General features: G+C 38.4%; 1 protein-coding gene across 2 annotated transcripts; it reads left to right on the forward strand.

Moving 5' to 3' along the window:
- Nucleotides 1-43,190: 43,190 nt before the first annotated feature.
- LOC122750234 (40S ribosomal protein S16-like) lies at nucleotides 43,191-43,660 on the forward strand. 2 transcript variants are annotated; one of them, XM_043996907.1, is made up of 2 exons: nucleotides 43,191-43,321; nucleotides 43,373-43,660. In XM_043996907.1, exons 1-2 carry the CDS (start codon nucleotides 43,223-43,225, stop codon nucleotides 43,658-43,660), a joined length of 387 nt encoding a protein of 128 aa, XP_043852842.1. In that variant the 5' UTR covers nucleotides 43,191-43,222. The 2 variants fall into 2 exon arrangements, with proteins under 2 accessions (XP_043852842.1, XP_043852841.1); XM_043996906.1 differs by having other exon boundaries at nucleotides 43,191-43,660.
- The last annotated feature ends 24,907 nt before the right edge of the window (nucleotides 43,661-68,567 follow it).

The following is a 68,567-nucleotide window of genomic DNA, read 5'->3' on the forward strand; positions in this document are numbered from 1 at the left end:
AGAGTTTATGAGTGGAATGTTCTAGTTTTACTTTCATTACCATGCTACTTCATTAAATGTATTTGCTTTGAACCAAGTGTGTCCTCTGGCTGCCTAGTAAAAGTAAAGATATCAGTGAGGGCTTGTAAGCTATAGCTTAAAAAGGATTCAGGCCCACAAAGAATTTACAACATAAGAAAATTTTCATTGGGGCCCACAGGTGAATTGGACAATGGGGCAAAGTTTCTCTTTGGCCTTGAGCAGAAGGCCATACTTCCACTGGTTCCTCAGAACTAGACTGAGTCTATCAAGATTATGATTTGACCTATCCCCAATGCATATCACTATCAGGTAACCTTCTAGATCACATGTTCACTATATTCCAAACACCATTCAGAAAATGTATGGAACCTTGATTGCTAAGCTATATGATCATGATCACAATAGGATATCTTCTTCAGAATCCCAGATTCTGATCATTCTCTCACTAAACCTAAACCAACAAGGTATGAGAATCGGAGCGCCACCACCCTGCTGAGAGGGACATTGTGAGAACCAGGGCGATGTCCCCCTGAAAAGAAAACATGTGACTAAGCATCCGGAAGTTACTGCCTGTAAGTCTTGTCTATTAATGCTATCAGCCAATTAGCTTGGAGCTGTGTGTAGGGACTGCACCTGGGCGGCCTGCAGAGAGCTTCCACTGGAGAGAAGAGCCTTTTTTCCTTTCCCATTGGAGGTGCCAAGAGGAGCAGCTTCAGGTACTGGGAGCAAGGTTTTTTTCCTTTCTTTTTCTAAGTGTTCTCTTTATTAACCCCTCGTATACTTTAATAAATACTTAATGCCCAAAGATTGGTATGATATGTTTCTAATTTAAGGCGACCACTCATTAGATTTTTAGATATCATAGCTAAAATTTTAGGCTTTACAAAGTCTAATTAACACTGAGACTTGGCTACTGGACCTCATTTTAACATGGTCCCAGAGATCAAGCTGAAGTTACACTAGACCTACAAGTCAAAGCCACTTTACCAGTGGACAAAAGCAGATGTTAACAGACCGAAGCCACCAGGCTCAGTCAACAGGTTATACTGCCACTCAATCCTGACAAAAAGACTAAGACTGAAAGAGATCCCTCCAACTCGTGGAGTACAAATCCAAGCAACAGCTCCACCAATCACCAAACATAGGACCATACTTCTACCGGGTTCAAGCCACCAGCCAGAGAAGTTAACAGGCTATGATCATAAAGAAAATGCTGCCCTGAGCTCTAACCACCAAAATAAGCCTTAATCTTAGTCCTCAGGACCAGACTCAGACTATCAAGAATAGAGAAGCACAGTAGTGTTTTAATGTTAATTATGCACAACTATTGGACAAAAGGAGGTGAACTATACCCAACCTATTTTTTCAACTTCACTGCACAGTGTTCTCCTTTTCACCCTCTTCAGGCCAGCCAAACAAGTCTCTCTGATCCTTATACACAATACTGGTTCTGTGCCTCTGCAGTACCATCCATTATCCATGCCTGGAATGGAAAGCACTCTTCTCTCATTTCTTCTTCATAGAATCCCCTTTTTCAAGCTGCAGCTCAAATATCGCCTTTCATATAAAGCCTTTCCACTGCTGCTACTTCCCTCCCAAACTACCTTGTATTTAAAAGTTTGAATTGATTTGTATTTATTCTGCATATACTTATATATGCACTTACTGTCTCCTTTGTTAGAAGCTGTTTTGATATTTCATTTTTTAAATTTCTAGCACCTACCATAGTACATGGCACAATAAATGCCAGTTGACTAATTAATGTCCTTACCACAACTTATTAATGACAGTTTCATAGCCCAGAAGAATGTAAAAATGGCACCTTTTTTTCCTGCTAGAGAAAGGAAGGCAGATTCTCCTGATGGAGATCGTGGACTATTAAATTCATTAATTAGGTTGGCAGGTCACCTAGTTATATGGGCTATCTGGTTTGGGTGTTTTACATTTGGAATTAAAGGATTTGGATTCCAAAGTCTCTACTACCTCTGTAAAATTGGGCAAATCACTCTGGTTCTCACTTTTCTCAACTATGAAAAAAATGGAGGAATTAGATGGCATCTGTTTTTTCTTCCAGTTCTAAATCTTTCATCTATGATCCTCTGAATGTAGTCATATGATTTGTCTGTTCCTGCAACCCCAAGGCTTGACCCAATATTCAGGGAAGGAATGAAATATCTTTGGGGATGTACCAGTTAGATGTACCAGTACCTCTGCCTGTCTCTGAGGTCTAGGAGACTGGTGTAAATTTGTCTTTTGAATGTTCCAGAAAAATGTATGTTTAATTCTGAGCCTTCCATATATTCATTATGACATATTTGGCCCCTTATGCCATTCACCAGCCTTTTCAGTCATTTTCAACTCAGCCTTTATGCTCTTTGTGCCTGCAAGGATAAACTGACTTGTCCTTCTCTTTAGTAGTGATTACTGGAGCTGAGGGAGAAAAACATCTCGAAGCTGAGAATTCATGAGAAGTCACAGTAACAAAGAACAGGTTAAAGGAACCAGGGATATATTCCTATTTTTCCCAAAAAGATTTCAAAGGATTAAGTTGGAAGAATAAAAACATTCTTCTTTGAGAAGAATTGATTCCTGTGCATCTTTAAAATTTGAGATTGCTTTTGTATCCTACTTGTTATCTTCTGAAAAGTTTGGCAGCAGTTAGAAAGCAAGCTTGTTCTTTCATTTGTTCATGAAGAGAGCTTTGGCCCTCCTGGGCATGCTAGAAGAGCCTCCATGTTTTTTACACTTTGAAAACCATAAATGCTATAGAAAAGTATGGTGCTACTATTAGATCAAATCCCTGGTATTACTTACCCAGCTCCCTATTCCAGTTATTTCAATCCATATATGTATGTATCATATTTCCTTATCCTTACTCACATAATCTCTTCTTCAAAACTCTTTGTAGTTCCCTTCAAAAAGTCCTTCACCAGACCAAGTCAGCACTGTTACAATGCTCCCTGCACTGTATTACACCGTTGTGGAAATAAGACTTTCAGAACACAGCTCAACCATTAGACCAGAATTACTCAATCATCACCCCATCCTTTTCTGCATTTCCATCCTCATATGGACATTAATCCAGCAACAGCTGAGTAATTCAGTCACCCTGAACACCAAAGATTAAGCATATTATCTCCCTATCTTATTAACCAGGGTATGCTAAACCATCCCTATATCACCAAAACCATACCAGGGCCACTGTCGTATCCTTATCTTAACCCAACATCATAGCCAATGTTTCTGCTGTGCCTATAACATCCCTTAAACTACAGGATACACTTTTACTATATACCAACCACTTGCCCTTATCGTAAGCTACCATGTGAGTCAGGGTTCCTGCTGTGACTTTAACATCCCCTGAACAACAAGGCTCCAATGACTGGACTGAGGCTCTATAGGACATTGACCACCTAGAAGATATTCTTTCATGAGTGACCAACTTGCCAAGATTTTACAGCAACTATACTTTATACTTTATAGCAAGAACAACTATGAAATAAAGAGGCCTATTATACATGAACCAGAAGGCCCTGTGCCCACCATTTCCTGGCTGGCAGGGTTTAAATTACTATCATTCAAAGACCACAGGATAAAATCTACAATTGTAGAAAAGTCCTGGGTCATAAAACAGTAAGTCCTAGTTGCTAGCAGTAAGTTAAGACACAGCCATTGCTGCAACTATCCTGCTAGAATGCTTCAAGTTCTAAGGTAGAGCCTAATTATTCTGTGACATCTTGAAACAGCCACTTATTGATGGACAAAGAATAGAAAATATCAGACTTGAATCTAGGTCAAAGACAAAGTTGCTCTGCAGACCCACCACAATGTGACCAGAATCCCAGGGCTACAGCTTCACTGTTAAAGCACTCTGATTATCCCAGAAATCAAGAAGCCCTTCAGCATGTCCCAGTCATAATAAAATACATGCTAACCCTTTTCAAAAGACCAGGTTACAGTCAAAGCTGTGCTATTACTGGTCCCAATCATGAGGTTAGCACAATAGCTAAACCATAACTAGGCTCCAAACACCAAACCAGAGGAATCTTTTTTCATTCCTGAGACTCTGAACCCTTCACATGCACTAACCATATATCTGGGGCTCCATAGGATTTTGATTACAAGGCCAAGGACAATTCTGGGCCATACCTTGATAACCAAGTTAAATTTCCACCAGATCCTAAACGTATGTCTGAGGTTCCATCAGGAATAAATAAGACCACAATTTTATCAAGTGGTAACCAGTGAATACCCCTCAAAGATAACTGCCTTGTCACGGCAGAGGGGGTGGGTTACATAGTTCAGTGAAACTATGAGTGCATAATGCCATGCAGGGTTAACTAAGACAGAAAAGGTCACAGTGGACAATTCTGACAAAATATGATACAATGGAGAAGGAAATGGCAAACAACTTCAATATTCTTGCCCAAAACAAAAAAACAAAATACAATAAGCCCATGGACAGTATTAAAATGTTAAAATATATGACATTGGGAGGATGAGCCTGTCAGGTTGGAAGGTGTCCAACAAATGACTGGGGAAGAGTGCAGGGCAACCACACGTAGCTCAAAAAAGAGTGAACTAGCTGAGTTAAAACCAAAAGGAAGCTCAGCTGTATATGTGTCTGGTGACAAAAGGAAAGTCTGATGCTCTAAAGACCAATATTGAATAGAAACCTGGAATGTAAGAACTATGAACCAAGGTAAGCTGGACATAGTCAAACAGGACATGAAAAGAATGGGAATGGGTGATCATGATATCTATTACTGAGGGCAAGAATCCCTTAGAAGAAATGGATTAGCCCTCAAAGTTAATAAAAGGGTGAGAAGAGCAGTACAGGGGTACAAGTCTCAAAAATGACAATGATATCTGTTCAAATTCAAGGCAAACCATTCAACATTACAGTGATATAATTCTATGCTCAAAACACTGATGTTTAAAAGGCCAAAGTTGCTTCTCAGTTCTATGAAGACCTACAACACCTAGAAATAACATTTTTAAAAGATGTTATATTTATCATAGGGGTTAGATTGCTAAAGTAGACAATCAAAAGATATTGGAATACCAGGCAAGTATGGTTTTGGAGTACAAAACAAGCAGGGCAGAGACTAATAGAATTTTGTCAAGGTAACTCGCTGGTCATGAGTTGACTCTATACATGGACATCACTAGATGATCAATAACAAAATCAGACTGATTATATACTTTGCAGACAAAGGTAGACCAGCAAAAGCATTAGGCTGAGTCAATACTATATCCAGAATCCCAAGCCATACCTTGGGTCTTGATTACCATCCTGAGATTTTAAAGGGCTGTTATTATCTGGCTAAAGACATATCATCATTAACTATCAGCTCCTACCTCCACCATTTCCCAATCACCTGGATGACTATTTTCCATGTATGAACTACAAGAATGCAGGCATAGATTTACCAAAAGGGCTACATTTCTGTGACAGTAAGCCCCCATCACCAGTCTGAAGGTCTGCCATGACCTAGGCATTAGACCAAAGCCACAAATGTCCTGTTAGGATGCTTCAACTTCATGCGCAGGACCACAGGATCATCACCTTGTTCCAACCACTGGTAGAGAGAGAGGGTCACAACTTTGAAAATATCACACCAAGATTACGGTGTCAAGGCCAAACACTGGTCCCTTGACCTAAGGCAACAGCTTCACTGTTATAATGCCTGGATCACCACTCCAGGGCTGGGGCAGTACCTGTATCACATCACAATCACAGCATTAGGGCCACAACTTACTCTATTCACCATGCTTCAAACACTGGTTATGTCCTCAGGTTATGTCCTTATATTCACCTTTCATGACCACACTTCAAACACTGGGCTAAAGGAGTAGTTGATCAAATGATCACAACACCTAGAATGTTGGGTAAAGGTCATTTCTGTGCCCTTCACAGTCATCTGTTGTGTCCTGACATTCCAAGGACTCCTTTGGGCATCACTATACTCTGATAATAAAATTGCACTTCAACCAGACCCCACCATGAGTCTGAAGTTCCTCCCTACAAAAATCTTCAGGCCAGGGCAGCTAGGTGGCACAGTGGATAGAGCACTGGCCCTGGAGTCAGGAGTACCTGAGTTCAAATCTGGCCTCAGACACTTAACACTAGCTGTGTGACCCTGGGCAAGTCACTTAACCCCAATTGCCTCACTTTAAAAAAAAATCTTCAGGCCACAGTTTTATTAGCCACTGATCAGTGGGCAGCAAGTCCTATCTAACCTTAACTTCTGGGCCACATTTCCATCAGGTTTCAACCATGAGACCAATAATTCATCAGACTATGACCATGCCAAAGTTACACTAGCATCTGAAGCCAGGGCTGAGGCTTCATCTGGCACTAAGATCTAGCCTTATGTTTTTATACCATTTCTTCTGTTGGATCATACATCTACCAAGTCCCAACCATTTCATTAAGGTTCTACCAGGGACCTACTTCCAACGGGCTTGAATTGTCACTATAAATCTGCATTTGATGCAGATGACAGTACCAAGTGTCTACCGGGTCCTATGTGGTTAAGCAACTACACCATGTCTTAACTCAGACCTTATGGTCCTAATCATTATACAAAGTTTATACTGGGTCTTTACCCTTAAACCAGAACTAGGTCAAGCTAACACCATTAGGCAGAATTTTTCACTGGGCCTTGTCCACCAAGCCTAAACTCCAATGGCTTTGGAATTCTAACCTGAAGTACCAACTGGCCCCAAACACCAAGCCATAGCTCATTGAGTTCACATTATAAGGTCAAGGACCCACTGAACTTTTTGATCATTAGGCTGATGGTTCACTAAATCATTACAAACATTTTATCCATCACTGTGACCCGATATGGTTGAGGCAGTCCTAGGCCCAAACCACCTCAATAGCAGTAGGCCCCAGTGATGTGGCAAAATCTGCAATGAGCCCTGAGTCCCAAACATCTGGCCAAATCTAAACTGGGTCAGAACTCTGACCACCAATCCACAATTCTACTGGATCTGGACCAAAAGAATGAGGCTGCACCAGGTTGCAAACCAAGACCATACATATTCTAGGTCTGGGCAATGGAGCAAAGATTTCTTCTCACCTTAAACAGCTGGCCATACCTCCACTCAACTTTAGCATTATGATGATGTTGCCCCAGATTTTGATCCTAAACCATACTGCTACTAGTCTTGGACTGCAAGGCAACATCTTCATTGTAATCTGGGAGTTAGTTAAAGTCTGTGAAGCCCTGACTCCCTCCCAAGCTTCCTGAAAGATAAGAATAGATTCCATTCTAACATGGTGGTTGAAGGCTATCCAACTTGTGGTAGTAGGTGCTTGCCTACTTATCCAGTCATGGCAATATCTTGATTATCAGCTGTCATTGAATTACTATTTGTAATGAGGGGCATAATTCATCCTCTCCCACTCAAGTCCAGCACAGAATCACATGTACTAGATCACATCTTAATATTTCTATCAGGTCTTGAACACCTGGCCATGTTCCCAACAGACCAAACTACTGAGGTCAAGAAATAGTGTCCTTGAAGGCATTTCTCACCTCCACTAGGTCGTAAACATTGAGGGTACTTTCTATTGGCCACACATCTTCGAGGCCTCAGTTACTAGTCCAGACCTCCCACTGGACTTACACCAGTTGAGCAAGGCTGCATGGAACACTGAATTTCAGGTCATATTTCTTGTCTTCCTTATACCACCAGGAAAGGGCTCTACTAAGCTTTGGTCCCTAGATTAAATCACCACATAGTCTTTTTTTTTATATCAGCATTTTTTTTAATGGTAGCAAAGAGCTAGAAACAAAGGCAGCTTCATTTTTGGTCCACTAAAGAAGGAATAGCTTAAACAAATAACGATGGATCAATATAATGGAAAACTACTGCTCTGTAAGGTGTGATGAATGTGAAGAACACAGCAAAATAGAGAACATAAAGAATAATAGGAAAGTAATTAATGAATAAGTTAACCTAAAATCATAACTAAATAATTTTAAATCAATTAATTAACCCTTAAAATATATACTTAAGTCTATTTGTCAATTTTGTTCCTTTCTTCTCTTTCTTTGGCCCCCTCTCCTCCCCCTTATGCTTGACAAACTTCACTTGACTTTTAGGGAAGAACCATTAAAGAAAACCAAAAAGGGAACCCAAAACATTCTGCATTCTTTCCACCCTATTTAAATAGCATTTGGAATACATGCACCCATAAATCCTTTAAAGATATCCCTCTCCACTGCTTCTCTATTAAAAACAAATGTTTGGGATTGGTTGTACTAGCACAACAAGGGAAAGCCCCCAGCAACAGCCAGACTTGTATGAACAAAACAATTATTTGTTCTATTGGGGAAAAGTTAATAATAATGAAAATGAGTCCATTGAGAAGGAGGTATTGTGAAGACTGAGCAGATACAACTTAAGGGGCTTACTCAAGAGTTTTACCTCATCATTTCCCACCCAGGGAATCTCCTGGATCTTAAGATCTCCAGAAAATCATCATTTTTTAAAAGATGAAATCAACTCTGAATGCACACTTCCTCTGATCATTCCCCACCCAAACTGAAGACTACCCCTATGCAGGGTACCACCCCACCCCTACCCCCAGCTTCTTCTTATGTGTTGTCTTCTCCCATTAGATTATAAGTTCCTTGAGAGCAGGAACTGTCTCTTGCCTTTCTATCCCCACTGCTTAGCACAGTGCTTGGCACATAGTACCACAGTACGCACTTGCTGAATGTTGAGTAACTAACTATTCATTAATTAGATAGCAGCATCAAAGGCAAGAATCCACATGTTCTCCATCCTTCATAAAATTGGGGAACTTCTTCCTTTATTCCATATAGTTTTAATCACAAGGCAGATACTCAGCATACCTATGCACTAGGTCCAGACCACTTAAGAACACATTCAATGAATCTCAACCACTAAGTAAAGGCTGCACTAGGAAGCGACCCACAAGTAATATACCTTTGATGGGTCTAGACCAAAGGATAACATCTCCATCAAATGCAGAATATCTGACAACACTTTCCTCAACCCCAACAACCAGCCCTCCTCTTATTCTGCTCTGACCACCACTCTAACAACCAGACATCTCCATCAGACCTGCATGACTGGAAAATAATAAGATCAGGGTTGGATCTCCACCCCAAACCTGGAATAGGACTGGAATGCTGGACAACAATGTCATAGGCCACCAGAACATACCTCTTACCTATGCTAACCACAAGAATGAGGTTATATCAAACAAAGGCCACAACACTAATCATCGAATAACACAAAGCCTAACAGGCCACGACTAATAGAAAGCCTGCAAAATGAAGAAGCTCCATGGCAGTTCAATAACATAAAATCATATACCACTAGGGGTAAGAAGACACAGAACGTAGACTTAGCAGATGCAGGCAGCCTTGCTCTTACACACCTGCTCCAGCAAAAACCTAAAAATTGCCCTAGATCAAATAACGACCAAGAAATCCAAAGAGAAACTATAGTAAATGATTTATTCCACCCTAGAACCATACAAATCAAGAAGAAGCCCACAATAGTAAAGAAAATCCACCAGGAAAGTGGGGTCTAGTATAAGCAAATAAGATGGTAGCTTCGTACTACACAGGACTGACTCACCAGAGAATGTAGCCCACCAGTCTTCATATGGAAAGGTAGCAAAAGAAGAAGGCTCTCACAAGAAAGCCCCAGGGTGAACAGAAACCCAAAGCATATAGGGAGGACAACAGGAAACAACTGGTATCAGTAGCTACCAGTCTAGACTCCATAGTGCTCAGACCAGGAAATCCCAGACCCAGGTCCCTAGAACTCTATCCAAAAGCACCATCAAGGACTCTGAAAAACCACTTCTCTGAACTTCACAGATGGGGATGGGCTAACCCCACAAAATGAAGATCAGCATGGAAACCCAGGTGACTTAGGCTGAGAACAAATAGCCAATATCACCTCACTGAAAAGCACAGCAAGGGGTGAAGCCTGGTCTATGAAAAAGCCCCAATTCAAAAACTAAGGCAGGAGAGATTAATAAATTTAAGAAGATACTGGCCACTGTAAAGAATTATTTTACATCCAGAGGATGTAAATCAAAGGATTTTTTTGAAGGTCCCAGTGAGAAATGGTGATGGTTTGATGCATGGCAGAATCTCTCATAATAGCTTGATACATGGGGAAATTTCCTCAAAAGAAGCATGCTTGTATAGAGAACAGCAGACAGTATTATCTAGTGAATTATGTCAACTCAGGAAAGAGAAAAGTAAGTTTTTCAGGGTTAGAGATAGAAACCAGTTTCAGCTGACTCTCACCAGTGTCCTAGAAAAAAGTAGGTAAAAGGTTATTAACCCTAGTCTCTACTGCACTTGCTTAATAGACTTATTAATATCAACTTCTCCTACCCTGTCTAAAATCTCCACCCCATTTTTGATCATGGGTCGCATGAAGGTAGATGATTATGGAAGGGGTAATATATCAAGGAGGATTTAGCTAGAACTCTTTTGAGAAGATTTGTGAACCTATGCCTTGCTCAGGTGGCTCAGGGGAGGGACTAATTGTGGCAGGGTGAAGGATAAATACCTGATGCTTGCTTTCATCATTTGGCACTGATTGGCTTTACTGTGGGTACCCTATTCTCATGAGAATGCAATAAAGGCTTTTGTAATCCTAAAGCTGCTTCTGAAAGAACTTATTTTGAGGAGGTGGTCTGCACCTGTTTCTCACAGTCCCTGCCCCCCCCCCCAAGGGAGGTATTTGCTGTCAAAAACTGGAAAAAATCAAGTTAAGGAGAGATAATTTAAGGATCACTGGACTCCCTGGAAACTACAATAATAAAAAAGCCTTGATGATTTATGGAGGGGGTTTTGGAGGAACTGTCTCACCTAGAACTGTTAACATTTTCAGAAGAAAAAAAATAACATATATAGTTACTTATAGGTCCCTACCCACTCTGTTTTTATTTGAATGTCCTTATTTGTTGTCTTCCCCATTAGAATATAAAAGTTCCTATAGGCCTCAGGGGCTATCAAATTGTGCATGCCCTTTGATACAGCAATACCACTACTAGGTCTATATTCTAAAGAAATCAAAAAAAGGGGGGGAAAGGACCTATTTGTACAAACATTTATAACAATTCTTTTTGTAAATGGATAAGGACTGGAATTGAGGGAATGCCCATCAATTGGGGAATGGCAGAACAAGCTGTGGGATATAAGTAATAGAATATTATTTTGTTATAAGAAATGACAAACCTGGGAAGACTTACATGAACTGATACAGAGAAGAACTAGGAAAACATTATACATAGTAACAGCAATAACATATAATGAACAATAAATGACTTAGGTATTCTCACCAATACAATGATCCAAGACAATCCCAAAGGACTCATGATGAAAAATGGCATCTACCTCCAGAGGAAGAACTGATGGTTTCTGAATACAGATGAAAGCATACCATTTTTCACTTTCTTTCCTTCTTTTTTGTTTTGCTCTAGTTTTCTTCTACAAAATGACTAACATGGAAATGTTTTACATGATTGTACACCATAACCTATACTAGACTGTTCATCATCTCAGGGAGGAGCCAGGGGAGAGTTAGAAGGATAGAATTTGGAACTCAAAACTTAACAAGGAATGTTAAAATTTGTTTTTATGTGAGGGCAGCTAGGTGGTGCAGTGGATAAAGCACTGACCCTGGATTCAGGAGGACCTGAGTTCAAATCCAGCCTCAGACACTTGACGCTTAGCAGCTATGTAAACCTGGGCAAGTCACTTAACCCTCATTGCCCCCACACACAAAAATTATTTTTATGTGTAACTGGGGAAAAATAAAAGATATTTTAAAAAAAGAATGTAAGTTCCTGGAAGGCCGTGTTATTGCTTTCTTTTTTTTTATCCCAAGTGCTCACTTAGTACAATGTCTGGTGCATGATAATCATTTAATAGGTGCTTGTTGATTGATTTAATGTCCCAATCATTAGCCTAATTGTATCATATCATCTAGTTATGCTTCCTGAATCCCAAATAGTTGTCATTATGTTCCAGAAATGAAATAGCCCTTTCAGGCAAAAAAAAAAAAAGTATGCCTATGCCCAGTTTTGAGTAGATTACTGTGAAATTTTTCATTCAAGAATCCCAAATGCAAAGTTCCAATTTTATCCTACCAAACCCCTATTATAGTATATTCCACTTGTTACACTGATGAGCTTTTCTAACCTCTCCTCACACAGACTCCTGCTTCCTGTGCCTATAAGAGCAAACCAGCTTGATTTTATACCTGCCAATACTCACCTAGACCAATGATGTCAAATAGAAAAGAGGCCACTAAATCATACATAAGGTTCCCTGTGGGCTGCAAACTGACTTATTAGAAAACCACATATTAACATCATCTATGTTCTATCATATTTTTATTTTGCTAAATACTTCCCAATAACATTTCTATTTATTTATTTATTTATTTTGGTGAGGCAATTGGGGTTAAGTCACTTGCCCAGGGTGACACAGCTAATAAGTGTTAAGTGTCTGAGGCCAGATTTGAACTCAGGTCCTTCTGACTCCAGGACCGTGCTCTATCCACTGCACCACCTAGCTGCCCCCCAATAACATTTTAATCTGGCTTGGGCAGGGACTGCAGTCCATAATGCTGCCTGTATACCATGTTTGCCACCTATATTCTATGGTTCTCCATAGCCCTATTTTCTACTTCTCTGAACAGCCTATGTTTTACCAGATGAATTCCTTCTCTCTGTGAGGCTTGGTAAAATGCAACCATTTATCCATAGATCTCCTTTCTATTAATTACTTTCTAACATCAAATACATGATCAGAGTTCAATAATTCAACATGTTAATACTTCAAGAATCATGATTTCATTAGTGTGAGCATGGTCACTGGATGGCTTCCAGTCTCTCCTCATGTCAATTCAATTTCCACACAGCTGTCAAAATAACCTTCCTAAAGCAAGGTCTGATCAGCATCACTCCTCTGCTCCAGCAACTCCTGTGGCTCTCTTTGTTGTCCACAGGATAAAATAAAAACCTGTCAGCTGGGTATTTAAAAGTTCTTCACAATCTGGCTCTAGCCTATCTCTCAAGGAATATAATTTACATTACTCCATTTTAAATATTTTATATTCTTGTCAAACCAGCCTATCACATGCTTCCAAACTTGGCATTTTATCCCCTATCTCTGTTTTTTTGTTTTTTGGGGTTTTTTGTATAGGGTATAACCCTCATCTGGAATGAACTTTCAGCTGTTTCCCACAGCAAATCATTCCCAACCCCTCTAGATGCTAGTATTTTCTTCAACCTCAAATTATTTGTGTTTACTTACATCTTTAGGTCCAGGTTGGTAGGACCTGCCAGATCTCTGTCTTCTCAAATTAGCATCTGCCATCAAAATCAGACTCTGCTGAAGGCATTGTTCTATGGAATATAGAAAACAAAGTAGCATTCTTACAAGAATATAGTTTTGTTGGTGTCAACCATCTTCCTTGTTAAGTCCCTCTCAATTCTGGTGCCATAAATCTCATTATATGTAGAAAACTCATCTGCTTCATAGAGTCTTACCTCTTACCTATCCATGAAGAACTGAGAAACCAGGACAATAACTCCCTTTCTGTTCAACTTAGCTTTAAGTAACATGAACAAGTTAAAATAGACAACTCATTACTAGATATGAAAAGTCTGCTAGATATAATGCCTAAAATAAGCCCTACATTACTGACAGGGTGAAATAAATGAGTATCTGATTAAACCAGAATGATGTCCCTGATAGAAAATGAGTCAAAGAAGTCACAATCTGGAAGGCTGCTGAATCTCAAAGAATACCATGAAGCAGACAGAGATAATCCACTGTCTGGATCTTTCTTTATCAAAATAGGTTAAATTTGGAACAGATTTACCTATTATAAAATGAGCAGAAGTTTTGGAAAAGCCGTTTAATAAAGGCAGATAAAAGATAAATGTGAGAAATGGTGATGGGTTTGATATATGGTATCAGAATAATTTGATACATGAGGAGATCTTCTCAAGGGAAGCATGCCCTTATAGAGAACAACAGACAATATTATCTAGTGAATTACATCAAACCAGGAAAGAGAGAATTTGTTAGGGCTAGAGATAAAAACCAGTTTGAGCTGGCTCTTGCTGGTGTCCTAGAGAAAGTAGGTAAAAAGTTAACTCTAGTCTCTACTGCACTTGCTTAATAGACTTATTAATTTCTCCTCCCTTGTCTAAAATCTCTAACCCATTTTTGATCATGTATGGAAGGAGTAACCTATCAAGGAGGCTTTAACTAAAACTCTTCTGGGAAGATTGTGAACCTGTGCCTAGCAACCTATGGTGGCTCAGGGGAGGGACTGATTGTGGCAGGGTGTACCATATATACAAGGTGCTTGCTTTCAGCATTTGCACTCACTGCTTTTCTTTTTTTGAGTGCCCACTCTCATGAGAATGCAAGAAAGGCTTTTTGTTATACCAAAGCTGCTTCTGAAAGAACTTATTTTGAGGTGGTCTGCACCTGTTTCTCACACAAAGAATACGCAACATTTTTTATTTAAAAAGGGAAAGATCCAAAATTAATCAACTGATGTCTGATCCTCTGCCTCATAAATTTCTAAGCTCTTTTTGTAAAATTCAGGGGGAGGGGGTGGCCATATCATTAATAAAGGTAAGACGAACTTAAACTTTGAGTTTGTTTTGTGTCTTTTATGAGTTCAAGTAATGTTTTTAAATAAAATGTTATTTTCAAACAACTAATTTTGGCTTTTTAATCTGCTGTATTTGTTCATGGTCAAAGAATACTGAAATGAGGATTTGAATGGGACCTGTGGCAGTTATGGAATAACAAAATGCCAGAGGCATAAAAGGTCAAAGATGAAAGTGGTAAGGATTTAGATGGTAAAGAAGTAATATTATGGGAAACTAAATTCTAAGTCCTCCTTTTGCTCTCCTTTCCAGTGCTTTGCATACTAAAATCTTCCTTACCTGACTGCCTGTTTGGATAGTTTTTGCTAAATTGATCTTTATTGATGCTCAAATCATTTCCATTTAATTATAATGAAAACTAATATGGAGCTATCTGTACTTTTTTTTGGTTGTAAAGGAAATGAGTAAGTTCATTTGCATGATGTTTGGTTTTAAAAGAATCTACCCAAAAGAATGAAGAATGGAAAGAGGATCTGATCCTGATCTGTTGTGAATCATCTCCACATCAATTTGAGGGTCCAGGGAAGACTTATGAAAATACTATGGTTTGCATTTGATTGACACTTGATTTGCAAATGAGAAGACAGGAGGTGTGTATATTAGAATAACTGGGGTTTTCAAGCAGGGCTATTCATAGGGGCCAGATGGATTTCACACTTTGAAAAAATTTTTTTTGGGAGGCTTTGTAGCTTCCATTCATTCATTCACTCAACAAAAGACTCTTTGTGACCCCGTGGACCAATAACACGCCAATAACCATCCATGGCGTTTTCTTGGCACAGATACTGGAATGGTTTGCCATTTCCTTCTTCGGTGGATTAAGGCAAACAGAGGTTAAATGATTTGCCCAGGGTCACACAACTAGTGCCTGAGGCCAGATTTAAACTCAGGTCTTCCTGTTCCAGGCCCAATGCTCTATCCACTCAGCAACCTAGTTGCCTAAACATTTATTAACATCTAAGTCTAGGAACTATGCTAGGCACTGTGATTGAAATAAAAATAAATAAGAAATGATCTTTATCCTCAAGGACATGCTACAGATGGATTTGTAGATATGAATCAAGAAACAGAACATGGTTTCCTTGTTTAATGTCTAGATCAAAATGTGTTTGGCTTATATGATCTTCTGATCTCTGGACACAGGTGGGAGATGCAGCCAACATACAATCTACTATGGCCAGCTGAGCTCTCTCTCTGGACACAGGAGCCACTCCAGCATTATAGGCTACATTACTCCTTTCTCCTACATTTCCCTCTCTTTTTCTCTGCAGTAGAAGACCTGACAAGTACTTTATATTGTCTCACATTAAATCAAACATACAGGAACGGAAATGCATCTTGACACTTATCTCTACTTTCTCTAACCTGACCCTATCTCCTTAATTGTCTCCCATTCCCCTCTATTGCTCTTAGTTTATTCCTCATTGTCCTTTATTTACTTCCTGTGTGATCTAAGACAACCGTACTTCTCTGGGTCTCAGTTTCCTTTCTTGTAAAATGAAGAGGTTGAGCCACTTAATTTCCTTCTAGCTGTAAATACCATGATCCTATCCCCTTCTTCACTCTTATTAGTCATCCGTAGTTGATAAGATACTTAAAAAATCTATTAGAACACACCACTGAAAGAAACATGAGCCAATACTGACAGGATTTGATAATAATTCCTTTTTTTCTCTTTCTGAGAACAGGTGGTGTTAAAGCCAGCAAAGATGGGGCACAGGAATTCAAATTCAGATATCAAGGTTGATCCTTGCAAAACATCTCCCTTTTCTCTACACATCCTCCTTCAATCATATCCCCCTGCAAAAAAGGCAAGAATACCAAGGTAATAAAATAATGTCTACGCTAAACAAACTGTGTATATTAATATAAAGGAATATTACTAAACCATAAAAACATGAAAAATGGGGTGGATTTGTAGAAACTTTTGTATGAAGTGAACAGAAAGACAGAACACAGGCAATTAACTCCCTCATAAAGTACTCTCTTCCCCTACTAAAAGACAAAAATACACAACTCAGTATTGAATAATGTTCAGACATTTAAAATATATATATATATATATATATATATATATATATATATATATATATATATATATATATATATATAACATATTCATTGGTTAAGATTAAATGCTCCTGAACCAGAAGTAACTTTTGTGGAAAACTATTCTCCCCTCCAATTTATCAGCAGGAGGTCTCGTTATGGCATGTGACGCAGTAATTTTGGTTAAGAATCTCTTTGTAGAGCTGGTACCAAGTAGGAAGAATATTAGTTAGGAACAGAAGAAATTGCAGCCCAAGCTGGTGTGGCAATTAGATTGTGAAGGCGGGAGGGGTAGATTTTAGAGCAAAAGTTAGGGTCCTGGCCTTTAGTTAAGCTTTCTCATAAAGTGACTCTGGGAACTGAAGGTCTTGGAGCCTAAATGAAAGTTACTTACCTAACCCCAGAGTAAAGGCATTGTAAATTGAATCCTATCTCCATTCTCTTTTCTATTGCATATTCCATAACATTTCATTAATTTTCTTTTCCTTTTATGACTTATCTTCTTCCCACACCAGTTATACAAATACCTTGCTACCATTTTTTTTGTTCTCTTCACAATTTTACTTATATTATACAAATGAAACTCCCCATCTGGGCAAACAAATATTACCAAAATAAGATGATAAAAAAGTAATTCAGGCACATGAATGTGATGGAATATTACAGTACCATAGGAAAAAATAAATATAAAGAAATCAGAGCAGTTTAGGAAGCTTCTGTTAGTCAACAAGCATTGATTAAACATATACTACCATGAGCCAGCAACTTCTACACCCTTTACAAAGATTATCTCATTTGAAAGTCAAGGGATGGTGAATAGAAACATAATAAAATTGATTGACTTGCTATTTCCAGAAAGTGTTGATTTGATTACTGTTCCCAGAGCTTGAGGCAGGCCCTCATCAACCTTATGCCTGGACTATTGCAATAGCTTGCTGCTTGGTCTTCCTGCTTCAAGTATCTCCCCCAGTTTCTAATGCCTTCTTGTATTTATTTTGTTCACATTTATACAGGTACATGTCTCCTTCATAGAGAGTAAGATTCTTGAGGCAAGACATCACTTAATTTTTATTTTTTTTATTTTTTGTATCCCCAATACCTGTCACAGTGCCAGGCAGATAATAGGCCCTTGATGGATGCTTGTTGACTGCTTATAATGACCAAAAAAAGCTCAAATGTAGAAGTGGGGAAATATACTTCCCTTCACTGCAGAAACTATGGATGTGGAATATTACATATGCTTTCAGATACAACTGATGTGTTCATTTTACGGCCCTTTCCCCCTTTTAAATTCTATGTTTCAAGTATTGGTTGGCTGGCTGAGGCAGCTTCACATAAGAATACGACAATACTAACAATTCTGAAAAACTTAGACACTCTGATCCAGGAAATGACCAGCCATGATTATGATGATGAAACATGCTACCCATCTTGTGACAGGTGTTGGGCTCAAAATGCAAAATGTTTTGGGGCATGCCCAATGCAAAGAATTTGTTTTTACTTGACTATGCATAGTTTTTCTTTTCTTTCTTTCTTCCTTCTGTAAGGGGTTAAAATTCTCACTATGATGTCTAAAATCTAATGAGTGTTTGCCTTAAATTAGAAAAAGTATAGCGCCTATCTTTGGGCATTAAGTATTTATTTTAATATATTAGGGGTAAGTAAAGAGAAACACATGAATCAAGTATAAAATTTGCTTGCTCTCCTGATCCTGCCTGTCTCTTGCTCCCCTGCTGAAGTCTCCAACTGAAAGGCCACTAAGCTTATCCTAGAAGCCTCCTGAAAAACGGGAAACAGAGACACACACACAGGTCCCACAGGTGGTTCTACAGATGTAACTTCCAGACTTGAGGTAACTTCTGAAACTAAAGTCACATGGTTTCTAAATCATATGCTTTCTCCTCATGGTGGAGCTTCCCTGCAATATCTCTCCCAGAAGGGTGTGTCATTCCAATTCTCACTGTTCCTTCCTTCCTTTTTTTTTTTTTTGGGGGGGGGGCGTGTAAAATAAAAAGATTAGGAAATAGAACTATATGGCCAAGACAGAATCACAATGGAGACTGTACTGGTAAAGAGAAGACCAGGTCGTTCCATATGTTTACAAAATAAAGGGGAAGGAATTAGAAAGCAGCTGGGAGGGAAATGTAAAACTTACTGATAATGGGGTATCAGTAAGATTTGCAGCATCCATCCATCTTGCATATCATCTTTATGCGTATTTTTTTTTCCATTTGGGAGGGAGATGGAAGGAAAAGAATTTTTTATTAACTAAAAAGAAATAAGATTTTAAAAAATAAAAACAAAATACATCAACAACAACAAAATAACCCCTTTAAATAAAACTTTTAAAATTATTTCCATGGCTGTCAAGAGCTATATTAAAATTAATTCCATAGATGACAAGAGATATAAGGGAAAAGTAAGAAAGGTCTAACAAAAAAGTATAATACAAGTCAGAACAAGATAACCCCAAATGAGGTAAAAACAAAGCTTTTTGAAGTTGAACAGAGAGGCAAATCAGTTTTAATTTGCACAGCAAATTAATTTCCAAATTAATTGCCTGAACCTCTGCCCCTATCCACTTCCTTCTGCCATTCCTTCAATTCTCAGCTCCATCTTTTTGTAGCTAAATTTTTCCCAGTACTTAGTGCCTTAGTATCTTAGTGCCTCCCCTCTGTCAATAATTATCAAATAATCTCTCTCTCTTGGGGCAGCTAAGTAGCATAGTGGATAAAGCACGCCCTGGATTCAGGAGGACCTGAGTTCAAATCCGGCCTCAGACACTTGGCAAGTACTAGTTGTGTGACCCTGGGCAAGTCACTTAACCCTCACTACCCTACAAAAAAAAAATTTTTTTTTTAAATCTGTCTCTTGTTTTGTACGTGGTTGTTTCCATGGTTTGTTGTCTCCTGCCACGAGACTGGGCTCCTTGGGGGCTGATGGTTTTTGGTGGTGGTTGTGGGGGAAGGAGGTTGCTTTGCTTTAGCTTTCCGCGGGTGCTTAATAAGTGCTATATAAATATTAAATGCCTAGCGAATGCACAAGGGCAGGCTTCCGTCAAGCAGCCACTTCTCTAGCCCCATGGCGGGATTTCTTCTTCCAGGTCATCGTGCTAAGTGGGGTCTGGGGCCCGGTCGCATCCCATCCCCCACACCCATCTCCCTCCATTCTCCGGATCATAAATAAAGCTCCAACTCTGCCAGTGTTTTTGACTCACTCTTGGGGGGCGGGCCACACACTCCCCCTTTTGTCTGGAGAATACAGGAATGTCCTTTTAAACCTGAGAAAGATCTCGAAGGGTGCGAAGATTCGTTTTTTTTACGTAAGCGGAAACACGTTTCGGGGTTGTCCCATTGAACACGGGAAGCGAAAGGGGTTGTCCAGGACCGGTCCATTTTCTAGGGGCAGCAAGTCGGTACAGGCACAAAAAAGAGGGAAAGGCCTAGAGAAAAAGAGAGATCGCACCCAGTCTCCCTGCTCTACAGAGCGCCCAGCAAGGCCTATCCTCAAAAACGGGCGACGGTGGGGAGTCGCTGCCTCCATGCAGGAAGCTCAGATGGTTGTATTCAGCCTCCCCGTGCTACCTCCTGCGAGGGACCGGACGGAGGCAAGCGTCAGAACCGCGATGGAAGCCGACTCTCCTCCGTGCCTACGTCCTCTCTCCTCTCTCCTCGCCGGGGCAGGTCTGTGTGAGTACCCTTCACCCATGCCCACCACTCGCGCCTAGTCCTGAGGGCGATGTCCTCGACCCCGGACTTTTCACTTCTCCCTCAGTCATGGCCCCCAAAGAAGGCCTCTTGGACGGCCCGTGTGATGCCCCGGGCCTCCCGGGAGTGGCTCGCTTAATGTTTCTCCAGGCTTAGTGCATGCGGTTTTGTGGAACGGTTCCAGGGATAGTGTGGAATGGCATTTTGGCCGCAGAACTTGGGTTCAGATTCTGATTTCTGAGAACACATACTGGCAGAAGGATCTTGGGCAAATCCCTTAACTAAGCTCTCCCAGCTGGAGGCTACTCTCAGACTATAAATTGCAAAGAAAGTGCCAATTTGCATAAGGAGGAGAGTTTGCTTTGTTAGGCCACAGGCCCATTTCTTTGTGTTTGTGAGGGGTGTGTGTGTGTATGTGTGGGGGGGTGTTGGTTGGTTGATTGGCTTTTTGTTTTTTTTTCCCTCAGGGCAGTGAGGGTTAAGTGACTTGCCCAGGGCGACACACCTAGTGTGTGTCTGAGAACATATTTGAACTCAGGTCCTCCTGAATCCAGGGCCAGTGCTTTATCCCACCGCCCCATTTCTTAAATCTTTCACATTCCCTGGATTTGTTGATTGCTTTGTAATTACGCTGGGTGGAGAAGCAAAATGGGAAGAGTTTTGTTGTTCTGTGGGGTCTGATTTTTCTATCCTCCAGTCTCTCCCAAAGTCTGTCCAAACTCTCAGATTCTTTGCTTCCATGACTCAATATATCTCCTCCTTCTGTTGTCCCCTTCTCTTTTTGCCTTCAATCTTTCCCAACATCAGGGATTTTTTTTCTTTTCTTCCAATGAGTCCTGTCTGGTCATTTTGTAACCAAAGTATTTAAGCTACTGCTTTAATATTTGTCATTCCAATGAAAAATCTGAATTAATTTCTTTAAGTATTGACGAATTTGATCTCCTTGCTGTCCAGTTGTTGTTCGGTTTTGGCTAACTTTTTGTGATTCCACTTGTGATTTTCTTGGCATCCATACTAGAGTGGTTTGCCATTTTCTTCTCCAATTCATTTTACAGATGAGGAAACTGAGGCAAACGGGGTTAAGTGACTTGCCCAGGGTCACACAACTATAAAGTGTCAAATATGAATTCATGAAGATGAGTCTGACTGACTTCTAGGCTGTTTGCCACTTAACTGCCCCAAGGAACTCTCAAAAGTCTTCTATACTACTGGAAAAACCATAGCTTTGACTATATGGATCTTTATGGGCAAGGTAATGTCTTTGCTTTTTACTATGCTGTCCAGATTTACCATAGCTTTTCTTCCAAGCAGCAAGACTCTTAATTTTACTACTCCACTCACTAACTGCAGTGATCTTTGAGACCAAGAATATGAAATCTGACATTTACAACCATTTCTTCTCTTTATATTTGCCAGAAAGTTATGGGTCCAGTTGGCATGATCTTAGTTTTTTTAGTGTTAAACTTCAAGCCAACTTTTAAACTCTACTCTTTCACCCTCTTGAAGAAGCTTTGTAATTCCTCTTCACTTTCTGCCATCTGAGTGGTATGATCTGTGTATCTGAGATTGTTGATATTTCTCGAGGCAATCTTAATTCTAGCTTTCAGTTCATCTAGCCTGTCATTTCATATGAGGTACTCTGCATATAACTTGAATAAATAAATACAGCCTTGTCATACTTTCCCAATCTTAAACCAATCAGTTGTTCCATATTTAGTTCTAACTATTGGTTCTTGGTCTGTATACAGGTTCCTCAGGAGACAAGGTCCTTGATCTGGTAATTCCCATCACTTTGAGGACTTGCCACCCTCTTGTGGTGATCCACATAATCAGAGGCTCTAGTGTAGTCATTGAAGCAGAAGTAAATGGTTTTCTGGAACTTCCTTGCTTTCTCCATAATTCATGAATGTTGGCCATTTGGTCTCTAGTTCCTCTGTCTCTTTGAAAACCTGCCTGCACTTCTGGTAATTCTTAGTTCACACACTGCTGAAGCCTAACTTGCAGAATCTTAAGTATAACTCTTCTGGTTTGTGAAATGAGTTCAGTTCTATAATTTGGACATTCTTTGGCATTGCTCTTTCTTAGGACTGGGACATAAGCTGATTTTTTCCAATCCAGTGGCTGCTGTTGAGTTTTCCAGATTTGCTGGTATATTGAGTGCAGCATTTTAACAGCATCATCTTTCAGGATTTTAAATAACTCAGCTGGAATTCCATCACCTCCAGCTTCATAAGACCCCTTTGACTTCACTATCCAGGATGTATGGCCCTGGATCAGTAACCACACCATTGTGGTTATCAGTAATATTAAGGTTTTTCTTGTATAGTTCTATTTATTCTTACCACTTCTTAATCTCTTATACTTCTGTTAAGTCCCTACCATTTTTGTCTTTTTTCATGCCCATTTTTGCATGAAGGTGTTCCCTTGGTATCTCTAATTTGCTTGAAGAGATCTCTTCCCCTTTCTTTTTTCCCTTTTGCTTCTTTCCTTATTAGACAACCATTTTGCTTTTTCACTCTTTTTCTTTGAGATGTTTTTTGTTGCTACCTCTTGTATAATATTACAAACTTCTGTCCATAGTTCTTCAGGTACTCTATCTGTCAGATCTAATCCTTTAAATATTTCCATGACCTCCACTTCATATTTATAAGGGATGTTAGTTATTTAAGTCATACCTACATGATCTGATGGTTTTCCCTCTTTCTTCAGTTTGTCTGAACTTGCAATAAGAAACTCATGATCTGAGCCATTGTCAGCTCCAGTTCTTGTTCCAACTTCCTGTATCAAGTTTCTCAACCTTTGGCTGCAAAATATATAATCAGTATGATTTTGGTATTGACCATTTGGTAATGTCCATGTGTAGCATTACCTTTGGGGTTATTGGAAAAGAGTGTTTGATATGACCAGAGCGTTATCTTGACTAAATTTTTTTTAATCTCTGCCCTGCTTAATTTTCTATTCCAAGCTCAAACTTGCTATTCCAATTATCTTTTTTTCCTTTTTCTTTTTTTTTTGCTGGACAATGAGGGTTAAGTGATTTGCCCAGGGTCACACAGCCAGTAAATGTCAAGTGTCTGATGCCAGATTTGAACTCAGGTCCTCCTGAATCCAGGACTGGTACTTTATCCACTGCACCACCTAGCTGCCCCCCAATTATCTTTTAATTGCCTACTTTAGCTTTCCAACTATGATGAATATGACATCTCTTTTTGGTGTTATTTCTAGAAGATGTTATAAATCTTCATAAAATTGAGCAACTTTGGCCTCATCTGTAGATGTGTCTGGTGACAAAAGGAAATTCCAATGCTGCAGAGATCAATATTGCATAGGAACCTGGAATGTAAGATTTATAAACCAAGGTGAGCTAGATGTGTTCAAATAAGACACAGAAAGTTTAAACATCAACATCCTGGGTGTTAATTATGAACATAAATGGATAGGAATGGGTAGATTTAATTCAAGGGATCATTACTTTGGGCAAGAATCCTTTGAAAAAAAATGTAGTGGTCCTCAATAAAAAGGTGAGAAAAGCAGTACTAGAGTATAGTCTCAAAAAATGAAAGAATAGCTATTCAAATCCAAGGGATCACTGTAATACAAGTCTATAAGAAGAGTTTTACTGTTTGCTTTAATCTGTTCCTGATGAAATTCTGCTACTTAACTACCTTAGGCAAATGACTTCTCTTCTCCTAACCTCAGTTTCATCTTCTGTACAAGGATGCCAATGGACTAGGTGATCTCTGGTCCTTTATACTTGAAAGTGGATGATCTTATCTAACAACCATAAGTTGAAAAGATTTGTTTAGAGTAAAATTGTACATAAGTCAAAGTTTGCCTTACCCCCTATCAGGCATTATTCCTTTACCATTGAACCAGATCTGTGACCCACCACACTCCCTCTGAACCAGATTAAAATGAAATTGGGAAATATTTAACTAAATCAATAGAGATAATGTTACACGATGTTATGTCATTTTTTTATGTCAGTATGCCATTTGCAGGTATCCTACTACAGTTGTAAAATTGGGAGACTGGAAGAATGGTAGTGCCTTAGGGAAATTAAGAGAGGTAGTTGCAGGAGAAAAGATGAACTGGTTTTTGATATGTCAAATTTTAGGTGCCTATGGGGATAGCCAAGGTGGCCTGCCCCAGCAGGCTTTGGAGAGATGTGGAGCTTGAGCATAGAAGAAATATGAGGACTACATTTCTAGATTTGGAAGTCATCCTCATAGAGATAATAGCTGAACCCAAGTAAACCAATAAAACCAATAAGAATTAAATGCCTACCAAGTGTCAGGACTGAAGTTCAAGAGAGATTAGGGCAAGATGTATAGATCTTTTGAGTTATCTTCATAGAGATAATAAACAATTTCATGGGATATGTTGAAGTCAACAAGGTGAGAGATAGAGAGAGAAAAGAAAGCCTAGGACAGAGCCTTGAGGGTTATATTCACAGGTGAAGGTCATGACATGGACAGAAATCAGATAAAGGAGGCTAATAAGTGAACAGACAGATAGAAGGAGAACTAAGTAATAGCACAGAAACCCAGAGAGGAAAATCACTTGGACACCTGAATGGAAAATGGTCTAGAGGGGGAAGAGATTTGAGGCAGAAAGACCAACCAGGAAGCTATTATAGTAGTTCAGACGTGAGGTAATCAGGGCCTGCACCAGGATGGTGGCAGTGGCAGAAGAGAGAGGGAGTATACAAGAGATGTTATGAAAGTCAAATCCACTGACTTTGGTGTGAGAGAGAATGAGGAGTCAAGGATGACACCTAGGTTGCAAATCTGGGTGACTGGGATGACAGTGGTACCCTCAATAGTAATCGGGAAGTTAGGAAGAAGAGAAGGTTTGGGGGGAAAGAGAATTCCATTTTGGATATATTGAGTTTACGATGTCTATGTTACATCCAGTTCAGTATGTCCTGTGGACAGTTGAAAATGCCAATCTGGATGTCAGCAGAGAGGTTAGGGCTAGGTAAGTAGATTTTAGAATTAGATCCCCAAGTAAGAATAGAAGAAGAAAACAGGGCCCCAGGACAGAGCCCAATGGTAAACCGATAATTAGGTGGTGTGACCTAGGTGAAGATCCAGCAAAAGAGATTGAGGAGTAGTCATATAAGGTAGGAATAGAACTAAGAGATTATAGTGTCACAAAAACTAGAGAAGAGATTGTCAGAGGAGAGGATATTCTATAGTGTCAAGACCTTAGAGAGGTCAAGAAAAATGAGGTTTGAGAAAAAAACCATTGGATTTGGCAATTAAAAGACTGGTAGTATCATTGGAGTATGTAGTTTCAGTTGAATACTGAGGTCAGAACCCAGGCTATAGAGTTGAGAAGAAAGGAAGTGGAGGCACCTATTGTAGATAGCCTTCTCAAGGAGTTTAGCCACAAAAGAGAGGGGGGCAGAAGGGAATAAGCATTTATATAGTGCCAGGCAATGTACTAAGCATTTTAGGAAAGATAAGGGACACTAGCTAGTAGATGCATGGATCAAGTGAGGGTTTTGTGGGGATGGGAGAAACTTAGACATGCTTGTAGGCTGTAGGGAAAGCAGCTAGTAGGGAGAGACTGGGAATAAATGAGTGGTGATGTTATGGGGAATAATCTGTTGGAGAAGACAAGATGGAACATGATCATATACCTGTAGAAGGGTTTGTCTTAGGAAAGAAAAACCACCTCATTATATGAGACAGGGATGGAGAGAAAAATAGTACCAGAAGGCAGATTGGTGATGTGAAAGGAGGAAGGGAGAACAAGGAGCTCCCAGTGAGTGGCCTCAATTTTTTCAGTAAAATATAAGGTAAAGTTCTCACCTGAAAGGGTGAAGATGAGCCATGGGAAGTTTGTGGGGGGTTGAAAAAGTGTAGAAAAGGGGCAGCTAGGTGGCGCAGTGGATAGAGCACCGGCCCCAGATTCAGGAGTACCTGAGTTCAAATCCGGCCTAGGACACTTAACACTTACTAGCTGTGTGACCCTGGGCAAGTCACTTAACCCCAATTGCCTCACCAAAAAAAAAAAAAGAAAAAAAGGAAAAAAAAAAGTGTAGAAAAGCTACTGTGCTGAGTGGCACAAGTGAGTTAATTAGGTGTAAAAAGATTACCTTGTAGCAGTAGGGCTTGGTTGAGGTTGTATAATATGAATTTGTAGTCAACCCAGTCAGCATGGTTTTATGATATTCTCCAACTTATTCAGAATCATGTGTATAGGAACAAAGGTATCAGATGGTGGGAGTGGTCCAAGACTGAGGACTAGTAGAAGGGCAAGATTGTTGATAGAATACAGAGGCAAGGGACTCAAGAAAAGTGTGGAGTTGAGCTGGTTCAACAGTTCCTCAAAATAAGAGAAAGAATAGATGTAAAATGAAGATGGAGATATATTGGGAAGCATGGATTAGATGACTATTACCTGTAAAGAATTAATTGTGATTTGAGGCTTTTCTGACCCCATCTTTGGCTAAAGTTAGAAGCCCCAGTGTGCCCTGGCAGGCCTCAGGCACCGTGCCACCACGGTGCTCCACCCACCTCGCACCAACGCCTATGTGGGCCTGGCCAAATTATGATTGGAAGCCCGGTGAGGGCAGTCAAATGACCTTTGGTGTCCGGAAACTGGGGGCGGCTGTTGTTTGTACAGCAGCCTGTTGATTCTGTCAATCAGGGCTGCAAGCCAATTAGCTTGGGGCTGTGTGTGTGTGTGTGTGTGTGTGACCATCCTGTTTCCTGTGAGAGAGGGGGTTTTCTAATGTGGTAAAAAACGGAAGTTTTAGCTGAATCATTTGAGAGTTGAGCACATGCTACTGAAGTGGCTTTTGAAGGACCTCCCTTTTGGGGTAGAGTCCACAGCCAACTTCTGGCATGCCAGCTTAAAACTGAGGGTGGAACAGAAGTTCAGTCTCTCTCTGGCTTTTCAGCTTAGCTGTGGCGGTGCACACATTTGGTGTTCGGTGCTGGTTCTCAGCCTGGCAGGCAGTTTGGGATTCGGTGAGTTTTATAAAGGAATATAGACTAATCTTAGATCTAAGATTATTCATTTGTATTTCTACTTTCCTATTTCCCTAACTGGTATCACCTTTTGTTGTCTAATTAATTTCCAAACAATAAAAACTAATCCCTCACTGATTAAAGCTTGGAGGCTTCTTTTTCTTAGTGGTCTGGGAGATATATAAGGGAAAAGTTAAAAGGGGGAGTTTAATACTTGTATATCCAATTTTAAATCTCACATCAACATATTGTACTAGCATGGAGCCTTTTAAGGTAATAGAGGCCAGATTCTGCTGTAAAATTTGGGAAAAAAATGTGGGACTGTCTACAAATCCCTGTGGGAGTCTAGTCCAGGTCCACTGTGTATTTTTCCAGGTGAAAGCAAATAAATATTGGCAGTCCTCATGTACTGGTATGGAGAAAAAGGCAGAGCAGAGGTCTACCACTGTGAAGCATGTATGAGATAATGGTATGATAATCTTTCCATAACATTTTTCAGGTGTCATGAACACATACTAAATTTGGCTTTGATCCAGACACATGGTGGTAAAAAAGTGTTATAGATTGCATCACTACCTCAACCCTCTATTATATAAAGGAGGGAATGTAATAGAATTTATTAATTTGATCTTTGACAATGCTATGCTAAGATTTAGTAAAAAATCCAGCAATTCAAACAATTAAAGAGGAGAATCCAGCTTTCTAGACCAGAGTCCAGAATCCAGTTTTCCAGATCAGAGTCCAGAGTCCAGAGCCCAGTTTTCCAGACCAGAATCCAGCTTCCTCCTGATGATATCTTACCACTTCAAGAAGACAAGAGAACTCAGAGACTTTATACGAACAGTTTTGTTTTGTTAGTTTTTGTTATCTCCTTCTGTTATTATATACATTTAGTATTTCTTTTAAAAATATGTTTTATTTATGGCTTTTGTTTATTTCACAGCCACAACCACTCCCACCTTAGATGGACCTACCATTGTGATAAAGAAAAATAAGCTACAGTGACTACATATAGCAGTGTATGTACTATTCTGTCCTTGTCTCTTTTGCTGTGATGGACAAGATATGTTTTGTTACTTATTCTTCAAAACTTTCATTAATTTTTCAGTTACTCAGAGTTAGATTTCCTTTTACTGTTCTTTTCATTTATATTGTGTTTGCAGTTCTAGTCTTGGCGCTTCACTCTTTTAGCATAAACTAGTTCTTGCCGAAATACTGCATTATTATGTTTTGTTCATGATCTTATTTTATTTTGGATTAGTTCTTAAGAGATTTTCTTATTTTTCTCTGAATTCTTTTTCTTAGTATTTCTTAAGAGATTATATATCCAGAAAGCATAAGAAATTAATATCTTTGAGGACCCATATGTGATTTCACAATTTAGACATTATGGAATTTCTTGGTGGCTGCTGCTCCTTTGATTATTTCTAAGCCTTATAAGCTATATTGGTTTTGATTATTGATTCTGCAGGACAGTTACTTGCCATACTGTTTTTTCCCAAAGTACAGGGGGTCTATATTAGAACTATATAAGCTAGAGATGGTGAGATATTTTATCTCATCACCAACGCTCACCTATGACTTGCTTCCCAGATGCTCATATATGTGTCTAAATGCATTGTAGGAGTTACACAAATTATTACTTCCTTCTTAACACTTTCTAGGTGCTTTTATGACTAACAAGTCCAGAAAAGAAAATGAGTTCTATTTTGAGCTGCTCCCTCAGGGCCCCATTAAAGTTTCCTAAGACCCAAAGATGCAGATATTGACTATATTTCCTAAAACAAAAGGAAGCCTATCTATATTTAGTCATTCATCCAAAAATAACCCTGAGTATCTATTTACTTGCATTACACTATGCTAGGTGCTATAGCAGATGAAAGAATGAAATGATAGAACCTTAAATAGGACATAAACTCATTATTTTGTGTTTGTCGAGAACAACACAAGGGCTCATTGTATTAAAGGACATAAAAAGGGGGCAAGCAGTTGATAAGAAAAGTCTTTTTTTTTTTTTTGTGAGGCAATTGGGGTTAAGTGACTTGCCCAGGGTCACACAGCTAGTAAGTGTCAAGTGTCTGAGGCCAGATTTGAACTCAGGTCCTCCTGAATCCAGGGCCGGTGCTTTATCCACTATGCCACCTAGCTTCCCCATGTTGATAAGAAAAGGAAATAGAGTTCTTAATGTAGCTACAAATCCAGGCTGTTTGTGTTCAGCTTTCTAGTAAAGCCCATTGGACAAGGGTCATCTATTAAGACCACCCTTCTTCCTTTTAAGTGACACCAGATTGGATAACTTATTCTGATATGTCAGAATGTTCTCAGGTTCCCTGTCAGGGTTGGGACCTCATGATTCAATCCTACAGTGTGGTTCATTGGGATAATAGTTTTTAGGGGGGGGGGCAGGGAGGGATGGCGTCAATATATCTTTATTATCTAGCCCTGGTTTTATAATAATCCAGTTTCATAAGGTGGTGTATCACAAAATTCCTATCTCAAAATTCATATTATTGCCTTTGAATTAAACATATGAGTGCATGTGAAAACACTTGGGACAGGAAGAAAGTTCTAGGCTTAATGAGTCTTTTAGGGTCATTTAGCAAAATCAGATAATGTCAGTGTTGGTCTTGGGCAACTTGTGGTTTGAGGAATTAGAAAAGAAAGCCTTGTCAAAGAAAATTTCACTTCAAATTATTGAATGAAATTTGCAATTCCAGCTTTAGAGCTCCATTCTTTTCATTTAAGCCTTTAATTCTTGCTGTAATGCCTCTGGAAAGACAGCTCTATTCTTTCATCATTTGTTTATGAGTAATGTAAACGAGTTTATTTTCTCCCTTCTTTTAAAAGAAGTTTAAATAAGAGAAATAGCAGAGGATGCAGAATATAGAAAATCATGACTATGAAGGTGAAGCAGTAGGTGGCCAAGTGAATAGAGTCAAGAAGACCTGAGTTCAAATCTGGCCTCACACACTAGCTGTGTAACCCTGGAATATTCACTTAACCTCTCTTCAGCCTCAGTTTCCTCATCTGTCAAATGCTAATAATAGCACCTATTTCCCAGGGTGATTCTGAGGATCCAATAAGACCATGTACAGCTTGCTATTCCCTCCAAATATACAACAGTTATCATGTATTTCTTTTTTTCCCTTTTTTTCCTTCTCTTCCCCCCTGCCCCACCCAGAGATGGCTACCATTAGATACACATAGGTTTCTATATATAAAATTATTCTATACATCTATTTATCAATTTTAATTGTAAAGTGCTTTGCAAACCTTGACGCACTATATGAATGCCAGTTCTTATAGTATTATTAATTATCTCTGAAAGTCAATGATCCACTTTATTTTTTATTTTCATTGTGTGTAAGCTGATCCTAAGGCAAAGATATAACAATTTTGCGTATATTTAGTAACATAGAATGGGGAGGCTAGGAAGTGGGGGGGTAGGGTCCTAAAAGTGCCTCAGGCAGAGTAAAACAGGCAGTGGCAGGTGGTCTGAGAAGTGGCCTCTTCTTTGTGGAGACAGGTATATTGTGGAGAAGCACTTTTGCAAAAGTTCTTTACATATCTTTAATAATAAACTATCTCTGTGTGTGTGCATGCGCCTGTGCGAGTGTGTATGTATATCTATATTTGTATTTTCCCCCTTAGTGATATTCTTCAAGTAGAGGAATGGGAAGATAAAGGATATTTCCAAGAGGTAAGAACTTTTGTTTCCATAGGTCTCCACCCAGTTTTGTGGATTCTCAACCACCTGATCCTGTTCCCCTGATGCTCAAAACTAGTGATGAGTGGAAAGAGTGCCCTAGGACTCAGCTCATATAAAAGCCTTTTGCTTTCCTTTGAATCTCACTTTCCTAGATCTGAGTTCTGGCTGCCTCATACACTTAGCGGTCATGGGCATGACCTTGGTAGAGTCAGTTAACCATTCTAAGCCTCAGTTTACCTTTCTCTATAAAATGTTTATGATAATTTTTGAGCTGCTTGCCTCATAAGTTTGTTGTAAGAAAGCTTTTGGTAAAGTCTCAAGCATTAGATAAAAATAATCTATTTCTTCATCTGTCAAGTTGGTTTAATAATTATCTTACATGGGAGTAAACACACTTGAAAGTATCTTAAAAATAACTAAGTGCTATAAAAGTGTACAGCATTACTATTGTATCCCTGCAACCCCTTCCAAACCCCCTTTGTTCATTCTTATTTAATAATAATAGCTAGCATTTATGTAGTGCTTTAAGGCTTGTCAATCACTTGATATAAATTATCTCATTTGAGGCTGAGAGAGGTTAAGTGTTGCTCAGAGTCACACAAGATAAACAAGAGTCTGAGGCAGACATGGAACTCAAGTCTTCCTGACTCCAAGTCCAGCACTCCATCTACAGTGCCAGCCTTATGTCTCAGTTGCTTTTCCCATTTATGCTGTTTGTGTAGCGTTTTCTTTCCATGACTCATACAGTCTCTTCTTTGTTAGCAGCATTGGTCTACTTTTCTCCAAAAAGCCAGTCAAGTCATCTAGCCAAGCTGTGTGTTCCAGACCATATTGATTCATCATGGTAACAAAACCACCACAAGGCAATGTCATGCTTCAGGCATTAGGTCAAACATTATCCCTGTTTTACCGACCATGTTTCAAACAGTTATCCTAATCCTGACTGCTTGACAATAACTCTGCCATTACCAATTTTGAAATATGGAGCAAGGAATGGCTAAACTATTAATTCACTGGAAAAAATTATACCATAGTCATAGCAGCCTTTTTCAGGGCCAGGCTAACTGCTGTACCTTTAACATCCCCTAAACCATGTGTTACAACACCATGGGGCCTCTGCCATTGGTCAGATGTTCCTGATGGCCCCAAGAACCTCCCCAAAGTTTTACACAGTTGTGTCGTTTTAGCTGAGCAAGACTATTCAACCAGCAGTCTATTTTCTGACCATGGCTGAATCCACTTGAGGCCCCCAACTGTACATGTAACCTCAATGTGTCCTGACTACCAGGCACCTGTGCTAGTAAACCCCTTTCCATCACTGCTACTGCCCAAGGCAAGTGGTTGAAGCCTTGCAAAGGCCTATACACAAAACCCTGTCTAACTGTCTGAAACAAGACCACAGTTGCACCCTGACTACTGTTCAGAGCTCTAGCTTTGAGAATATTGAGCACAGACTATGGGTTCAATCTTCAAACCTGGAAAACAAGTTCTGACCTCCACCTAAGGCAATACCTTCACTGTTAGTATGCACTGATCACCAGTACAGTTCCTGGATTGCGCCTTCATTGCATCTCAACCACAGCACTAGGACCACAATTGCATGTTCACCATGCCTCAAACATTAGTTGACATCCACAGTTGTGCTATTACTGCATTTGAAAAACCAGGCTAGGACAATAGCTTCACCAGCACTAGCCTTCAAACTCTTGACCAGAAGAATAAATTTATCATTCACCAATCTTGGGGCACTGGGTTAAAGCCCTTTTTGAATCCTTCATGGTCCCTGACCACATGGAAAATACTCCTAAGGAACTGTTGATAAGGATAAGAACACTTTTAGACTGTTAGAAAGATAAAAGCCAAACTGAATCTGTACTTCACTTTTCCAAGACAAAGATCTTCTAAACAATAATGGAACAACAAAGCTATAAACTAAACAAAAAAGCCATACTTAACTTGCCTTTCTAGCACAAGCCAGAGGTTCACCCGGGGTCTGTTGCTAATATGCTTTGACTCAGCAAAAGTCACAAAACAGAAACTGCAATTGATTCTAAAAGACAGATACTTTGGACTGTCAGACTGATGAAAAAACTAGGCCCTTCTTTCTAGAGCTAATATCCACTAGGTCTTGAGCAGCAAGCTGATGTTTTATTGGTTCTGAAACCTAGACTACAGCTTCTCTAGGCCTGGACCACTGCCTAAGTTGCATGACATTCTGAACTTCAGGCCGTACTTCCATTCTTCCTGAATTACCCAGCTAGAATTCTGCAGAAGGACCTAACCATCAAGATGTTTCCCCTGTCCTACATTCCCAGCCCATACTTCCATTAGGCATGAGCCAGCAATATATAGTGTTAGTGAAACTACTGCATTGGTATTTTACTGGATCCCACAATTAAAGGCAGCAATGCCAATGAGCCTAAGTATCTTGGGCCCACTATTGATAGGACTGGGCTACTAGACATGACCATCCCCAGAGTTTTGAGGACCACACGTCTGCCTGGCTCAAACAAGTGCGCAGCACTTTGATCTAGCCCTGACCACTACTCAGATTCTCAGGCACAGCTCCTCCACACCTGTATGATTGGTAAACAGTGCCACTAGACCCACATCTGTTAAGACAAGCCTCCAGGAGTCCTGGATCACTAGGCAGCAGTGTCACAACCCAGCTCACTAGCCCATGACAGCCTTTACCCAACCTCTACCCTAAGACTACACTCAATCATACTCACCCAAGTGACCCTGCATCATTCCTGAACAACCCATAGGCTACACTCCTATCAAATTTGGGTATAAACTACCCAATCACAAGGCATTATCAGGTCTCATACTTCTATTATCACCTTAACCCGGCCCTGACTAGTGGGCCATACATTTATCCAGTCCTAACCACCAGGCCAAGGCTATGCCTTAGTGCCCAGGATGAGACTCCATTTATTCATTATACTTGTAAGTACCTACTATGTACCAGACATTGGAGACACAAAGACAAAAATAAGATAGTCCTTGTTCTCAAGGAGATTATTCAGTTGGGAGGTGGGGGAAGAGGGGAATAATCTGTACAAAATAAGTAAATGCAATCTACATGCCAAGTAAGTGCAAATTAATTTTCCTTTTTGGATGGAGAGGGAAGCAAGGAGATGAAATGTACCAGTAACTGAAGGTATTAGGATAGACCTCATCTAATGTAGGAACACACCTAACTGAGCCTTGAAGAAAGCCAGGAATTCTAAGAAATGGAGAGTGTAATCCAGATAGGGGGAACAGCCCACAAATTAAAACACTGGGGTTTTCACATCACACCTCTGAAATTGGCATAGATAAAATACAAATAACACCAGAGGGGTTGTGCAGAGACACCACCAGAACACTTGTGAAACTATGAACTGGTCTGTCCATTTTGTAAAATGATCTTAAACTATAGAAGCAAAGTCAGTAACTGTCCAAAACCTTTGATCCATCAACCCCCTTCTAGTCCTATGGCCCTAGGAGGTCAGTAACAAAGGTCACATCTAGTAAAGATAACACTTTTTGTGATAATGAGGGGATGACAATGAATTGTATATGAATGTTATGGCACAAGAAATACGGGGTGATGAAAGGGAAAGGAAATAGAACAGTGACTTCAGTTAGTTAAGTGAAGATGCTTTAAATGTACATAAACTCTAATTGCAATTAATCTTGTTTCAGGAGAAGAGACTAGAGCACGGTCCTGCTCTTGGTAGAGACGATAGGGTATTTTTAAGAGTAGCATAAATTGTCAGATTGGTGGGGGGTAAAGGAGGAGGAGGAGGAAGGCTTGCCCATTGAGTGTACTTTTTTGTGGTTGCAAGGGATGGTTTAGTGGGAGAATAGAGATCAGAATAGATCAGGAAATAAAGAGGATGAATAAAGAAAAGGAGAGCTAAAGAAATAAGGAGCAATTTTTAGAGACCTAGAGAATTTTCCATTTCTACTCAAGCATTTATTAAATACCTACTACATGCCAGCCATTGTGCTAGTCACTGAGTCTACAAAGACAAAATAGCCACCTTCAGTGTTTACAGTTTACTGCATGTATACAGATTAAGACCCAAGTGTTCCACAAAATAAAAACTACCTATGTGCTTATGGGAAGAGGTCTAGGATCCCTAAAGAACTAGTGGAATTGGGAAATGTCAGTAAAACTGAAATGTTTAAAAGATCTAGGGGTTCCAGGAGTCAGGAGTGAGGTGGAAGAAAGTGTACCTGGCATGGGGCATATATAAAGAACAGAGATGGGTGATAGAATATTGTGTTTGGGGAACAGCACATAAGCTAATTTGACTGGAAGCAAGAATATGGGAGAAAGTAATACTGTAAAGTCTAAAATTCTAGCTGTGACATTTAAAATCTAATGTGTAGTCGCCTTAAATTAGAAAAGCTTTAGCACCAGTCTTTGGGCATTAAGCATTTATTAAAGTATATTAGGAGTTAGCTGAGAGAGAGAGAGAGAGAGAGAGAGAGAGAGAGAGAGAGAGAGAGAGAGAGAGCTTCATCTAGCTTTCTAAGAGAGAGAGAGTCTTCCTTCCACTCATAGCTGGTTCCTGAACAAAAAGACTGCTCCTTAGCCACTTCCCCCAGAAGCCCTCTGTGAAACAGGAAGCAGGGCCATCCACATACACACAGCTCCAAGCTAATTGGCTGGTAGCTCTGATTGACATGACTACAGGCAGTTCTATAAATGTAACTTCCAGACACCAATCCCACCTTCTAAACTCCAGAAATGTCACCTCATGCTTTCCCCTCAGGGCAGAGCTTCCCTGCCGTGTCTTTCTCTGCAGGATAGTGATGCTCCAATTCTCACAATACTCAACCTGGAAAGAAAGGTTGGAGACCTTTAAGAGATTTAAATGTCAAATAGGAATTTGAATTTTTTCCCCTAAAGTCAGTAAGAAGCTGCTGAATCTCCTTGAGCAGGAAGGTAATATGGTCAGACCTGAACTTTGGGAATAACAGTGAAAAGTGGACTGTGGATCTGGATATATAAACATGGGATTAATCTAAATTTGGTAGGATTATCTGTCTAGAGATGATGAGTTGATATGTGGGAGCTAATGAAATTACTGACTATAAAGAGAAAAGCCCAAGACAGCTCGGACATACCCATACGAAAGAAATGGGACATAAATGGTCAATTCTGTAAAGGAGATTGAGGTCAGGTAAGAGGAATAGAATCCCAAAAGAATGAAAACACGGGGACAAGAGTATCCAGAAAAAGTGATCAATGATAATCAAATTGAAGGAGGGTAGGAACTAGAAATCGACCACCAAATTTAGCAATAAAAAGATCATTGGCATTTTTTAAAGTGAGAAGCAAGGAAGATAGGTTTTTTCCTGGGATTTTGATTATGAAAGAGGATGATTGCTTGACAAAATAATAGGGTCAAGAGAAATTTGTTAATTTTTAAAGAAGGAAAATCTGGTTTATGCTTATAAGGCAATAAAGGAAATGGATAAAGAGTAGATGAAAATCTGGGAGGCAGGATGAACCAGTGGACAAGTTAAAAGAGACTAGGGTATGGGATCAAGGGCCAACTCTTATGCTGATGCAAAAAAGGATAGAGTAGGAGTTGATATTATGGCTTCAATTTTCTAGGGCAAAGTAGGGAGACCAGATTCAATGCTGAGGGAGGAGACAAAACAATAAAAATAATTAAAAATAATTGATCTGTGCCTTTGGAACTTGTGGCTGCTGGACTAGATGGTTGAAATCCATTAAGAAAGTAGTATTGCAATGTTCCTCAGCTGTGTAAGTGAAAGGGGGATAAATTTAGGATATTGGGAGGATAGAATCAATAAGATAAAGCAATTAATTAGACAGGATGGGGGTGGAAGGGGATGAGGTAAATGGAAGGCTTGAGAATGACTCCAGGGTTGTAAACCTGGATGTTTGACTGGTGCAGGGTAGTGGTACCCTCGATCGAAATGGGATGGAAAGAATGGTAGGTAGGAATTGGATTTTGCTATGTTAAAAATCATCCCCATATTGATCTGAGGGGTTTAGAGAACGTCTATGAAAATACTATGGTATAGGTTTGAATGACATTTGGTTTATATGTGGAAGGTTATAAATGCCTACTTAGGTATATTTGTATCTTTGAAACAATTCTGTCACTACAGAGGATGACAAATGCAAATCCAACTGCAGGGGTCTCTCATCTCAAATAATTTTCTTAAAGACCAATTTATGAAAGACACTTGGGGACCTGAAAAGCCTTGAGTTTCATTCTCTCCCCCCCCCCTTCCTGGTACTCCTGCCTAGGTTCCCTGATTTCTCTGCGTCCAGAATCTGTTCACTGTCTCTGTTAGTGCCAGGCCTTTAGTATTTATTGACAACAGTACTACCAGCTCCATTGATGATCTAACCAAAACATTAAAACTCAACTGGAAAGAAGAGGGGATGCCGTTTAAAGATCATCCAGTCTTGGCTTTCCTATTTGTTCCCACATAGAATGTTTTTTAGAAGGGCTCAAACTTCCAACCAGGATATACTTATTTTGTTGTCTATGGTCCCTTAAAACATACCGTAGCTTCTTTGCCTACTACTTTTAACCATGTCTGTTTTTATTGATAACTTGTCTGAGATAATTGCTATCCCTGCTCTTTTTAGTTTTTCTTTGTACTGTCAGAGCTTAATAAAGGCTCCATTATGACTAGGGTAGTTGAACTCATAGTTTGTTTCCCTTTTGTTCCCTGTGTACTCCAGTCCTTTATAGCAAACAGTAAGAATACAATAAAAATAAACTTATCTTTATTTGGAGACACAGCATATTATAAAAGTATAGTACGCAAGTAAACAAAATCTAAAGAGAGTAGGAAACTCTCCAAAGTAAACTCAACAATCTTAGTGAAACAGGAGGGGGAGAAGAAATGCAGAGTGATTCACCTGGTCCAAGTAGCATCAGGGCAAGAAAAAGTCTGGGAAACAAAGATGCTGTCCAGGCAGATCATTCCTTGAAGGCATCAATGAGCCAGACAAGGTCACAACTTCTTATGAGTATATTCATATTGGAGCAGCAGCACACTATTTGCAGTCAGCGCACTACATATCTCTGTACTTCCAGGCCCTTTTCAGTGAAGTGTAAAAAGTTCCCATGCAGTCCAGCTTCTGCCTCCCATGATCTTTCAGTCCCTCCACCTGGGAAAAAATACTTGCCATCAATCTCACCAGCGAAAGGCCTATATATACATTCACATATACATATTGTACAAAGCTGTGTTGTCATTGCTTTGCTTTTATTTTAGATCCCTTAAACTAAGAGTCCCTTAAACTTTAGTGCTTCATTTCATAGTGTCTGGATGCAGTTTCTATGACCTTTCTGATCATGGGTACAAGGATATTTGCTTCTCAGAATTTTGTAGCTGAACATATCGTTCTTCCTCCACAAAATGTATAATGAAATGATACCACTTTCTGGAACATGTGTACAAAGCAACATTAATAAGACCTTTTCTCCTTTGTTAGGATCTTTGTGTACTGTAACTTTATAATTTCTTCCCTATAGAATGTAAGTTAACATTCACGTGTAGAATACCAGTGGGAAAGCCATTAATACTTCCCAAATGGTCCCATAGCACCTGAGATCATATATAAACTTCCACATCCCCCCTTAATAAACAACTTTGAGCAGACTGGTTAACAATACAACCCCATATTCTCATCTATTTGAACCAATTACTGCATTACAAAGTGTAGACATGGAAGCAGAGGCGATAGATAATATGTGCTCCCCACAAATCTCCATTCTGAAACCCCCAATCTCCAAAGAAAGGGTTTTCTAATACATGTAAGAGCTGCATCTTTATACAAAAGTAGAAATCTGGGAAGCCAACTTGGGAGCTGCCATACCACCACCACCATCACCCCAGTTAATTATCAGGACTGCAGTTCTCTCTCATCTCCAGCCTTTCTGAAACCTTAATCAGTTATACTCGATATCCCTTCATAAATCTCATTGGACACATCAGTCTTATGTAGCAGCTCTCTTGTCTCATATGGATGCATAGTACCATATTCATTTTCATATACATGGATAGTACCATATTCACTTGGAGAGGCCTGGGTGAGAAAATTGATCTTTATTATTTTAAAGCTCAAATTTTTAAAATTCCTTATTCAAATTGCAAAAGTGACCAGGTAGTTTCCATCTATCCATGTACCTTCAGGTTCATCTTGTTTTATCCTTTGTTTTCAAAGGAGGCCAATGACATCACAGTGGGTGATAACTTGAGTATGAGTTGGATTTAAGTGAAACATAGTTGCAAAAAATATTACCAGCCTCCCTGTCTCTTCCATTCACTGAAGTCCAGTGTCAAGATAAAAATCAGGATGGCTGGTGATGGCCAGAGATGAGGTTGATGACCTTGTTGTCTTTGATGTCCGACCAAGAAGCACTCCACAGCACCTCCTTCATAGCCTTCATAACCTTTGGAACAAATTGTTTTCATCCACCCGTTACTCTGGGGGAAGTCTTCACATGCTTGTGGTAGACATCCTCCTAGCTCACTGACAGGCTTGAGACCTGTCAGCTATCCTCAACCTACCTTAGTCCTGCAGAGAGGATTTGACCAGACTGGCTGCTGTACATGTTACAATTTCTTGGAGACACAAATGAGAGTTGAGGGACAGCTGGAAACTAAAAATAGGTGAGCAGCCCTGTTCACCAGAGGTGCTAGACCTCCCTGAACACTCCATACACCCCATGGTCACCTATTGCCCTACTCAACACATACTAGAGATACTCTTAATTAGTAGTGAGCCTCTCCCTTCAGGTGAGCTAGAGTTCTATTAACCAGCATTTTTATCCACTTATACTCCATACAGTTTTTGGTCTGGCTTTGTATGCCCAAGTGTGTGGGAAAATTGAGGAACTATGCCACAAGAGGCTTTGGTTACCAGTTGTAGCTGGACAGCTGGCTCTAAAAAAGGATATGAATGAAGCAGATAGGGACAGCTAGGTGGCACAGTAGATAGAGCACTGGCCATGGAGTCAGAAGGACCTGAGTTTAAATTCGGCCTCAGACACTTAATACTAGCTGTGTGACCCTGGGCAAGTCACTTAACCCCAATTTGCCCCACCCCCCCCAGAAAACAACAACAATGAATGAAGCAGATACCAAGTTGTGGAGAGGACTAGAAAATGTAGGCTTCCAGAGGGATTCAATCTGATTAAGAATGGAAAGGATCAGAATTGACAGAATAGTCTCATTTCTGCCAACTGTTACTCATTTATCAGGGCATCTCAATGGGACAAAACACACTTCAAGAGATAGTCCCATTTTCCATATGTTGTCCATAGATATGCAACTGAGAAGGGAAAGAATAAGCATTTATTAAGCACCTTTGCCAGGCTCTGTGCTGTTTCATTGACATCTCATTTGATTCTTAGAATAACCATGTGAAGTAGATCCAACTATCATTCTCCTTTTACAATTGAGGAAACTGAGACAGAGGCTAAGTGACTTACTTGGAGTCAAATAGCTAGTGAGTGTCTGAATCCAGATTTGAACTCAAGTCTTCCTGATGCCAGACACAGCACTCTATCCACTATCCTACCACCTGCCTCAGTTGGTGCTGCAGTGGTCTAAGAACAGTTGTTTCTCCATAAAACAGGAATCAAACATGTGGTAGTCACAGTCAGTCACAAAATGGGCTGAAATATCATGCTGAGTAATGAAGGAAGATAGCCATCTATCCTGCAAGTATCTGCTTGTTCAGGGTATCATACTAAATTCCAAGGCAGATGACAAAGAATACAGTACATCAAAGGTCTAATGAATGTAATGCTATTATTTCTGTCCCATAGGTATGGCATAATATATCCTTGTATACATAATAGGAGAAAGCAGCATGAAGTATTGGATAATCTTGGACCTGGAGCCAGGATTACTTGGATTCATATACCACACATGATATTTAGTAGCAGCCTTTCTGTGAGTAAATCATAAATCTTTCTGAGTATCCAGTAATACTCCAAGACTCCAAATTATATTTGGGTTACAAACTGCCTTTGTGAAAAGTTTCCACAATAATGAAATCACAGATCTACTACAAGTTGTACACATATACTCTGTGAAATTGAAAATTGATACCCCACTTTATTTCGTATTATTTTAATAAGACTTAGTCAACTTATTATGAATTCACTAAGTATCGGTTGGTTCCCTCATCATATAAATTTGAGCCTGTAATTTCAGTTGCCTATTGCGAAATTTGAAAACTGATATTCCATGATTAATTACTGGGAATTGTCAACATATGTGAATCAAATTCAGACTTGCTTTGTATAGGCCCTATTAGGAAAATCCTTATTTCTGTGGGCAAAAGTGTAATCACAGAAATTCAAATTGGTGACCCTGGGGGGAGATGAGTCAATCTGGTAATAGGACATTTGCCCACCATAAGATTCTCCAAAGGATGTAAGTCAGAGGATGTTGGTCCACCTGGTGAGGAACTGATGTAAGCAACACTAACCAATCCAGAGTGAAATACATATGTAAAATCACTGTGTAAATGCTATAAAAGAGTTGCTCTGAATGACAGCTACATCTTTGACTACTAAGTGGTTTGGGGTCCAATTTATTAGTATTTGCTAGCCAAATTAATGAGCTGTATATTTCTGGAACTTTGTGCCTTGGTTTCTCTTTATTACAGATTTTTATTGTGACAATCCAGTTTAATTTTAAAGGACTGCAAATAATTTGACTGTGGTAAGACTATAACTGTAACTGCCTGCCTCAGTGTAAATTAATTCAACATTTATTAAGTTCTAACTATGCAAGACAGTGTGAATAATACAAAATTTAGTAGCTACCATTCTTACAACCAAAAATAACTTACCCAGAAAAACTGAGTATAATCCTACAGGATTATAATAAATGGACCTTTAGGGAAAGAGTACTTCCAAGACTTCTTGATGAAAAGACTAGAGAGATGCACAGAAACTTTAAAATACAAACACAGGAGTTGAGACATAAAAATAAATATGAGAGAGCAATCATAAGAAAATAAGATAAACTGTTTACATTCTAATGTAGGAAGATGATACATTAGTCCCCTCAGATATCTGTTATCATTTAGGGCCTGAGCTGAATCAGGAGAACAGTTTATGTAATAATATTATAAAGACAAACAACTTTAAGAGTCATAGGAAATCTGATTGACACAATGACCAGCTATAATTCTAGAGGATTTATTATGCTACTCACCTCCTAACAAAGAGGTGATGACTCAAGAGTACAGATTGAGGCAAAATTTTATTGGATGTGGCCAACAAAGGAATTTGTTTCACTTAACTATTTGTTAAAATAGTTTTATTTGTCCTTTTCTACTGGGGGGATGGTGGAGTGAGAAGTATGTTTTCTAATGAAAAAATAAATTAAGTTAAAAAATAGAAAGTCAATCTACTTCTCAGTATGCTCAGCAGCTCTATAAGACCTAAGTCTTTCAGAGAAGGTGCTGAGTGACACTAGTAGGAGGTTTCTTCAGTCAGGAATTTGCTATGCCAGTCCCTATTGCTATTAAGGATAGGGTGGCAGATCTTTGAAGTATACTACAAAATGAGTTGCTTTTGTGATCCTTTTTTTAAAATAGTAGCAAAAAAGATGGAAATAAAGTCAGTGTCTTTTAATTAGTAAATGGCTAAATAAATTGTGGTACACTAATACAATGGAATACTAGAATAAATGCACTAAGAAATAATGAATATGAAGAATTCAGAGAAGCATGGGGAGACTGATATGAATAAAGACTGATAATGGAGAGTGGAGTAAACAGAACCAGGAAAATAAATATATGTGTAATAGAACATTGACATATACTCGGATCACCTAAGATGAGGCACTGATGTGGAGAGATGAAGGCCCTTCTTAGAGAAGACATCCTCTGTTCATCTAATAAGTGGATGGGGTTTTTCGTGCCTTGGCACCGGGCGGGTGAGGAGCTCCCATCTCTTGCTTATGTCGCCGCCGCCACCTCCGCGGCCAACCCCGCTCAGAGTCTGTGCCGCACACCAACAGCATGTCGTCCAAGGGGCCGCTCCAGTCCGTCCAGGTCTTCGGGCGAAAGAAAACTGCCACCGCTGTGGCCCACTGCAAGAGAGGCAATGGGCTGATCAAGGTAAACGGACGCCCACTGGAGATGATTGAGCCTCGAACCCTGCAGTACAAGCTGTTGTCGCCTGTCTTCCTCCTGGGCAAGGAACGGTTTGCTGGCGTAGATATCCGGGTCCGAGTGAAAGGAGGAGGCCATGTCGCTCAGGTTTATGCTATCCGGCAGTCCATCTCCAAAGCCCTGGTGGCCTATTATCAGAAATATGTGGACGAGCCTTCCAAGAAGGAAATCAAAGACATCTTTATCCAGTATGACCGAAATCTGCTGGTGGCTGACCCTTGTCCCTGTGAGTCCAAGAAGTTTGGTGGACATGGAGCCCGAACTCGCTACCAGAAATCCTACTGATAAGGCAACTGCTAGGATTGTGAGTCTTATTTGCAATAAATTTGGTATATGACCTCTTTAAAAAAAAAAAAAAAAGTGGATGGGAGCAACCTCTTTTTACTGGATGCGTGGCTAGAATAGACTGCATCTTTAAATCTAAGATGTTGGAGGCAGAGTTAACTCTCTAGTAAAGATGTTATTCACTCAGACCATATGCAAATACCCACAGCCTGGGCATGTACTAGGCTAGGCTGCATTGGAGAATGGGCATTTCCCCCTTTCCCTTAGGCCTTCAATAAATGAAGAAAGTAGCAGCAAGACCCCCAAAGAATACAGATCATGAACAAAAAAGTCTCAACCTTTTTTACAGTAATACAGAGACCTTAGCCCTAACACAAAATTCCAATTCAGAAATTAAGGCTGGAAAAAAAGTAAACAAAAAAGACACTCATGATAAGGAGAATCCAGAAAAAAAAAAACTCCACAGTATCAACAAAATTTCAAAAGCAACAGTTATACAAATACATAGGTTCACAATAAGCTGAACTAGAATTCCTGAAGAAATGAAGCAGAAGTTTTAAAAATTATATTAAAAGTAAAAATATTCTGAGGAAAGGAATAGAAAAAAATGAAAGTACTAGGGAAAACAAATGGAAGAAAATTAAGAACTCAGTTCAAGAGATATAAAATCTTAGCCAAATAAGTGTTACTGAAAATTAGCCAGATACAAGTTAATAATTCCAAAGACCATAATAACAAAATTAAAACAAAATCAAAAGACTTGAAAACAAACGGAAGAAAATATATCAAACAACAAATCATATCTAAACAATATATATTTAAAACAACTGGCCTGTAAAACAGGACAAGGAGAAAAAATATTTAATAATCATTGGACTACCTAAAAGCCATGACTAGAAAAAATAAAATTCATCTAGAAGAACATATGGTCAAGAACCTTGAGGGAAGTAATGGTGGGGGAAAGTGAGAAAGAAGGGGGACTAGCAGTACAAGATCTTAATCTGTACTACAAAGTAGTAATCATAATGACTTGGTACTAGTTAAAAAGTAAAGAGGTCAGGAGCAGCTAGGTGGCACAGTGGATAAAGCAACAGCCCTGGATTCAGGAGGACCCGAGTTCAAATTCAGCCTCAGACATGCCACTAGCTGTGTGACCTTGGGCAAGTCACTTAATCCCCATTGCCCTGCAAAAAAAAGTAAAGAGTTCCATCAGATATATATATACAACATAGATTTTAAAAAATGAATCAGTAGCATAGTATCTGATAAGGATTCACTATCTGACAAAAACTGGAAATAAGTCTGTCAGAAATTAAGTATAAGAGCAGCTAGGTGGTGCAGTGGTTAGAGCACTGGCCCTAGATTCAGGAGGACCTGAGTTCAAATCCGACCTCAGACACTTAACACTTATTAGCTGTGTGACCCTGGGCAAGTCACTTAACCCCAATTGCCTCACTCAAAAAAAAAAAAAGAAAGAAAGAAATTAAGTATAGACCAACCTCACATACCACATATTAAGATAAATTCCAGGTGAATACATGTTTAGACATAAAAGTTGACATAAACAAATTAGTAAAGCAAGGGAAAAAATGACCTTTCAAACTGAAGGAAAGCGTTCATGACTAAACCAGTGATAAAGAGGATCGCAGAAAACAAAATGAACAATTTTGAACATGTAAAATTAAAAACGTTTTACATAAGTAAAACCCATATAGTTAGAATTAGAAAGGAAACAAGTAAGTTGGGAGAAAATATTTGTAGCAAGTTTTTCTGATAAAGGTCATATATTCTAGATGAATATGGAACTAATTAAAATTTATAAGAATAAGAGAATCCCCCAGTAGATAAATTATCAAAGGATATTAACAGGAAGTTTTCTAAGAAAAATTCCCAGCTATCAATTGCCATGGTTTTACAAAAATACTCCAAATAATAATAATTAGAAAAATGCAAAATTAAAGCAACTTTGAGGGTCCAACTCACACCCATCCGATTGGCAAAAATGACCAAAAAAGAAATATGACAAATGCTAGAGGGGCTATGGGAAAACATTCTGGAAAGCAGTTTAGAACTATGCCCCAAATTCATTGAACTGTTCATTTCCTTTCATCCAAGGCTTCTATGAGATAGATCTATAGACTAAAAAGATTTTTTTTTTAAAAGCAGAATACCTATGTACGAAAATATTTCTAGTAACTATTTGTAGTTACAAAGAATCAGAAACAAAAGCAGCATCCATGAATCGGGGAATATTTTTGTTCATAATTGCATATGTAAAACCTATATCTGATAGCTTACTGCCTCAGGGAGAGGGGAGGAAGGAAAGGAGGGACAGAATTTGAAACTCAAAACTTTAAATAAAAATGTTTATTATAAAAAAAAGATTATCATTTTGCTATAATGAATGATGAAAGGGCTGGTTTCAGAAAAACAGTAATTCTTTTATGAATTCATTCTGAATAAAGAGCATTACCAGGAAAACAATATATTCAATATGAGTAATACTAGAAATACCAACAACTTTAAGAGACTTAAGAACACTGATCAATGCAATGATTAATCTAGAATCCAAAGGACTCATGATGAAGCATGCGATTTACTTCCTTTCACAGTGATGATGGATTCAAGAAGCAGAATGAGATTTACATTTTTGGACATTATGAATGTGAAAATTTGTTTTCGTTGACTCTATTTTAATAATTTTTCCTTTTTTCAATTAGGGACATGGGAAAGAAAACAGAAATACTTGTTAATTGAAAAATTAAAATTCAAAAAAGTACTGTGCTTCTCATTTTAAAAGCTAGTTAAAATAGCCTATGTGCAAATGCCACCATATAGAATAAGATATCAGAAGATAGTAACAATTTTATATCACCAGACAAACTTCTATTCACATAAATTAGTCTTATTGGAATCTTTGTGATTTTCAAAGTCTCTATTTATCTCATCCAATAAGTCCTGGAAGCTGAATGATACTGTTACGATCTAATATTCCAAAATGTATATTTGATTTATTTCTTCTTTCTATTTCATAAACAATCTGGCCCTTGATTTCTTCCCATTGCTTTCTTAAAGTATAGGGGAAAAGTAAGGTCATCTAACTAATTTGTTTTGTCCTTTTTTTAACCATACAAAAATAAAATTAGCACAGTATTGAAAAAAATAGTTATTTATTCTCCAATTGTCACCTACCTGAATAATGTCCAATTTTGCTACTTGAGTAGCTACAGTGATCTTTGGTTAAGTTCTGCCCCTAATGAAAGTAGTACTGTTTATTTTATGATGGAGCAGTCCATTAAAATACATTCACCTTTTTAGGTTAACAATGACTTACATATTAGAATGAGTCTATGTTCTCTGGAAGATACTTTTTGATCTTGGGATCTTCCAGGCTCCTTCTTCTCTTGGGTTTCTATTAAGGGAATAGTTCTGGTTTTCATTAGAAACAGATGAAATCAGGGCGGCTAGGTGGTGCAGTGGATAGAGCACCGGCCCTGGAGTCAGGAGGACCTGAGTTCAAATCCGGCCTCAGACACTTAACACTTGCTAGCTGTATGACCCTGGGCAAGTCACTTAACCCCAATTGCCTCACCAAGAAAAAAAAAAAGAAACAGATGTATACCCCATCATTTTTAGCAATGCAAATGGTTTCAAATGAATTTAGGCAAGAAAAATAGAAAGTTGCATAATTAATAATAAGTATCTTATTTTAGGTTTATATAAGTAATACAGATCCAAGTAAAAGTACTGTATTTTTAGTGAGGCTCAAGGCCTCAAGGATGGGACTAATTCAAGTTCTCAGAAAAACAAGCACAATTTGACTGTGACATAAGGACCATTGCTACTTAAGAGGGAAGAGACCCACATGGTAACACCAAGTTTAGGAAGAGGAAACAGAACGGTATTACCAGCTTGTTAGATGACAGAAGCTGAGAGTGAAAAAATTTGGGTATCAAATGAGGTAACAAATACTACTCTAAACAAAAGCTCAGACACTACAAGAACAAATCATCTAATATTAGGTCCAGATGCATGAGACATGTGCCAAATTATCAACACACCAAAGAATGAGTCTCCCGTCTCCATGTTTTTGCTTGGGTGTCCATCGTGCCTGGAATGTACTCACTATAGGATCCCTATCTTACTCATAAGTCAATTTCATTCTTTTTTATTTCAGAAAGCAGTCTGGCATAGGTTAAAGAATATTGGACAACATCAGATACCCTGGGTTTGGATCACTCCATAAAATTTATTATATAATTACAGACATGTCACTTAATGTCTCAGAGCCTGTTTCCTCATCCATAAAGTGCAAATAATAATACTTATATTATACCTCAGAAGATTGTTGAGAGGAAAGTACTTTACAAATCAGTACCTAACACAGTTTGACTTAAGATAGTGACAAAATGTTTCTTGAATTAATATTTATGATTTCTGTTGCCAAGATGGCGTAGTGAGAAAGGAACCTTCCAAAGTCCTCCCAAATTCCCCTCCAAACAACCAGAAAATCACCTCAGAATTGATCAAGGAGCAGGGAAGTAACTTACCAGCTTGACAGTAAAGGTCTGTTTCACTGGGGTGGGAGAGGACCAAGATCCAAGAGCAGCAGCAGTAGTAGCTAGCTTCACAGCAGGGGACCTGTATCAAGGTTCCAAGTCTGGAGCAATCCACCAGATAGGCCCCACCCTACTGCAAACCTGTAGCCCCCTAGGCAAGTGAGCAGTCTGTGCAGTCCAGCAAGGATCCACCCTAGCAACCCTGGTGGGGTAGGTGTTATTAACCCCATTTTTACAGATGAGGAAACTAAGGCAAACAGAGATTAAATGGCTTGCCCAGTAGGACTGGGGGTTGTATTTGAACTCAGATCTTTTTGACTCTAGGTCCAACACATTATCTGCCATCGCACTTCTTCCTTATGTAATGATGAATAGAGCTAGCAGTCACATAACTGAGGTAACCTAGTAAAAATGTGTGGGCCTCAACTAAGCCTATGCAGCAAGGAAATTCTTTTATTCCTGGACTCCCCACGCCACTGTCCATAGAAGCCATTCCAAACTTAACTAAAATTCCCATAACTCTCCCTACTCACATTCTCTCAGCAAAAAGCTTTATCTTTAATCCCCTTTTCCTTCAAACATTGTCCAATGCTCTTTATCTTTAAAAACAAACAAAAAACCCCCCTCTTAACCAGATCCCATCATCCCCTCAAACTCTATATCTCATCTCTCCTTTCTCAGCAAAATTCCTAGTAAAATGCTGTTTCCATTTCCTCTTTTCTCATTCATTCAATCCTTTAAAATCTGACTTCCTGCCTTGTCATTTAACAAATTGCTCTCATAAAAGTTGCATATGATCTTTTTTATTTTTTATTATTTTCTTGCATATGATCTCTTAATTACCAATTCTAATGGCCTTTTCTCAGTCCTCATCCTTCCTGATCTCTCTGTTGCATTCAACACTGCTAACCACCATCTCCTGAGTACTGTCTCCTATTTGGGTTTTCATGACAATATTCTCTCATGGTTCCCCTCCCACCTGTATTACAGCCCCTTCAAAGTCTACTCTGCTAGTTCATCATCCCTATCATGCTCCACAGCTGTAGATGTAAACCAAGGGTCCTCTCCTCTTACAACACTCAGTGATCTCATCAGCTCTCCAGAGTTATCTCTCTATAGATATAGGGTCAGCACCCATTATTAACTGTCTAGTGAACATTTTTGGGTCTCCTTCTGGCTCCTGAAACTCATCACAGAACTATAGGTAGTTCAGTGGATAGAGCATTGACCTTGAAATCAGGAGGACTCATCTTGATAAATTCAAATCCAGCTTCAGACACTTAGCTGTGTGACTCTAGGCAAGTAATTTAACCCTGTTTTGCTCCAGTTTCTCATCTGTAAAATCAGCTGGAGAAGGAAATGGCAAATTACTCTAGTATCTTTGTCAAGAAAACCCCAAAATGGGGTCACAAAGAGTCAGCTATGACTGAAATGATACAAAAACATATTTCTCTTCAAACCAGCTCTCTATTCCTGTTGATAGTCCCATTTTTTCAATCTCACAGGTTTATCACCTATTATCCTCAGTTCTTCTCTTTTCCTTCATCATACATATCCAAATCAGTTCCCAGATCTTCCTAGAGAAGATGGAGAGGTTTGAGGGGTTTTTGTTTTGTTTTGTTTTGTTTTTTAAGGTGGTGCAGTAGATAAAGCACCGGCCCTGGAGTCAGGAGGACCTGAGTTCAAATCCGGCCTCAGACACTTGACACTTATTAGCTGTGTGACCCTGGGCAAGTCACTTAACCCCAAGTGCCTCACCAAAAAAAAAAAAAACCCAAGTACAATGACATACATAACCTATATCAGATTGCTTGCTGTCTTGGGAAGGGTAGAAAAATTTGAAACTAGAACTCTTATAAAAACAAATGTTGAAAACTATCTCTACATGTAATAAAATACATTTATGAAAAAGTGTCTGAAAGAACATATTATAGATAAATGCATAGAGGTTAATAGAAAGTTGAGCAGGGAGTAACAGTGGCTTGAGAGGAGTAACTTAAAATATAGCTATAAAGGCAAATTGGAGCTGTAGCAGAAGGGCCATAAATTAAAGACTAAGGAATTAATATTTTGTCATATAGGAAAAAGAGATACAATGAAATTTTTTGACCCATTGACCAATGATGGAGTCAGACATAATTCTTGAAAATTGTAGTTTCACACATACTATGCCACATATGAAGGTAAGAGAAAATGTGAAAGAAAATTATAAGAAAATAATATAGATTTCATTCTTAAAACATAAATAATGACGATATACATGAAGCCATGGGGTAATATATTCAAAATATTCTTCCAAATAAAATAATGGAACCTTAAAAAAAAGTAAAATCGTTCATAACTAATTCAGCACTTGGAGAAGTCATTAATGGTTTGAAATCAACTTGCAAAGAAGTTTACAGTCAATTGCCCCAGGGATCTGTATTTGGTGTCCATCTCTACTATATCTCCTGCATCCGGTCCCCTGCTTACGACTCCCTTGACACCCTTATCACCTCTCCTTTCTTGTAGAGGACTCCTAGTTGATCTCCCTGGCTCAAGACATTCCCCACTCCAATCCATCCTTCCACAGCTACCAAAGTGAAGCACAGGTCTCTCCAGGCTATTCCCCTACTCAATAAACTCTAGTGACTCTTCTTCCACCTAGTATTTCATCCCCCAAAGGAAGTAATTTCTCAATGTTTTTTTATTTTTAAATGTCCTGTCTGTTACTATCTTAAACTTACCTGGTGAAAAATAGGAACATAGTAGGCAATCACAATAATCCCTATAGAGTATGGAGAAGAAAGTGATGGTTTAGTTGATCTCTACTTTGTGCTCCCCTAAGCCATCTATATTTATGGTCAGGAGGGTTTGGTTTTTGTTGGGTTTTTGGACTAAACTATTTCTTTGATACAAGGAATTCTAAATGAGAAAACCTTGTCTAACAATACTGGCTAACACCGGTTCTGAAAATGTTTATCTTGAAACTGAGTTGCTTGGGCTCCTGAGAAGTTAAATATTTCCCCGGGGTCACACAACCAAAGGGCATCAGAGGCAGGACTTGAATCCAGGTCTTGCTGACTTTAAGTCCAGCTCTCTATTCACTAGGCTACAAAGACCAGAATAACAAACAAAATGAGATGCTTAATAATTTATGAAAACAAGAGTAAGCATAATGATAATGGCTGCCATTTTATAACTTTCAGCTTTCTTTTTTTTGAGCTTTTTTTTAAATTTATAACTCTTTTAAAAATATTTATTAAAGGGAAAAGGATCCATATGTACAAAAATATTTATAGCTGCTCTTTTTGTGGTGGCAAGGAACTAGAAATTGAGCGGCTGCCCATAAAATTGGGGAATGCTTGAACAAGTTGTGGTATATGAATGTTATGGAATTCTATTGTGCTGTAAGAAATGATGAGCAGGAGGAGTTCAGAGAAACCTGGAAGGACTTGCATGAATTGATGATGAGTAAGATGAGCAGAACCAGAAGAACATTGTACATAGTGTCATCAACATTATGTGTTGATCAACTGTGATAGACTTGATTCTTCTCACCAATACAAAGGTACAAGAAAGTTCCAAAGGACTCATGATGGAAAAGGCTCTCCAAATCCAGAAAAAAAAGAACTGTGAAATATGGATGCAGATTGACCCATACTATTTCTTTTGTTTTTGGTGCTTTTGCGCTGATTCTTCTCTTGTAACTAATGCAGAACTATGTTTAATGTTATTGTACCCAAAAATTTTATTTATTTATTTACTTACTTACTTATTTATTTGTAATTTTCCCCCACCTTGCATGAAAAACAAATTGTGATATTGATTTTTAAAACTTTTTGTTCCAAATTATTTTCTTTTTCCCTATCCTACCTTAAGAACTCAAGCAATTCAATATAAGTTATACATGTGGAGTCATGCAAAACATAGCAGACAAAAAAAACTTTAGAAAAAGGAACTAACAACAACAACAACAATAACAAAATATTCTTCCATCTGTATTCAGATACCATCAGTTCTCTCTCTGTAGATGGACTGCATTTTTCATAAGTTCTTCAGAGTTGTCTTGGATCATTGCACTGCTGAAAAATAAGTCATTTGCAGCAGATCATCTTACGAGATTGCTGTTATTTTGCATACAGTACATTTTACTTTGCATCAGCTCATGTAAGTCTTTTTCAGGTTTTTCTGATAATTGCATACTGCTCATCTTTTTTTTTTATAGTAAACCACATTTATATAGTACTTTAAAGGGAGATTTCCTTACAAAACACCCATGAGGTTGATTATTGCAACAATAGCTAACATTTATATAGTACCTTATACCTGAAAAAGAATTTCCATCACAATAGCCCAGCAAAGAACCACCACCACCACCATCATCATCTTACATTGCTCTTGCCTCTGCTTCAAATTTTTTTCCCAGTTATTACTAACTGTATTTCCCTCCTATTCACTCCCCATGCATGATATTTACTCTATTTTCTATCTTCTTTTACCCTTCCCCTTCTGAAAAGTGTTTTACTTCTGACTGCCCCTTCCCCAATTCCCCCTCTTCTTTCACCCCTACCCCCTTATCCCATGCCCCTCCCACTTACCCACAGGGCAAGATATATTACTCTACCCACTTGAATATATATGTTATTTTCTCCTTGAGCCAATTCTGATAAGAGTAAGCCTCATTCACTCCCCTGCTCCTCCCCATCTTCCCCTCTACTCCATAAGCTTTTTCTTGCTTCTTTTATGTGAGATACTTTCCTCCATTCCACCTCTCCCTTTCCCTTTCTCCCAGTGCAATCCTCTCACCCCTTAATTTTATTTTAAAGATGTCATCATGGGGCAGCCAGGTGACACAGAGAACAAAGCATCCACCCTGGACCCAGGATCCCTGGAGCCCAAATATGGCCTCAGACACAAGACACTCACCAGTTGCTCAATCCTGGGCATGCCATCCCACCCTGACTGTCCCACAAAAAAAATTTAAATGATAAACAAAAAATAATTGCTTTACAGATATCATCCTTTCATAATCAATTCTCACCTGTGTCCTCTGTCTAAATTTATTCCTTTCAGTTGCCCTAATACTGAGAAAGTTCTTGAGTCTTAGAAGTATCATCTTCCCATGTAGGCATGTAAACACTTTAACCTTTTAACCTCCCTCATGATTTTTTTTCCTGTTTACCTTTTTTGCTTCTCTAGGGTCTTGTGTTTGAAAGTCAAATTTTCTATTTAGTTCAAGTCTTTTCTTCACCAATGTCTGACAGCCCTCTTTTTCATTGAAGTCCTGTTTTTCCTCCTGAAAGATTATACTCAGTTTTGCTGGGTAGGTGATTTTTGGTTGTAATCCCATTTCCTTTGCCCTCCAGAATATCATATTCCGTGCTCTCTGATCCTTTAATGTAGAAGCTGCCAGATCTTGTCTTATCCTTACTGTGGCTCCACAGTACTTGAATTGTTTCTTTCTGACTGCTTGCAATATTTTCTCCTTGACTGGGAAGCTCTAGAATTTGGCTATAATATTCCTGGAAGTTTTCATTTTGGGATCTCTTTCAGGAGGTGATTAGTGAATTCTTTTAATTTCTATTTTACCTTCTGATTTTAGAATATTAGGGCAATTTTGCTTGACAGTCTCTTGGAAGAGTTTTTTTTTTAATCATTGTTTTCAGGTAGTCCAATGATTTTCAATTTATCTCTCCTGGATTTATTTTGCAGGTCAGCTGTTTTTCCAAGGAGATATTTCACATTGCCCTCTATTTTTTCATTCATTTAGATTTGTTTTATTGTGTCTTGCTTTCTTATAAAGTCATTAGCTTCCATTTGTTCAATCCTAATTCTTAAGCAGTTTTCTTCAGAGAACTTTTCCATTTGGCCTGTCAAGCTGTTGGCTTTTTTTCCCATGACTTTCCTGCATCACTCTTATTTCCCTTTCCATTTTTTCCTCTACCTCTCTTACTTTATCTTCAAAGTCCTTTTTGAGCACACTTCTATGGCCTGAGACCAATTCATATTTTTCTTGGAAGCTTTGGATGTAGGGGCTTTGACTTTGTTATCTTCTTCTGAGGATGTATTTTGATCTCCTTTCTCACCAAATAAGCTTTCTATGATCTGCATCTTTTTCTGTCTGTTCATTTTGCTAACCTATTTCTTTTCTTTTCTTTTTTTTTTTTGTGGGGCAATGGGGGTTAAGTGACTTGCCCAGGGTCACACAGCTAGTAAGTGTCAAGTGTCTGAGGCTGGATTTGAACTCAGGTCCTCCTGAATCCAGGGCCGGTGCTTTATCCACTGCACCACCTAGCCGCCCCCCGCTAATCTATTTCTTGATTTTTAACTCCTTAAAGTGGGGCACTGCTTCCAGGGCACACTGTCCCAAGCTTCAGGGGGTCCCAAATGGTACAATTTAAAGAGAGACACATTCTGCACTCACCTGGCCTGTGCTCTGGTCTGTAAATAACCCCAGGCCTACTTGCTCTTTAACCTGGAAACAAAAATCTGTTTTGCTTTAGTTGCAAGCTCCAGGTGAGCCTGTGACCTTTTCCCACCTGGGATTGCCACTTCAAGGCTGTTTCCTGGTTCCCAGCATGGGCAAAACAACCAATTTCTGCCTCAGCACTATCAGAGTTTCCTGTAATCTTCCCTCCCCCCCACCCCCCGACCAACCGCTCAGCCCTCTCACCAGACCATGAGCTTAGTTCAAGAAGAAGCAGCCACTGCAGCCAATTCAGAGGCTCCAGAGGTCTCTTTCTCTGGCACAGCCTGGGGCTAAATCTGCACATGTGGCCAGACTGTGCTTTGCTCTCACCTTGGTACAACAGACGATTCCTGCCAACCTTCTAAGTCATCTTTGGCTGGAAAATGATATCACCCCATCCTTTTGTGGGTTCTGCTGCTCCAGGAATTGTCTTATGGCATTATTTGGAGGTTTTTGGCATGATCATGTGAGGAGCTCTGAGAAGTTACTGCCTTTCCTTTGCCATCTTGGCTCTGCTCCCAGCCACATTCCTATTTTTAGCTCTTGTAAATAGCACTTAGTGCCTGGCACATAATAGGCATTAATAAATGTTTATTGATTGATTGATTGAATCTTTTAGATTGTGTAAAAGGAAGCATTAAGTAATATAGGAAGCAAGCCTTAAGCCAGGAAGATGTTGGGTCAAGTAAGGGTGAATGTTTAACAATTCTCTAAAAACTTTTTCTATTTAATTTGCATTTTTAAACATTTTATCCATCACTTTCTTAATTGTAGCCAATAAAAACAAATAATTTGAGCTCTGATTTGCAGCATTTATCAGTTTCTGAGGTATAAACCCTTACATTGAAAATTTAATAATCAGCTCTTATGAGTCAGTACAATGTGGGTCCTATATACCCATAGGGAGCCCCACTTCTTATACATACTCAAACCATTGATAAACAAAGCAGAGAAAAATAACTTTAAAACTAATTCCAGTTTTGTTGTGACTTCACCTTGCTCATTTGCTATTTTGATGTTTTTCTGCTCTCTTATTTTTAATGAAATTAGCTAAGGGTTTATCAATATTAGTCTTTTCAAAGAAGCAGTTTTTTGTTTTATAATTTCTGTAGGGTTTTTTCTTTCTAGTTTGTCTCTTCTCTAACTTTTAATCACTTCCTCTTTTGTGCTTATTTTAGATTTGTTATTTGTTGGCTTTCTTTTTTTAATGCATATTCAACTTTTGAATTTTCTATGTTTCTTTCTTGTTAATTATCTTTGTAGGACTGAGTTTTTCCCTGACAACTGTTAAAGACCAATTCAACTAAAGAATATCAGATTTTTAAAAATGAAAGTAGGCACTGAAAATTTAATAGGTCTTTATTGTTATTGTCTTTACTTTGTGGATATTTAAATCAATCAATAGAGACAATATGGTAAAGGAGGAGAGCAAAAAATGTAGAAAGATGTAGAATAATAAAAGCATCTGTGAACATCCTCTCATACTAATTATAAGTAGCATTAATAGACAATGGCAGTAATGCTCATGCAACAAACAAAAAATAGTTTTATAATAGCCTAGTATAAGAACAATCTTGTATTACAAATTGGCGAATTGTAATACAAAAAATAAGATTTGATCTGAAACTTAGTAAACATCTACAAGGAGATGTAATACTTTGAAAGAGCTAGCACAATTTTATTAAAAAACAGGTCATGCAGACTAACCCTATTTGTTTATTGGATAGGGCTACTGAATTGGTAGACTGTAAGATTTCTATAGATAAAATTTACCTTCATGTTAACAAAGCAATTAAATTCCATAAATATTAAGCACTAACTACCTATAAAATGGCTTCATACTAACTATAATGCAATCTCATATTCTTCTTCTGTTAGAGATGGAGAGATTTGGGATTAAAAAAACAAAACAAAACAGTACAATGATGGGAATTCAGAACTAACTCAACACTTGGAGAAGCCATTAATGGGTTGATATCAACTTCCAAGGAGGATTTCAGTGGATTGTCCCAGGGATGTGTGCTTGGTCTTGTGTTATTTAATATTTTCATCATGACTTTGATAAAAGAATAGATGGCATACTTGTCAAATTTGCAAAATAGTACAACACTGAATGATGTTCAGAATACTGGGCTTAATTTAACAAGATGAAATTTGATAGGAATACAATATACAAGTTCAAAAGGTCAACTTCACAAGTTACAGGCTAGGTTTCAAAAGTATGTGGTTAGACAGAAGTTTGGAAATAATCTGGAGTTTTCAGTGGAGTGCAAACTCAATATAAATCAAGTCATAGTCCTCTCTGTACTCTGCCCTGGTCAGATCATGTGCGGAACATTGTATTCATTTCTGTATACCTCCTTTTAGGAAGGATTTTGACAAGATGGAGAGTATCCAATGGAAGACAACCAGGATGGTGAAAGACCTCAAATTCATGCAACATCAGAATTAAAAGAAACTGAGAATGTTTCAACTAGAGAAGATTTAGGGTGGACATGATAATAGTATTTGCATATCCAAAAGGACTATCTTGGGAAGGAAAATTTAGACTTGTTCCACTTGCCCCCAGAAGATTGAACCAGAAACAATGGAGGGAAATTGCCAAAAGGCTTTCTTTTTTTAAGGAAAAAAACCTTCTTTATTAATAAATAAAGCTATCTAAAAGTTGAAAGAACTTCCTGAAGAAACCATGGGGTTCTCCAAGCAAAGAATGGATGTCCCTTTTCCTGATAAAGTTCCTATTCAAATTGTGGGTTGACCTATATGTCAATTAACATATTTTATGTAAATTTTAATGTAAATATATGTTCTAAACTAGCCCACTCCTTTCCCCAAATTCAGTAATTTAGCAACAACTACTATTATTTCCCCAAACAACTTTGTATAAACTGTCACTAAAATGCACTCCCTCCTCACTTCTGCCTCTTAAAATACTTCTTTTAAGGTTTATCCCTGATTCCCTTAGTTTTTAGTATTCTCTCTTTCCTCAAATTAAACTATTGAAGTTTAAGTTCACTTCAGCCTTCCCATCCCATCAGAAATAACTTAAGCTCCTTGTGAACAGGGACTATTTTCCTTTTTTTTTTTTTAACTTTGTATCTTTAGTGCCTTACATAGAGTAGGAAGTCAATAAATGCTTTTTAAATCCAATTTAGTTTATTGGATTCTCCAGCTATCTATAGTTGCCAATCCTTGAAAGATATAGAATAGTAGTTAAGATGTCTAGACTTCTAGGAGGGAGGATGGAAATCAAGATTTATAGTCCACTCCATATCAGCAAAAGGCACAGATCTACCCTGGAAGGTTACAGTTGGTGTCGGGGTTCCGTGACTGTTGAAGGCTGGGGAACTTTGTACATGCCCTTTGGGAGCAACCAACAAAAGAAAACTGACCTCTCAATATGTATTATTTTAATCCCAAACCATTAGTGATTTTTTAAAAGTCAGGGCTAGATTCCTATTGCTTTAAGATTCACATTACAAATCCAAGGAATTGATATGAGGTAAGATCTCCAATTCCAAATGCTAAAGTTAGGTAGGAATAACAGAGAAAAGAAGAATTATTCCCTGTGAAAAGAAAAAAGGATTTTAGCCTCAAATATAAGCTTGTGCTTTTAATAGGAACTTAGAAAGTTAATAGTTCTACTCCCTTCCTGTAAATAAGATACATATTTATAAAAATACGCAAAGGTGCAAACTATCAATAGGTGCAAAGAGGCAAAATCCAGCTATATATAAAGAAAATCAGTACTTCTCATTAGAATTTCCTCTCCTTTTGAAGAATGTTTGCTTCCAACTAGTCAAGACTAAGAGTAAATTTCTACTTGATTCCTCTAAATAAAAGAGACAGGATTAAAGGGAACCTGGGATTATATTTGGAAGAATATGAATTAGGAGATTGTTCACAGTAGAAAATGCCAACAATGATAAATAGACTCACATATAAAGGTCATAGATAAGGTAGGAATTGAAGTATTATTACATTATCTATAAGGCCTAGTACATATAGTAGCCCCTGTAGCCCATCACAGCTTTCAGTATTTCCATCAAGCCAATGAATATAAACAAAATTCCTTAATTTGGGACAAATTCTGTTTCCTCTCCCCATTCTTTCTTTGTACCGCAACGCCCACCATTTCATTATGGTATAGTTAAGCTTCAAGTCAAAACTAGACAAGCATTAGATCTACCTTTTTCACTACTCAAGTGTAAGTGTTCTCTGGATATGAACCTTGGGAAAGAAAGACTATATTCTGCTTTGTGCTCCCAAGTTCAAATACCTGTTTTAAGATTAAATCTGTATTAATATTACAACCACCTCCATCATCATTCTCAGGGTTGTTCTATCCTCAGAAAATGACATTTCTCTTACTATTTTCTTTTCCTAGAAGCCTGTGAAATAGATTCTGTAGTCTCTCTGCCTCCTAGGCATTCTGTTCTGCTTTCCTCTTTCTAGCATTTGTGCATGTTAAGTATTGTTTTATATTATTCTTCATATTTATTCATGGTTGGCAGTTTCTTTAACTAAACTGAACATTACTCAAGTCAAATCAATTAATTATATTAAGCACCAAATATGCTAAGCAATGGGGATGATACCAAGAAAGGTTTAAAACAACCAAAACAAAAACAGTCCCTGCTCTCAAGGAGTTCAAAGTCTAAGGGGGGGAGACAATATGCAAACCAATATGTATGAAAAGATATATGTAGAATAAATTTGAGAGTAGTCTAGGAGGGAAGATTTAAGAGGATTGGGGAAAACTTGCAGAAGGTGCAACTTTAGCTGAGACTTGAAAGAAGCCAGGGAAAACATGGGGTGGCTTTGAGAAAGAGAGTTCCAAGCACATACAAAGACTCTATTTCTTGACAGTTGCCTAAAGGAATTAGAAATGGCTATCTTGGGGAAGAGTTGACTTTTCTAAGTCAACTAAGGCCTATTTGTTCTCAAGTATCTGAAGTCCTGTCACATGGAAGAAGGCAGAAATTTGTTTGACTTAGTTCTAAATAACAGAATTAAATTCAAAGAGGAAGATTTCAGTTATGTGAAAGGAAAACGTCCCATTAATTAGAACTGTCCAAAAGTAGAATAGGATATCTCAGGACATAGTATTGTTTCACTGAATATCTTAAAGCAGAAATTACATAGCCACTTCTCCAGGATTTGGAGAAGCAATTCCTACTCTGGTATCTATTGGACTAGATGCTCTCTTGGGTATCTTATTACTAGTGGTATTGAGTGGTAACTCAAATATAAAAGGGGCCACTAAGCCATATATAAGGATCCCTGTGGGCTACATATTGACTTAGAAAACCACATATTAGCATTACACATGCTTTATTGTATTTTTTACTTTGTTAAATATTTCCCAAATACAATTTAATTTGGTTCAGCCACATTCAGGAGTGTTGTGGGTCATAATGCTGCTTCTGGGCTGTGTGCTTGACACTTCTGCCTTATGCCTCATTGAAACTATAATTTCAGTTAGGATAGTTCAGTGAACTATAAAAAGGATTCATTCAGTAATTGCCTATTGAAAGCATTATATACTCTTATTAAGTAGAAAATTATATGGCAAAAATAATCTATGGGATTGAAAAATGATTAGAATAGAATCACAGTCTATGTTATTTAAAGATCCAAACTTAAGGAAGTCTTTCAGTAGCTGACATGTAACATATTAGGTCTAAAAAGAGAGACCTTTTCACCCCTGAAGCAGTGAGAAGTTAGTCCTTTCTGATGTCACACTACCCCATTTAAGCCCATCTGTCCTTACTTAGGGAGAGAAGATGTTAAGCTCATGTCATATTGTTGAGCAAGTACCATTTTAGTTTATGTCTCTTTAGCTTTATCTTAAAAGGGAGGGTATAATAAAGCTAGACTTTTGGGAATCTTCCAAGACTGGCTCAAACCAGCCTTATCAACTTTAACTCACACAATCTTTCACATGTCCTCTTTAACTATTCCATGCTATAGTCAAATAGACTATTACTATTTTTTGAACACATTGTTCAAATGACAAACATATGTTTGCTTAAAATACTATTTTATGGAGAACTCATATAAGGCAAGCACACACATGGAAATCAGGAGAAGTAATACAAAGATACTTTGGAAGTCTCTCTGAAGAACTTCGGTATCAATTGTTAGATGTGGGAGACACTGGCCCAGGACCACCCAGCTTGGCATGCCTGCATCAAAGAAGGTGCTGTGCTCTATGAGAAAAGCAGAATTGTAGTAGTGCAAAAGAAATGTGAGATAAGCAAATTCAGAGACATCTCTATTCTACATGTTTATCCAGACTATTTGTGCCTGGCCTGTAGTAGAGCATTCTGAGCTCATATTGGTCTGTTCAGCCACAGTCAGACAAACTACATTGACCCTGACATAGCGATGTCATTTTGGCCCTCTTTGAATATGAAAGACAATCACCATTTCCTGAATATCCTTTGCTTTCTCACCTCTGTACATTTGTTAACAACATTCCTTAGCCTGGAATACCCAACTACTTTATGTGGTCTTATTGAAATTTTCCCTTTTCTCCATGAAGGGTTCTCTTCTTCATTCTTTATTCTTCCTTCCGAAATCCTTCGAGCAGGAACCTTTATCTCCTCTGATATTTGTACATTTCTTGTACACATCACTTTTCCTACCTTGTATTTATAACTAACTGTGTAATTAATTTATCTTTTCTACTTTGTTGCCCTTGTGGGCAGAGAAAGTGTCCTTTGTTTTTTAAATCTTTATCTCTAGATCCAGCCCAATGCCTTTGTTAAAATTATAAAAAAGAAAAGAAAGTGATTCAATTGTATTCAGAGTTCTTGAGATAAATAACTTGGAATCATAGGGATCAAAGTTCGACAGCTAGAAGGAACCTCAAAAGCCATCCAGTTTAAACCCTTCCCTTGCCCAAGATCACCCAAGTAATAAATGTTAGAAGTGGGATTTGAACCCAGGTCCACTGTTACCAGAGCCAGTGCTCCTTCCATTATATCATGCTATATTGCTCCTATTAAAGAGAAATTAGGCTTAGTCAAGAAATTCAACAATCCTATAGTGAATACCCACTGTATAATCTTCATTCACACCAATCAAAATTATTACATTTTTTAATATCCTTGAACTATGAATCCTTTCCTTTGATAGTGTCTGTCTAAAAGTTATCCAGCATACACATGAAGACTTTTAGTAATTCGTGATAATAACCTTTACCCACTTTTCACAATGCCTGAAATGTCACTATTTGAGATTAATTTCTCTTTGGCAAAAATCTTTAAAATGTAAATCTCTCTTGGAGAAGGATAACTAGCAGTTATCAGTTTAGATTTTGGGATTCGAGCAAGTCTGTTTGAAAGGAGTCTGGTGGGAGCAAGAACCCTAAGGAAAGAAAGATACTGAAAGGAGAAAGAGAAAGGAACTAAAGAGAGAAACGGTTAACCTAATTCATAATTTTGCCCTGTACTGAATACTCTCTTAACCATGATCTCCTCTCTTACATACTAGATGTGTGTACATGCTTTAAGAAATTATAGCTGAGCAGGGTAGTCTGTGTGCTACAGTATGTGGGAACTCATAGGTCAGTCTTCAGAATTAGTGTGAAGTGACTTCTGAGATATTGCAACACATAGAGGAAGCACAGGGTTTGGTATCTGATTCTTACCTATAGCTCCATCTGCAGCATCTTCTCAATGGCAGGGGCTCTGTCTTATTTATTTTTGTGTCTACCACAGTGCCAGCTGTTTTATATTTGTTCAATGAATGAATGAAGGGAAGGCTCTATGGTCCAAGAGGCAATAATCTATGCTGGTTACATAGAACAAGTCTAAGATGTAAACTGCAACAGTACCATTTAGTTATAAGGCATACTAGAAAGAAAAGTATTACAGCTACTTCAGAAGATCATCATGGTAGGGTTGAAGGAAATCTCAGAAGCCAATTAGTCCAGTTCTGTTTGCTTGTGGGAAATAAAACCAATTCCTTAACCAAAGTTCAGATAAGGCAATGGAAAATACTGGAGTTGTACCTGAGCAGCTGTAAAAGTACAAACACTGATATGCCATCATGTTGGATGACTGCAAATGTCAAGATCTGACCTTCCAGGGCTCCTTTAATTGTAAATCATTATATCTGAAAAGAAGTGATATAGCCCCAAACTACTGTAAGTGAGGGATATTAATAACTTTTTCAGATTTGAGGGAAAGCTTCATTTCTCTCATGTTTAAACTGCATCTGGAGTCTCCTTTATCCCTGACAACCATAAAATTTTGGAGATATCCCTGTATAAGTCTACATTCACCAATGTGTGTGTGTGTGTGTGTCATGGGCACAATAAGTCTTGAGCTTTTCAGGGAATCATGCTCCATATGAAGACAAACAGTGAAAATATGAAATAAACATTTTTAAAATAAAAACTACATGAGTGTGAGAGTGATGTAAACTCTGAATGAAGCGCCCTGTTTGTTTTTTTTTAATTTAGCTGCAAGGCTTTCGTTAAACCAGAAAAAAAAAGAGCGGTATTTTTGCTTGAATACTCTAAGAGAGACAGAAATGAAAAATATGGTGTAAAATTCAGTTGTAAAGAAAAGGGAATTGGGGCAGTTTTAACAGAGAAAAGAAGAAATAGGCAAGACCCCAAAAGATAAGTACACTGTAATTATACAGCTATTCAATCTAAGGGTTGCGTATGTCATCCCCATATTCCCATATGTCACCCATGAGCAAGTATCACCAACATAAATATGTTTAGTGTGGTAGGGGGTAACAGTGAGAACTGTACCTTACTAGGAATAGCTTTCTTTGAAAAGAAGAAAGCATAACCATGCACACGTTTATTCCCCTTCACAGCCTCTTCAACCTTCTCTCCAACACATTGGCTTTTCCTAAATCCCTTGAGATTAATATGATGGGAATATACCATAGAACAGGATCAGATCCCTACCTGGCCCTTTTTCTGTACTTACCTCTTGGGAAAAATCTGTCAAAATTAATGCCATATATTAAAAAAAAAAAAGAACAAAGAGAGATCCAAGTGACTCCCCTGCATCTTCATTGCAATTAAACCTGAAGCATTTACAGGTTTTATAAGGGTGTTCTCACCATCTCACTAGCATCTTGAAATAGGAACCCAGTAGAAAGTAACAAAGAGGAACAAAAGAAGGCCTCGGGGCTTAGCCCAGTATATCACTTCTCTAGCCACAAATCCTCACCATTCTCAACACCTATCTCTAGGGCTTCTGATTCTCCTCCAAAACTACCACATTGCCCATTAAGACCACATTCAACTCTCCCACCTCTTAACAGTGAAAAGCCAATATTTTCACAAATAAAATTCTTTGAAAATAATTCTTAAATTATTTCAGAAGATAGTCAAAACAAACGAAATGAATAATGGGTCAGCATTAATTTACCAAGAAGTTATTGCCATTTTATACCAAAAGGATCAGAGATATATAGCAAAAGGTCCTAGGAATAAATTGAGTTTTTTTTGTTCTTTTTCCTAGATTTCAAGTGGTTTGCCTCAGGTTACACAAGTGTCTTGCTAGTCACAAAACTGGGACATTTGAGCCCAGGTCCTCTGATTGTCAAGCCACCACCCACAATAGCATGCTCCATCTCTGTTGCTTTTTCAATCAGATGAAACCAAAAATTTCAGGATATAAATTAACACCTGTTTTCTGATTCTACTGTTTGAATCATAATCACCAAACTCACCCAATCCATGTTGCTATGTTAGTGTCTGCCCAGGTATAGGATTTGGTTTTTGGTTAAATTACATTCACTTGTCAAATAATTTGCAAGTTTATACAATAATTTAAACTCCTTGAGTGAATAAAGACCAAGATGAGTATGATGTACTCTGGGTTGAAGCTTTTCCTTGACATTTTAGGTTCTTCTAGGATACTGCTTTTCTCTCTAGCTTGTTCATTATTATTAGCTAACATTTACATAGTGTCTTAAGGTTTTCAAATATTTTACATACACTATTTCATTTGATCTTTATAAAAATCCTGTGAGATAGGTATTACAGGTATTATTATATACATTTTACAGATAAAATTGAGGCTCAGAAAGTTTGAATGACTTGGTCTGGTCACATACTTAATAAATGTTAGTGATGGACATGAAGTAAGTAAATTGTGTCAATGACACACAGACACAGAACCAAAGGTTTAATGGCTCAGTTCCGTGAGTGGGGGAGTCAAGAAAACATTATAGATCTGCTTTGCTGGCTATTAATGAAAAGGAAGTTGAATCAATAGCTCTCCTCCCTTTTTCAACCAAAATCTTAGGGGAAAAAAATCTGTCTACATTCCATATCTCTAGTTACTCTCCTTGTATCTCTCAGTTCTTTGCAATTTGTCTTCTGACCTCACTACTCAACTGAAACTACTGTCACATCTAATGGCCTGTTTATTAGTTCCCATCCTTTTTGACTTCTCTGAAGCATTTGAGACTGTTGATCACCTCACTTCATGAATACTCTCTCCTCTCTGAGTTCAAGACTAAGTCAAGCAACAACTTCTACATGAAGTCTTCATGATACTATCTCTCTTGGTTCTCCTCCTACCTCTTTGACCATAACTTATTTGCTTCCTTTGCTGGTTTGTTATCCATATCATGCCCCCAAAGTGTGTATTGAACCCAAGATTTTGTCCTAGACACTTTTGTTCTTTCTCTTACATTCTCTCCATTTCATTATCATCTCAGTACATCAAGTTTCTCTCCTGAGCACTAGTCCCACATCACCAAATGGATATTTGGACATTTCAGACATGTTTTCAGATATCCCAAACTGAACATATCCAAAACAGAATCCAGATTTTATCCTTAATCAATCACTTTACCAAACTTCACAGTTTGGTCAAGAAACCACCATTCTTCCAACCTCCTATGTTTATAATTTTAATGATACCCTTGATTCTTCACTCTCCTTGTAGATAGTTACCCAATCTCTCTGTTCCTACCTCCACAACATCTCTTGCATCTAGTCCTCTTCTCACTACTCACAGACACAACAGTTCAGGCCCTTATTACTTCTTTCCTACATTACTACAATAGCTTCCCTATCACAGATCTCTCCCAACTCCAATCTATCCTCCATGCCAAAGTGATTTTCCTTAAGCATATGACTGACCACATCACTTTCCTAACTCAATAAACTATAGTGGTTCCTTATTATTTCAAGTAAGGAATAGAAACTTCTCTATTTGGCACTTAAAGCTCTTCACAACTTGGCCCCCACCTACCTTTCCAAGACCTATTTTGAATTACCCCCTTTCCCATACTCTATACCCTAGCTTCTTAAACTGTAGGTTGCGACCTCATAGCAATGTGGGGGTCACAAAAAATTGGCAACAGTAAAAGGTTATGTATACCTATTTTATATACCTATATATCTAGGGTTGCATAAAAATTCTCAGACAAAAAGGAGTAACAAATGGGAAAAGCTTAAGAAACCCTGCTTTATACAGTAGCTGTTTCCGAAGCTTAGAATATATTCCTTCCTCACTTCTGCCTCAGAGAACCATTCAGCTCACCTTCTACTTGAAACTTTTCCTTATCCTTCTAACTCCTAGTGCCTTCCCTCCTTAATTACCTTGTAGTTCTTGTATATTCTGTCTATACTTATAAATACAAACATGTCTCACTGTGCCCTAAGAAGCACTGGGACTTTTCATTTGACTTTTAGCTAGAACTTCCTGTATTCATTGTCTATATCATTAGAATGTGAACTCATTGAGAGCAGGACCTATCTTGCTTTCCTATTTATATTCCTAGCACTTTAACCCAGTGTAAGCACATAGGAAACATTCTTCCCACAAGAAGCACTTAATAAATAACTTTATTAAGTCATAGAATGGAAACTCCTTGAGAATAAGGACTATTTTATTTTTTGTCTTTGTATATCCAGTGCCAAACACAGTGACTGGAATATAGTAGTAGTCAGTCATTTTTTTTCAATTGTATCTGATTCCCCATGAGCCCATTTGGGGTTTTCATGGCAAAGATACTGGAGTGGTTTGCCATTTCCTTCTTCAGGATCATTTTACAGATGAGGAAATGGAGACAAACAGGGTTAAGTGACTTGCCCAGGGTCACACAGCAAGTAAGTATATGAGGCCAAATTTGAATTCAGGAAAATAAGTCTTCCTAACTCTAGCACAGTATCCACTCTACTACCTAGCTGCCCCTAACAGACCACATACTTGTGAATAAAGGTGTACCAATTTAGAATGAGAGCTGGAAGTAATATTAAGGGTCAACTAATCTAATCCCCTCATTTTATGGATAAGAAAATCAAGGCCCAGAAATGTTAAGTTAACTACCCAATGTCACACAGGTATTAAGTGTCAGAGATGAGATTCAAACTATGGTCTTCAAATCCATCTAATTCTTTCTACAGTACCATGCTTATAAAGTATCCATGCTCTGTTCTAGGTCCAAGGCTGTGAGAGATGGGAGGGAAGTGAGAGCTAACAATACATAAGTGCCATGAAGAAGGTACAAATAATTAAAGGAATACTGTATCGGAGATTGAGCATAGCCTTGAGTTCAAGGATAAGGATTTTAGTTTTTATTCTGTGGTACATTGTAGATAATGAAAAGAGAGTATTTACTTAGTCTTTGAGTGAGAGAATGAAAATGATCAAAGCCTTTAACCAGATTATTAAAAATTACTAAGACTTATAGGACTTATAGGACAGACTGAATGGAGAGAATCTAAAATAGGGAGACTATGAGGAGCGCCTGAAAATACCTAGATGAGAGGCAATAAAGGCCTGAAAGGGAAAGCAGGGCAGTTAGAAATGATAGAGAGTGACTAATTGGATGAAAGAGGCCAGGTAGAGAGAAAGCTAAAAAATGACTCTCAGGTTTCCAGCCTAGGTGATTTGGAGGGTAGTGGTGATATTAATATAAACAGAAGTAGGGAGGACAACTTGTGAGGAGAGAGAGAATATGAGGCATCTCATTGGAAATTACTCACAGGTAGCTGGAAATGCAGAAGTATGAGAAGTCTAGAATACTGCATAGGAGATGAAAAAGAAATGAAATTCTGAAATCATTTGCATACCAAGATAACTGAATGATGAGGGTATATGGAATTATCAAAGGGGAAATAGTATAGAGAAGTATTATAATTTATTTTAGGAAATAAACTAAGTGGCTTGAGCACTGAAAGATATTAAGGTATTAAGATTTTGGTTTATTTTTTTCAAAGGTAATATATCTTCAAACATTTCTGAAAGGTCGAGAAATATTTTTAGACTTTTCGTATAAAAACAAAGCATGGAAAATGGTTTTATATTCTATCCAAGTATGACTATATCCACTTTAGAAGTCTCTTAGTCTGTTCCATGAAGTTCCAGGTAATACCGAAGGGAGAGTGGCCCTGAAATATATTACCTACATTATGACAATTTGATTAAGTGTCTCCCATGCATCTTACCTAACATGTTTCTAAAAGTATTATTTAGAAGGTACTGGGATTTCATTCAACTTAGAAAACCAATGTACTTGATAGTACCACTATTTAAAATAGTGACTTCTTGAATAAGTGATATGTCATACTTCACAATTCCTCCCCAATAAACACCTTAAGAACTCAGTTTGATTATGATTAAAAATCTCTGTATTTTCCACTTCTTTCCCTAACTTGGCATGTGAACCACATGGGAATTTTCTAAGTCTTAAAATAAATACCAACATGTGATACTATAGGTGAAAGCTTTGTTTTCTGACTGTGGTGTTAGGCTCTCATTTGTTTTTATTTAAGAAATGTACAACCTTTGACAGAAAAGGACAGAAATGGGTAACTGATTGGATGTAGGAGGCCAGGTAGAGAGAAACAGAGAGATGTCAGGTACATTTAAGAAATATACCCTCTCCTTGATAGAAATGT

This window comes from Dromiciops gliroides, chromosome 3 (assembly GCF_019393635.1).
Source record: "Dromiciops gliroides isolate mDroGli1 chromosome 3, mDroGli1.pri, whole genome shotgun sequence".
NCBI classification, from domain to species: Eukaryota; Metazoa; Chordata; class Mammalia; order Microbiotheria; family Microbiotheriidae; genus Dromiciops; species Dromiciops gliroides.

Excerpts from the sequence above, each read along its gene's own strand:
- LOC122750234 (XM_043996906.1), top strand. The coding sequence starts at position 43,223 with ATGTCGTCCAAGGGGCCGCTCCAGTCCGTCCAGGTCTTCGGGCGAAAG.